General features: G+C 35.4%; 5 protein-coding genes across 7 annotated transcripts; 1 reads left to right on the forward strand and 4 right to left on the reverse strand.

The window, feature by feature from the left end:
* Positions 1 to 3,960: 3,960 nt before the first annotated feature.
* On the reverse strand, positions 3,961 to 8,572 carry LOC122303694 (probable myosin-binding protein 6). Of its 2 annotated transcripts, none has more exons than XM_043115592.1 (4): positions 8,376 to 8,572; positions 7,313 to 8,048; positions 5,582 to 6,969; positions 3,961 to 4,252 (listed from the first exon to the last, which is right to left on the reverse strand). In XM_043115592.1, the coding sequence occupies exons 2-4, from the start codon at positions 7,953 to 7,955 to the stop codon at positions 4,196 to 4,198; spliced, it is 2,088 nt and encodes a 695-aa protein (XP_042971526.1). In that variant the 5' UTR covers positions 7,956 to 8,048; positions 8,376 to 8,572; the 3' UTR covers positions 3,961 to 4,195. The 2 variants fall into 2 exon arrangements, with proteins under 2 accessions (XP_042971526.1, XP_042971525.1); XM_043115591.1 differs by having other exon boundaries at positions 3,961 to 4,236; positions 8,376 to 8,566.
* Positions 8,573 to 20,532: 11,960 nt separating this feature from the next.
* On the reverse strand, positions 20,533 to 26,420 carry LOC122303696 (probable LRR receptor-like serine/threonine-protein kinase At5g48740). 2 transcript variants are annotated; one of them, XM_043115593.1, is made up of 16 exons: positions 25,984 to 26,414; positions 24,941 to 25,460; positions 24,385 to 24,836; positions 24,172 to 24,289; positions 23,990 to 24,058; positions 23,827 to 23,895; positions 23,655 to 23,723; positions 23,477 to 23,548; positions 23,135 to 23,203; positions 22,822 to 23,057; positions 22,535 to 22,740; positions 22,257 to 22,383; positions 22,081 to 22,149; positions 21,416 to 21,605; positions 21,191 to 21,323; positions 20,533 to 20,984 (listed from the first exon to the last, which is right to left on the reverse strand). In XM_043115593.1, the coding sequence occupies exons 1-16, from the start codon at positions 26,120 to 26,122 to the stop codon at positions 20,766 to 20,768; spliced, it is 2,757 nt and encodes a 918-aa protein (XP_042971527.1). In that variant the 5' UTR covers positions 26,123 to 26,414; the 3' UTR covers positions 20,533 to 20,765. The 2 variants fall into 2 exon arrangements, with proteins under 2 accessions (XP_042971527.1, XP_042971528.1); XM_043115594.1 differs by having other exon boundaries at positions 20,881 to 21,010; positions 25,984 to 26,420.
* Positions 26,421 to 28,487: 2,067 nt separating this feature from the next.
* On the reverse strand, positions 28,488 to 33,690 carry LOC122305569 (60S ribosomal protein L13a-4-like). The gene is made up of 4 exons (XM_043118164.1): positions 33,377 to 33,690; positions 33,122 to 33,238; positions 32,843 to 32,930; positions 28,488 to 28,896 (listed from the first exon to the last, which is right to left on the reverse strand). The coding sequence occupies exons 1-4, from the start codon at positions 33,646 to 33,648 to the stop codon at positions 28,753 to 28,755; spliced, it is 621 nt and encodes a 206-aa protein (XP_042974098.1). The 5' UTR covers positions 33,649 to 33,690; the 3' UTR covers positions 28,488 to 28,752.
* Positions 33,691 to 36,792: 3,102 nt separating this feature from the next.
* On the forward strand, positions 36,793 to 40,086 carry LOC122303697 (cytochrome b5, seed isoform-like). Its single transcript, XM_043115595.1, has 3 exons — positions 36,793 to 37,178; positions 39,446 to 39,512; positions 39,683 to 40,086. Exons 1-3 carry the CDS (start codon positions 37,092 to 37,094, stop codon positions 39,931 to 39,933), a joined length of 405 nt encoding a protein of 134 aa, XP_042971529.1. The 5' UTR covers positions 36,793 to 37,091; the 3' UTR covers positions 39,934 to 40,086.
* Positions 40,087 to 61,610: 21,524 nt separating this feature from the next.
* On the reverse strand, positions 61,611 to 68,063 carry LOC122303698 (BTB/POZ domain-containing protein At5g48800-like). Its single transcript, XM_043115597.1, has 4 exons — positions 67,400 to 68,063; positions 65,048 to 65,114; positions 62,724 to 63,896; positions 61,611 to 62,407 (listed from the first exon to the last, which is right to left on the reverse strand). Exons 1-4 carry the CDS (start codon positions 67,507 to 67,509, stop codon positions 61,874 to 61,876), a joined length of 1,884 nt encoding a protein of 627 aa, XP_042971531.1. The 5' UTR covers positions 67,510 to 68,063; the 3' UTR covers positions 61,611 to 61,873.
* Between the last annotated feature and the right edge of the window lie 3,629 nt (positions 68,064 to 71,692).

Here is a 71,692-nt window from a genome sequence, read left to right on the forward strand (position 1 = left end):
TTAACGAATAATGCTAGGCTTCCTCCTGAATTTTTTTTTTTTTTTAAATATTTCGTATTTTTTTTATACAGATATTTCGTGATTAAATAAATATTTTTTATCAACTTACTTATCTTTTCCAAATTTTCTAAATTTTGAAAGATTTATTTTTTTAAAGCAAATTTTTTATTAATTTAGTCAAAATGAGTTGTTACTAGTTTGGATCTATCCTCCTAGTCCAGCAATCTACTTACGTCTTAAAAGAATCTTCAAAGCTTCGAATTCCAATCGAAAATAACAACTAAAACACAAGGTCAACATTTTGGTTAAAAGGGGCATATTTTTTTAGAAAAAATTTAGTTATAAGCGTTCTGCGCATCAATACGTGTACATATTTAATTCGTATATCAATATTAATATGTAAGGCATATATTTAACGAAATGATATGAATTGAAAATAGAAATAATTTTTATAAAATATGAGATTTTCTTCTTCTCTCAATTTTTTTATATTTTTTTAAATAAAAAAAAATCATCAATTCATGGATTGGTGTACGAACTTGCTATACTTAGCAAAATTCTTTTTGAAAATAGTGTCAATTTAAATTTTAAAATTAAAAGCATCAGTATTAATACGTAAATTGATACGTGAATTCACTTATACGTGACAAAACACTTTTTTTTTAATCAAATTTTGATACTGCTTGAATCAAACTTAGTCCACCCTCATGAAAAAATGAAAAATATTATAAATTTTAATTTTATTTTATTGTTGTATATCAATGTGTCAGCACTCATTCATTATTAAAGTTTATTATGATTAGAAAATTAGAGCTAATCCAAGAATTAATGGACATTATTACATGAGCACGGTGATATGATGATATAATACATAACATAAAAAATGTATATTAATTGAATGCATTTTGAGCAAACTAAATCCATTAGAATCAGGACACGTGTAGTTTTGGTAAGAATATATAAGAAAAGTGCTATTACATCATCTTTTTTGCTGCCATTTTTCAATCGTCATGAGAAAATTATTTATCGAGATGCATTAAACGATGGATAGATTTTGTTTTTAATGGAAAATGATTTATACAAATTTTTAATAAATAAATTTTAAGTAAGTTTTAATAAAAAAATCTATTCATCATCTTATTTTTTATCATTTTATAATATGTTATTAAATGTTAAATTTATAAATAAAATATAATAAATAATTTTTAATTATCTAACGACATATTATAAAAAAATAAAAAAATAAAAATTAAGACAATAATTAGGATCAAACGAAACTTAAAAAAAAAGCCGTCACGTGAGTGGTGGGCGTTGGTTGTATGAACAGTGGCGGTTGAGTAGCTAGCTGGGCTCGAGAATCTTTGAGGGGAGGATAGTAGGGAGAGAGGGTGATGACGTCAGCACACGATCTAGAAGCCGTTGACGTCGTAGCCAAAAGATACCTTGAGGCCCAACTGATGTGGTCGGGAGTGGCATAGAGGACGAAGGAGGACAGGCACCGGGGGGACACAGAGACAGAGACCGACGGGAGGCGTTTAGTCATGCACGTGACAAATGCTGACACACACCACTTGTCTCGCTCCCTGGTTGGCTCAAAGGCTCTTTATACCCAATACACCATGTGACCATGCCCCCGACTATTTACCGTGGCTTCGTTTTTGTTTTTTGTGCATCATTCTCCACCGACACAAAGACAACGTTGCTTACAAAAACATTTATGCCAATAAAAATTCTGCTAATTATTCGACGCCTCACATCTCTTTTATTTTATTTGATTTTTATAACTAATATATGATATATGAATATTGAATAAAATAATTTAATTAATTTAATAAAAATAAAATAAATAAATTTGTTTAATTAATTTAAAATATAATTTTTGAGATTCGGTTTTTTAAGCATTCTCACTTGTGATTTTAGAATTATACGCTAAGCAACGTGTTCGTTAGGGAAAACTCTTTCTTTTGCGACCAACCAACCCTATTCTTTATTATAATTACATTATCATGGTCCCCATTTTATTTTATTTTATTTTTTTATTTTAGTTTTAACTTTTAAGGTATGAACAGTAGCCAACCCACGTTGGACTTAGGGGGGCATGGCCTTCCAAATTTTTTTAAAATTTATAAATATAGAGAATACTCCCCAAATATTTATAATTTTGATATGTTCTTTAAAAATTTTAATATACCTAAAAATACCTCTCCATTTTTTTTCATATAGTCCTAAAACTTTGTATAATATATAGATATTATCTATTTTCAAGAATGTGGCCTCACTAAGATTAATTTAAACTAAGTTTAAGAAAAATAATAAATTTATTAATATGAATATCAAAGTATTTTATTTTACCATATTAGGTTTCTTAGTATAGAATTCAAAGTGAAAATATAAAAAAAAATCATTTAAGATTGATATTTTATATAAAAAATAATTGAGAGATTTTATTATCTAGATTTCATTAAGCAAAAAACAAATTATCTGAGATCTCAAAAAATATCACATGATAATTTCTATAAAAAAAATTCTAAATATTTCATCTAAAAAATAATAATGGATGAATATTATTCCATGAAATATTATCATCATAAATCTGAAACTTATATTAAGTTCTGGTCTTATAATTTTATTTTTACGCGTATATAACAAATTATCAAGATCTAGCTATATATATAGTTATGTTTTTATTTTATTTTTTAATATTTATTTTATTTTACATAAATTTGTTACACGATAGAAAAGTTGGTCCTTAAAAAAAGTTGTTGGTTCTGCCACTCTTTTTTAAAAAAAGAATAAATTTGAAACTCACATGAAAAAATTAAATTTTTAACAGTGATTTTTTTTTTTTTTCTAAAATAAGTGTGCAACACACATATTACTGTATTTAATATAATTATTATTTTTAATGTAGATATACAATCTTAATGACTCTCTTCAGGATTGGAAGGAGTGGAAGTAGAGAACCATCAAAGTCAAATAGGTGTTCTAAAAAAAAAAAAAAAAAAAAAAGATAAAAAACACAAGATGAATGAGAAAAGGGTGCTGTTAGTTAGTGTTCAATTCGTAAACGAAGAGGAAGCAAGTAGGACACCCAGAGACGAAATGCGGATACAATTCAAGGACTTTTCCATTGAATTGACATATTTCGGATTGAAATTTCCAGTAAGTCTCTATTTGTCAAATGGTCCATCGGCGAAAACAGTGGGTATTTAACGGCGGAGATGAAACTGATCTAGAGGATTCATTTTTTCTTCCACTGAAAATCGTTGATAAGTAGGAACCTTCTTGTGGAGTCCAAAAGGCATCATTAATTAATGCCCACAAACATCATTATCCAGCTTTATATTAGTAGAAAAAATATCCATTATTTTTAATTTTTAAGCAGAAAATATCAATTATTTTGTTATTAGTTTGAAGAAATACACGTATAGGATATGACTTTTAATTAAAATCATAAAGTAATTAAAGATTCCAGAAAATTAATCACGAATATATAAACATCACGCAATTATCTTAAATAAATATATATATAGGATATGACTTTTAATTAAAATCATGAAATAATTAAAAATCTAAAATAAATAATATTTACAGTGAATATATAAACGTCACACAATCACTTTAAAAAAAATAAATAAATATAAAATTTATATAAAAAAAATTAATTTTTTAATAATAAATTTTATTATTTTTTAAAACGACTATACAGTTATCACAAGATGATATATAACATTATTCTAAAAAAAAAATCCTAAAATATTTAAATTTTTGGATCATTATTAGAAAGCCTTTCCCTTTTGCCGTCCCTTCAATCAGAATAAAGTCACCCTTTTATTCCCTTCTTAGCCGGTAAAATGCTCGACGTAATAATTACACCCAGTTGCTCCCAGAGGACAAATGATGGCTATAATTGATATGGCCTTGTTAATCTTTTCATCCCCTTATCTGCCAAGGCAAGAATGGTGAGATGGATCGTTTAAAAATTACAGCTTTCCATCAATTTTCATTATGTTCGTAGACTCTATTTACATAGTTTTTATTTTATATACATTCTACACACAACAGATAATTGAATTCACACAACTCTTTCCAGCAGACTCTACAAATTTCTCAGGATAAAAGTGACCTAAATTACAGGCCAGGTTCTTTAAACAACTGGTAGTTGTTGTACACGATTTATGCATTTTCATACGTTTCACACGACACAGTCTGGGAGCATCTTTTCTTCAAAATCACCTGAAAATGGAGGATCCTGTAATCAGAAATGCTTAACATGGTAACATAAGAATGGCCAACAAATTGAAAGTATAACGTGAACAAAAGCTTTTATTAATGAAAGGCTGCATATTGCTTTAACATAAGAATGGACAACAAATAGAAAGCATATGTAATGTGAAGAAAGTCACTGCTAATGAGACGCTGCATATTGCTTTATATAACACCAACTCAACTCAGCTTGGTTCCACAATTCTTACGTTCTTCAGGCTTCCCTGCTTTCCCTTCAGCTAAACTTCAATTTCGGGCCTTAGCGATGATGAATTGTTGTTCCTATTTTCTGTCCCCACTCTCTTTCTCTCCTTATTTTATTTTTCTCTTTCAATGAACATGTCAAAGGAATTATCACAATGTATAATACCTAATTGCAATCTTTCATGGATGCATTCTGCAAGATGTTTGCTACAATACCCTTCATATTTCAACAACATGATTCAAAGGGAAAGAAGGGTGTCATTTACCAAGTATTTTTTTATGAAAATAATTCAAGAAGCAACAGAAGGGGTGCGGGGGGTTGTGCCATGTATATGCATGTGCTATAAAACAGAATATTAGTATAATAAATATTAAAAAAATGATTTAAAATATTATTGTGGTGCATAAGTTTATCTAGGTATTACAAAAAGATCACTTTGAAGTTTTAAAAACCGGATCACGCAAATCACACATGCTATTCTTATTATTTTTAGGGTAAATTACATTTTGCACCCCCAAAGTATTGCTCCATTTTCAATATGCACATTAAACATCAAAAGTTTAAATTGCACACTAAAGTACCGACTGGTTTCAATTTACACCCTGAACTCCAAAAAGTTGAAATATGAATCCTAAGCTGTCGATATGTTTCAATGTGCACTGTCTGTCCAAGGGGTTAATGCAGAGATTAGTGGGTTCATTAAAACCTATAAGTAGTTTAGGGTTCACATTTCAATGTAATGTCTATCTTAGAAACATTCATCATGACCTTTATAGCATCTACATTTCCTTTTCGCCTTTTTTGCTGTTGGAAACTTTCCAAGTCTATTGGGAACCCAATCCCATGATTTTGTCCACAGTGCATGTTCAATGCATTCTAGAATTTATAGATACTGTACCAAACACCAATATTCATGTCTGCATTATTTCTATGCAGGATAATACCCGAACCAATCATTTTCGATGTTAAAAACAGGCCAAATCAAGCACATAACCAGTAAGAGTGGATGGTCAGGGCCAGAGAAATGTAAAAGACAAGTGTATATACACTTAAATCTACGTATCATTTTAATAGATGAATTGATGGTAAGCAAAGTGCCTTAGAAATAACCTTAGAAGATGAAGGGGGCAAGAATGCCTGCTGCGTGGGATCTCTTAATTGCTGAATCTCCCGAAGCTGCTTTGATATCTCCAGCAGAAGTCTCAATGGATCCTTTTCCCTGTCCACATTCTCCGTGTATAAAGTCAAATTTTCCTTTTCCCCTTGGACTATTTGTAGGCATTCTCTGAGCCTTTCAATCTCACTGTCAATTTTCAACTTTTCACTACCGAATGCAGATAGAGACTCTCTCCCCAAATCAGAAAGCAAGCTTTTGCATCGTGAAAGACTCAACACTGGCAACTCACTACCGATATCCAATCTACCTTTATCAATGTTAGGCTCAGTTCCAGCCCTGCTTATGGTTGGATGATCACTTGGTGCCTCTCTGCTCCAGACTCCAGATGCTCCCATTGTGACAACAGAATCTCTGGGTTCATTAACAGCATTACTAAATAATCCACTTTCTTTTCCACTTTGTTCATTGCAGTTTTCGTTTCTATCATCAACAACATAGACATCATAAACAGCTGGTTCTGTTTCAAGCATGGAACCATGGGGATTGCCATCTGATTTATCTTTATATTTCCCATCTTTCTCTAGCTCTTCACCATCACATGGAACCATGGTGATCGCTGCCTCACCTGTCACCTGTTGGCATACTATGCCATTATCCTCTTTTCCCTTCTCTTCACCAGCTAAAAGAACATTTTTCTCAAGACAGCCATATCCATAAATTTGCCTTTGTTTTTCAACTAAAGGATCCTTATAATTTGAAGAGCAATTTGCACAACTTCCCACTTCATCACCAATCGGCATGTTATTCTCACTCTGCAACATCAACTGTTCATTATCATTCCTTTCAAGGGAAGATGAAGGCATTTGCCCCCATTTATCCTTCTTATCATGTAAATCATCTTTTGGCAGCTCATTTTCTCGAAAACTCATCTGCCTGTATTCTTCAATTTCCTTCTCCAAAAAATGATTCTCCCTCTCCCTCCTAACAAGTATCTCTTTCAAAATATTCATCTCTTCTTCATCATAAGCACACTTTTCTTCTATCATTCTTTGATACTGCCTTGCTTCCATTTCTACTGATGCTTTATCCTGTTGCAGCCGTGATATCATGGCTATCGCCTCTTCAGCAGCACTTGCCGCAGCAGCTCTCTCCTTTTCCAGTTCTAGGTAAAGAGCAGAGCGAGCAGCTTTCTCTTCTTCAAGAGCTAGTTCCAAGATTCGGATAGTATGAACTTCATTTTTAAAAAATTCAGTTGGAGATTTAATTATGTTTGTTTCTACTGAAGAAGATATGCCATTACCCTCACCAAATGATTCACTCAGTTCAAAATTATGCTGGCTTCTTTCTCCCACATCAATGCCCATTGATCCATTTGTTTCACCTAAATGGCATGACCACGAAATCAGTAAGCATGGTAATACAACGTTTAATATGTATTGCCTAATCAAATTTAGTGTGCTCAATTCATACAAAATTCAATTTCAGATTTTCAACATCTGGAAATTTTGACCTTTCTATACAAAAGATAAATGTATTGGCAAAACTTTAAATACTGTTTCCCTTCCAACCAGCTATAAATTGATTTTAAACCTATTATCAGAAGTCAAATGAACTTAATGAATGTTGCATTTAAATAGCTGATGAGAAATCCACAGGGAAAGTGTAAGTTTCGGCAGAAAAAGATCTTAGCAGTAAAATTAGACAAGTTTGAATAATTCACTCACCCATGAAAGGAATTTCTCTCCCATTTACAGGACCTAAGCTTTCACTGGTTTTGCCTCTCATTTCAGCGCCATCATAAGGAGTGTTACCAGCAACAACTGAATGTGAATAATCATTTGGCAAAACAGAATAGAATTGTCTGTTTTCAAGAACAGCTCTCCTTCTGCGCCGAAGTCCAGACCTTTGCTTCAGGTTCATAATCCTCTTCGGGACATCATACCCTCTTTCCCGATCAACCATGTTTTGCAATCTAGAACTGGAAAATGAGCTGCAAGATGCTTCTTTCTCCAGTCCAACGACCCCACTTTCACATTTTCCATCTCCAACTGGCTGCTTACCTGAATTACATGCTTGATCGTCGAACCAAACCAAATTAAAAGGGAACTTACTCATCACCGACTTATGAACAGAATAGATAATTCCTTTTGGCCAATTAACGAGCAAATCATGCATGCACAAATTGCTATTTTTATAGCCAAAAACCCCATTACAAGGACACGGCAGATGCAGCCCAAAAAGGCTCAAAAATTTCGAGGGTAAAAACGCAAAAGCCGATACACAAAGCAGGATATAAGCCAGAAAAAGCTCGAGAAATGCTTCTATAAGACATCCCAAAGTCCACGGACGAACTGCTTGCAAAACCATCCTTCTTCGAAGATCCCAACACCCCAGATTTGTCCAAAGAAACTTACGTAGTAATTGACCATTACAAGCACTTGAGAACTGAAACCCCAATTCCTACGGAGAAAATGCAAGCTTATAAAGATCAGGGTACCAAAAATTAACCGAAAAGAAACAGCCCGCTAAGTAAAATGCAATAGTTACATAAATAAAGATTTGAGCAGTACAAAGAAGAGCCTGGGAATCAAAGATTCTTCACAAAGTGTGAACTGATAATTATAGCACATGCTTCTCCATTAATATATTAAAGATCATGTGGAGCAAATTAAAATAATTAAGGACCGCGAGTACTTAGTTCAAAAGGAAGCCGAAAAATAAAATAAAACGCATTAACCCGGAGTAGAGTTCGACACAACTACAAGTAAGCTGAATTTGAAAACCCACCAAGGATTCAACAATATTGGCAATGATTTCGTAAGGGCTTCGTTGGCTTCGCACATGAGCAGATCTCCGCAGCTTCCTGCGTGCGGGAACAGACGGGTAGTTCACACTTCACGGCTTTGAAGTGGCAAAGTAGGACAGGGCGATAAGCCAGTTCACCACGACGTCGTTTTCGAGCGAAAAATGTAAGTTTTGTCTTGGCGTCAAGAACGTGTCGTCTCGTGGATTTCGGGTTTTGGTTTCAAGTCTAAACCGTACATTTCGTGGAAGCCTTAACGAAGCGCCGCCAAAAGCCATCATTGCGCGCGGGATTTTAGTATAAACCTTATCTCAATTCGTAATGACTTTTTCCAAGCTCTTTAGCATCGCAAAAGTTCCTTCGATGTGTAAGAATATCGGTCGGCACCGGAAAACCGACCGGATCAAATAGATTGGTTGGAATCGGATCGGACTGTGACTCTTGGACCGGATTAGAATAGGACAGACCGAATGTATATATCTATTTTTAAATATCTTATATATATAATGTATTATTTTATATAATAGTTGTATAAATTAATTATATAATTTTTTATCTAAAAAATTATTATTGACTACATATATAATAAAATTATTTATTTAATATTATTTAATTATATATAAAATGTTAAAGAGATTATTTAGTTTTAATTTTATTAATTTTATTAATTTTTATGTCAAAAAAAGAAATAAAAGGAAATAAAATATTCATATACCGAATAGGATTGACTGGACTAAAAAAAATGATGGTTCAAAATTTTCGATCCGTAACCTCTTTCGAACCAATTACATCCCTAAGACTCAAATAATCAATTGTAACGAAAGAATTGCGCTACTTTGCTATAGGGTGCTCGTGTCTGAAGAATTATTAGATATTTTTAAAATATGAATAAGATGCAAATACAACGAATCTATATTTCAAGAGTGTCTTGTAATTATAATTACTTGTATAAATCTCGTACTGTTTTCTTAAAAAAATAGTGCTCAATTCTTTAATCTTTAGAAAGGTTAAATAATTCTCAAATTCTCCTTAGAATTAAACAATTGACAAAATATCAGGCTCTTTAAATTAGAGCAAAAAGAGTTGTGCCGAAGGCCCTCCCCTTACCCTTCCCCATTCCTTCCTTATTGGGCTCATTGGGCTTGCCCTGGCCCATTCTACTCAAACCCAAGCCCCCTCCATCCTCCCTCAAAACGCACCGCTTCAACCACTGCATTTTATTATGCAACTCTCTCATCTGCTTTTCGATATCAGACAACACTTCCATCCAAGTTTCCTCTTTCGAGTCAACATAGCCTCTGCCATCCCCTTCACCACACTGAGTACCTTCCGAAAGAGCTACCATCTCTAACTTGGGCAGCCCTACCATCTCTGCCTTTTTCGCATCTCGATGCCCCTCAAGTCGACCTTGGAGTGCCTCCCTATACGACGGAAGTGGCAGACTATCCAACGGAGGTGAAGGCCTCCATGGGTGACTACTCTGTTCATCCCTCCCAAAACAGAGGAAGTTGCAGAGAGCTCCTTCAACATATTGTCAAAAATCCTCCACCCTACCCCATCCCTCCCATGCAGAATCACTAACAGCCCATGCCGCTTCACTTGGCCAAACTCCGATAAGGAAAAGAAACTCCCATAGGAGTTATGCTGCCTCTACACCACCAAGACATGAGCCCCACTTCTTCTCGATCTAGAAAACTCGGATGAACCCCATTGGCTACACCTTCCTTCACTATAACAGCCAGCCATCCCAACGATTCTTGATCCATGGAAATGTATTTTATAGTGCGACAACTACTCTTCGTGATTCTCCACCACCTACCATTGACCTTCTTGAACTCGAAGCACTTTTGATCAATAATAACATTCCTATTTGACCCCATCATGACACAATTGGGCTAGACACCGCAACAAGAATAATAAGAAAGAGGATAGAAATGCACTAGAGATGGAAAGGTTAGGAATTTCCCCTACGAGAAACGTCAAGAGAATAAGAAAAGCAAAGTAAGAGCAGTAATTGTTGAATCCAATGTTTCAAGTTTTGTGTAATTATATATCTACACATGGATTTTGATGATAACAAATAAATTCAAAGAATAAAGAAGTCTCAAACTCAAGTTGTCTACACAATGGAGTCAAGCACATCAAGGAAACAAGTATGAGCAAGAAGGGAACAAGTTCACATTAAAGTCATAGAGTAATATTGTAAATCTCTTAAAAATTCGAAATTAGGATTAAGGTTCAAAATTAATATTTTATCATAAAACATTAAAATACATTTTCTATATGTGCATGAATATTTTAAAAATTAAATTTGAAAATTTTGAAAGATGATTGATTGTCATCTTTCACATGTGCATACCTTGATTAAAGGGTTGAACTTTGAAAATATTAAAGATAATTGATTGTCATATTTCACATGTGCATGTTTTATTTGAATATTTTTAAAAGTGATTGATATTTTTTTTTTACTTATGTAAAAGGTAGATGATTTTGTTTGAATGATTTGAAAAATAAAGTGTGCTCCTTTTGTCATATACAAAAAGTAAAGATTAGATTTGAAATATTTGAAAAGTAAAGTGTGCTCCTTTTGTCATATGCCAAAAGTAAAAGATTAGGTTTGAAGTTTTTGAAAAATGAATGATGTTATCTTTGACAATTGAAAAAGAAGAACATTTTATTTGAATTTTTTGAAAAAGTGAATGATATTGTCTTTGACATGTGAATCTTTTTAAATTTGAATATGAAGTCTCATATGCCTATAAATAGGTCATTTGAGAGTTTCACATTTACAACATCAAGAGCATACAACATTCATTCAAAACTTTCATTCTCTTTTCTCTAATCATTGAGCGTTAATCCTTGTTCATCTTGAGATATATAGTTTGCGCTATATTATTCTTATTTCACTCATTGAGAAATGTTTTCTGATAACCTACCCACTATCAACTCTTGTATCAGTAAAAGGATGTGTATAACCCTTGTGCATGCAGAAAGTGTTCTATACAGGAAATAGTTGAATCACCACCTGTAAGGTGATTGTAAGTGTAGAGGGTGTTCTACACGGATCCTTTGTAGCGGTATTGTTCAAAGGTGTAATAGGTTTCTATCTCCACCTAAAAGAGGTTGAATAGTGAATTTGGCGATCTTCAAGGGGTAGCTTGAGGCGAGGACGTAGGCAATGGGGCCGAATCTCGTTAACATACTGAATTTGCTTCTCTCTTACCCTTGCTCTTTATATTTATTACTGTTTCGTATTTTGTTTATATTTTATATTATATATTTGATTTATAATTGTTATTTTTTTTAATACAACTCAATTCACCCCCTTTTTGTGTTAGTCATCTGGGCAACAGTAATAAATCAAAAGATCATCTCCGAAGAGAAGCGCTAGAGATGGGGAGGGTGAGGAAGAAAGGGTGTCTCAACTTGATAATAAGAGGATCCTATCCTCAACCATAGAGTCCAACTTGAACTCAGATATGGGTTGTTTGGTCAAGTGGTTATCTTATCTTTTATGTTACATACTAGACTAGGCAATAATGCATGCAATCTATTTGTGGCTTGACCACCATGAATAAAGTACTAAAGAAGTATATTTTGAACATGTGTTTGAAGGAGGCATAGTTTACCTCTAATAACCTACTTTTGTCAATAAGTTAACCCTTGTTATGGGATCCATCTGTTGAAAAACTAACCAAGTGTGCACCGTTTTCTTTCTTGGATTATTAGGCACCGTTTTATTTCTTAGCTCTATTAGGCCACCCACCAACTGAGCTCTCCAGCAAAATCAAAAGAAGCTGCACCGAAATTAGATTGTAGGCTGCTTTCTCTTATAAATACGAGAGAGCTTAGTTGTGAAAGAATGGGAGAAAAATCAGAGAAAGAGAGTACGTGAGAGAGAGAATTTGTAGAGTTTTGTAAATCTCGTACAAATTCAGTAAAAGAGGCTCCAGTGGACGTAAACAATTTGCTGAACCACTTAAATATCGTTTTGTGTGATTTTGGACAGGCCGAGTGCGCAAGAATTGGTATAAGAGCTTTGGTTCAAGCTGTCCAGAAATCAAGTTGTTCGAAATCAACTTTTGACAACTGCAGGGTGTTCCTCGCATCGAGATGAATCCGTTGCCACAAACAGAATCGAAAACGGAGGTCGGACGAAACTGCACGCGTCGGTAGAAGCTAGGAGCGTGAACACACGCGCTCCACGCACATCTGGAGGTTGAAGACGAGTGCCACTCGTGCTCCACGTGCCCCCACACGTAGACACGTGCCATACACGCCATGGAGGTTGACGATGTGTGAAGTCCACGCTTCACACGCGCCCTCACGCGCCCAGAAGGTAGAGGACGCGTGAACTACACGCGCTCACGCACCCACCACACGCCCTATAGAGGAATCTGCGCGTGTCCTACACGCTCCCAAGCGCTCCACTCGCACTGCTTCCACGCGTGCATCTCACGCGCTAGACGATTAGGACCGTTCATTTTTTAGATCCATTTTGATCTTGATCTAAGCCATTTGGAGTCCGATTTCAACGATCAGATAGTGCTTTCCAACTATTTGGATCATTCCGGACTCATCCGTACAGTTAGAATTTTGAAATTTTGTGTCTAAATTTTCTAAATTCAAATGGAAAGATCTAGAAGAGATAGGAGTTCTGAAAATGCCAGTAGCTCTGGACGTCTGTCCACAGTGTCAAATGCCAAGTTTGAAGTTGAGAAGTTCGATAGAATAAGCAGCTTCGGCATGTGACAGTGTGAAGTCATGGATGTTTTGATCCAACAAGAGTTGGATATTGCGTTGGACGGAAAGCCAGATGATATGACTGAACATGATTGGAAGAAGCTTAATACCCAAGCTTGTAGTACAATTAGGTTATGCCTTACCAAAGAATAGAAGTATTTTGTCATGAGAAAGACAAATGCTAAGAAATTTTGACAAAAATTGGAGGATAAGTTCATAAAGAAGAGCATTGAGAGTCGTTTGCACTTGAAGAAAAAGCTCTTCAGATTCTAATTTCGTGAAAGTATTTCTATGTCCGAACATCTAAATAGTTATAACCAAATTCTTGCTGATTTGATAAATTTGGATGTTGAAATTGAAGATGAAGATAAAGCTTTACTTTTGTTAAATTCCTTGCCTAATACATATGAGCATTTAATTACTACTATACTGTATGAGAAGGAAAAGATTAGTTTTGAAGATATATCTAGTTCTTTAATTAGCAATGAGTACCGCAAAAAGGATAAGCAGGTACAATAAGATATATCAAGTGAAGCGCTAACAGCAAGAGGGAGACCACAATCAAGATATCCCGGAAAGAAGAAAGGTTTTCAATCGAAAACCCGGGCCACATCACGTGGTTCATCAGTCGGCAGAAAACTCGCCAGAGACAAGTGTTTCTTTTGTCACAACAAAGGACACTGGAAGAATGATTCTCCCAAACTGAAGGAACAACAGCAGAATCAACCCACCACAACCAATGTCGTAGACAGAGATGATGATTCATATTTTTTCTTGACAAGTTCATCATCCATTTGTCATTCCGATGAATGGATTATGGATTCCGGATGTACCTATCACATGTGTCCCAATCGGTACTGGTTTACTGACTTCACAAAAATTGAAGGTGGAGTAGTACTTATGGGCAATGATAGTGCCTATAAGACTAAGGGAATAGGTAACATTCGGTTAAAGCTGCACAATGACAGCGTCAAAACTTTGATAGAAGTTCAATATGTTTCGGACTTGCGGAAGAATCTCATCTCACTAGGATCTTTGGATTCAAAGGGATTCAGAATCACCATTGAAGACGGAACTCTCAAAGTACTAATGGGAGTTTAGGTGGCAATGAAGGGCTTGAGGCGAGGAAACTTGTACTTCTTGCAAGGAAGTATTGTTGATGGAAGAGCTTCCACATGCTGTGAGAAGTTAGATGAGACTGATACCGACACCACCAGTCTTTCGCATATGCGTATGGAACACGCTGAAGAAAAAATTTTGCAAACACTGGTGAAGTAAGGCTTACTCAAAGGTGCCAAGACTGATAAACTGTCTTTCTGTGAACATTGTGTATTGGGGAAGCAGAGGCGGATCAAGTTTGGAACCGCAGTACACAATACACAGGGAATACTTGACTATGTACACTCCGATGTTTGGAGACCTACCCAAAATGCATCCTTGGGATGTAAGTATTGGTTTGTAACTTTTGTGGATGATTATTCTCGTCGTGTGTGGGTGTATATGATGAAGAAGAAAGATAAAGTGCTGAAAATCTTCCTTGATTGGAAGAAAATGGTTGAGACTCAAACCGGCAGAAAGATCAAGTGGCTCAGATCTGATTATGGAGGAGAGTATACTTCAGACCCCTTCATGGAAGTATGCCGGAGAGAGGGAATTGTTAGACACTTCACGGTACAAGATACACCACAACAGAACGGTGTGGTAGAACAGATGAACCGTACTTTACTAGAGAAAGTGCGATGTATGTTACTGGATGCTGGATTCAATAAGAAATTTTGGGTTGAAGCTGTGACATATGCCTGCCACCTCATCAACCGACTACTTGCAGCTGCCAATGACAGGAAGACACCCACTGAAATGTGAAAAGGTACACATGCTACTGATTATAACTCTTTACACGTTTTCGGATGTCCTGCTTACTATCATGCTAAAGAAAGTAAGCTTGATCCTAAAGCCAAGAAAGCAAAATTCTTGGGTTTTAGTACTGGTATAAAGGGTATAGACTCTGGTGCATAGAGTCTAAAAAGGTGATCATCAGTAGAGATGTTACATTCAATGAATCTGAGATGCTTAAGTCACATAAGCATAAAGATTCCAATGAAGGCAACCATGATAGCGAAATACCTGGTGATTCACAAAAGGTGGAGTTTTCCACTCGAAAGGATTCAGGAGAAACAAATGGAGAGCACATACAAGATGAGGTTGATAGTCCAATCACAGTACCTCCAATACAACCTGAATCAATAGCAACCAACAGACCAAGATGAGAGAAACGTGTACCGACACGTTTTGCAGACTATGTGGCATATGCATTACCAGCTGAAGGGGGTGAGATTCCAACCACTTACAGAGAAGCGATACAGTCCATTGAACAAGTTGAATGGACAAAGGCGATAAATGAAAAGATACAGTCTCTTCACTAGAACCAGACTTGGGAGCTTGTGCCACTTCCAAAAGGAAAGAAGACAATTGGTTGTAAGTGGATCTTCAATCTGAAAGATGATCAAGCTGCTAAAAATGGATTGCGATACAAAGTTAAGTTGGTAGCCAAGGGCTACGCTTAGACAGAGGGAATTGACTACAGTGAAGTATTCTCTCTTGTTATGAAGCATTCATCTATTGCTAGTTTTGGTTGAACAATATGATCTTGAATTAGCACAGCTTGATGTAAAGACAGCTTTCTTACATGGTGCTCTGGAAGAGGAGATTTATCTGTCTCAACTAGAAGGTTTCAAAGAAGCTGGAAAAGAAAATTGGGTATTCAATCTGAAGAAGTCACTCTATGGCTTGAAGCAGTCACCTCGGCAATGGTATAAGCGGTTTGACCACTGTATGATGGATCTGAAATACACTCGTTGCCAATACGATCATTGTGTATATTTCAGAAAACTTGCAAATGGATATTTCATTTATTTGCTTTTATATGTAGATGATATGTTAATTGCATGTAAAAGCAAGGGGGGATAAATCGCTTAAAAACTCAATTAAATCATGAGTTTGAAATGAAAGATCTGGGAGAAGCACAAAGAATACTGGGAATGGAGATCAGCAGAGATAGGATGAAAGGTACAGTTCACCTTACTCAGAAGCAGTATCTGAAGAGAATACTGCAACGTTTCAACATCGACTAGAAGACGAAGCCGGTGAGTACTCCTATGGTCCCATATTTCAAGTTCAGTGCATTGCAGTCTTCTAAAACAGATGAAGAGCGGGACTACATGAGGAATGTCCTATATGCAAGTACTGTTGGAAGCTTAATGTATGTCATGATGTGTACACGACCTGATATCTCCCAGGCCGTTAGCTCAGTTAGTCGCTATATGCATAATCCTGAAGAGGTTCATTGGCATGCGGCTAAGTGGATTCTAAGGTATATTTTAGGGACCGTAGATGTTAGTTTGAAGTTCAAAAAGAGTGAAGATAGTTTAGTAACTGGATATGTTGACTCAGACTATGCAGGTAATCTTAACAAACGCCGATCGACAACTGGATATGTGTTCACTATGGCTGGAGGACCAGTTAGTTGGCGATCAACTTTGCAGTCGACAATTGCATTATCATCAACTGAGGCTGAATACATGGCTGTAACAGAAGTCTTGAAAGAAGCTATTTGGTTACAGGGATTGGTAACAGATTTGGGCTTTAAGCAGCAAAAGGTTACCGTTTACTGTGACAGTCAAAGTGCAATTCATTTGACCAAGAATCAAGTATATCACTCTCGAACAAAACACATAGATGCCCGATTTCACTTTGTACGTGAAATATTAGAAGAAGAGGACATCAAATTTTAGAAGATTGGCACTGAAAATAATCCAGCAGATATGTTGACGAAAGTCGTCACAGGGATCAAGTTCTAACACTGTTTGGACTTGATCAGTATTGTACACTGCTGAGCACCCTTCGGGTGCATTAGAGCGTATTCGATAGTAGAAGTCTCTCATGTCAAAGAAAGATGTGCATTTATTTGAAGAATGAATCAGTTTGCAAGCAGCCTGGTATGTTTCACTTGGATGGAGAGGGTAATTGTTAAAAAACCACCGTTTTCTTTCTTGGATTATTAGGCACCGTTTTATTTCTTAGCCCTATTAGGCCACCCACCACCTGAGCTGTCCAGCAAAATCAAAAGAAGCTGCACCGAAATTAGATTGTAGGTTGCTCTCTTCTATAAATAGGAGAGAGCTCAGTTGTGAAAGAATGGGGAAAAATCAGAGAAAGAGAGTACGTGAGAGAGAGAGTTTGTAGAGTTTTGTAAATCTCATACAAATTTAGTAAAAGAGGCTCCAGTGAACGTAGGCAATTTGCTGAACCACTTAAATATCGTCTTGTGTGATTTTGGACAGGTCGAGTGCGCAACACCATCATCCGTGCTCGTAACAAAAATGTGGTCAAAATAAACCACCTCCCCTCCCTCCTTTTCCTAGAGGTGCTATTTCTTTTAACTTTAGGCCCTATGATTATTCAAATTATTTCGTTCTGCTTTCCTTGTGATTGTAGCATTGAAACTTTCTTAGGAGGAACATATGCCTCAAAGCAACAATTTTCCAATGGCCATGGTGATTAATCTATGGATGTAGGGAAAACTAGTTTTAGAGGAGACTTAAAATAACCATGCGAGAAAGATGGTATGAGAGAAAAATGATGCCAAAGGATTTTTCAATCTAATATTCCAGGCAATCGTATTCAAACAACAAGGAAATTAAGCTTACAATGTATTCTTGTTATATCTAATTATATCAATTACATGTTTTGGAAAAAAAAAGATTTATCTACTTTTGTCCATTAGAGGTGTTGCAAGTCATGGGAGCATAACTATAAACTTGTAATTGAATCCATTATTAGTTTACAACAAGTAAAGCAGGAAAAAATATAAGAAAGATATAATGACTCATGTTAAGTGTTTGACTATGTGATGATAATGCAATGTTAATTAAATGTAATCAGTATCTGATGTATACTTATATTCTCATCCTGGGAATGACATGCATCCGAGTGCAGAACTTGCAGCTTTCTATGTGTATATGCATGTGTGGGTGATCATAACTAGCATTGCTAAGGAATATTTCTTTTTATGTACCAAGTTCCTGAATATAGTAATGGAGAAGATATCTCATATGCTGCCAATTACCACATCCCCTCATCTTCAAACACTTGCTGAAATGATTAAAAATTTTCAAGTTGTATAGGTTCGTCTACCATTCTGTTGTGTATTTTCCTTCTGGATGCATGCATATTTTAATCTACGACGTGGTAACTCTAAGCAACTGCTAAAGCGGTCACGCATGCTTAACTTCTTCCATTTCGAGAATAGGATCTTCCTTCTTTTGTAATGAAGAATGGTAATTAAAATAGATACGAAAGATAACAAACTTGTAGCTCCGAAAGTAATGCAGCTTTTCTTTGCCTTTTTGAGCTCAGTTAGGGATAGGATTCCTGTTGAGGGAGCACCCTGTGTTTGCCCTTGCTACAGTTGCAACTGTGGTGGTAAGCAAATTTCTGTTTGAGTGATGAAGTTCTGATTACACAAATATGTAGATCCAACCTGTATAATCATGCAGGGAATTTGGACTCTTTTCCCATATGCTGTGGCTGCTTCAACAGCATTATTCCTTTTCCTGCGACGCCGCTACTCCTCCTAGTGATCAGAATTGCTGCTTAAATAATCTACACCCAAAATAATAGAGGCTTGAAGTTGTCATATTGGTATACTGAGAAATGAATTCTAATCTCATACTGTAGGTTGTTGTATCCGTTTGTTGAATAATTATCTATTGATCCCTTTCATTTGTGGCTATTTGACTGGGTGAAAATGGTCTAATTTTAGTGAGAGAAAATGATTTGCAAATTTCACATAAAGCTGATTGGAATTTCCATTAGCAAAAAGTTTGTGCCTATATTGTCACCATTCTAACTTATTTTTGGTAGAATGTTTCTTGGAGAATAGAATAAAATATAAATGGAAGAGCTAAAAGGTGCTCACCAGATACTACCTGAACGCAACACACAACATGCAGAACTGACAATTTTTGTCACAATTTGTGAACTTAACACAAACTCAAGAAAAAACTTGCAGATTAAGGTTGAGGGGTCTGATTCATTTAAATAATTGGGTTTGGTAAAGATTGGCTCATATATGATATAAACCCAACATGTTGGCCTTAATTTGCTGATGATACTTGTAATTATCTATAGAGTTGGTCCGTTAACTTCAATTTAGCTCCTAGTCTGCAAAGACATTTATACCAGCAAGCTTGTGTCTTCAAGAACAGGTGATGGCTTTCTTTTTCGAAGGTAACTTTGCAATAGTACTACTTGTGCTAAACACTGATATTGGTACATTAATTCTCGTTAGTCGCAGACCTGTGCAATTTGCATGAATAGAATTTTTTTTTTTTTTTAAATAAAAAGTACTATATGTAGTTAAGTTAGTTAGCTACATGTGTTAAATCATTATACAATAAATAAAATGTTTAGAAGAACACCAATATTAGCACCTTGACCTCCAAAACTTGGTTGACCACCTTGATATTCTCTCTCCTTACCGTCGTTTAATTTCTTTGTTAGTGATGAGAAACCTCACAAATTTTGCTCGAGTGTATAGAAGAATTGATCTCTCTTTATATAGTGTGCCAAAATAATCGTAGCCATTTAAATCCATTAACTTTTATGAATTCATTAATTACACAACTAAAAAAGGCATGAATTGAGGAAACCAAAAAGATATGCGTTCTGAAAACTAAAAAGCTTTAAATAAAAGTTAGTCATTCAATAGATATATTATTTTACATTTAATATCATTATACAATTGCATATGCTATTTAGTTCTTATTTACTAACAGGATAGGAAATTGAATTTTGTGGTTGAATAGGAGAAAAGCTCCCTACTTCCAAAATTACATGTTTTAATAGATTTTCTTTTTCACCAATTAGTTTGTCTTTGTGGTTTTAGATGTTACAAAAACTTCACGCTACTTCTTTGTGTTTTCTGTGCATATTGTCAAGCTCATTTATTTAAATTTGTAATGTTGTGTTTTAATTGTGTTCACTCGTGTAATCGGTGGTCATGTACTCAGACACTGATGTTTGTCAATATATTCATCAATTTGTTCTTTCTTTCGGTTTTACTTGTGTTATTTGGTTTTAGTTCATTTCTTTTCTTAGTGTACTTCAGTGTTTGTCTTTGTATACATGCTGTATCGATATCACTTTTCATCTGTGTCATCTCTGTTTGGAGAATTTCACTATGAAAACCAGCTACGAGTACCACATGAAGCCTATGATAAAACATCTCTCAAGGCCAACTGCTATCATGGCCTTTTACAACCAGTTGTCCCTCATCATAATCATACTGTAGAGACTCCACACGGTTACAATATCCCACATAGTAGAACTTAGCATAACTTGCAGAAAACAAAGAGTCTTCAGTGCTGCTATTATCAAGATGGATATACATATCTCCATAAATAATCGCCAAAAAGTTTCCAAGCGTCTTAACTTTACCAGCATTTCTTGAGTAGTAATACTTCAACTCGACCGAGCCTGACTCTATTTTTACAAACCTTAGAAAAAATGAAAAAGAAAAGAAAAAAGTCTTGGTTTTAGGATAAATACTTCAGAGCTGTATTCACTAGAAATCAGTTGGCATGTTCATGAGATGCGAGATAAGAGAGCTGAATGCTGTAGGCTTCTTTCAGTTCTGCCAAAACCTCAGCAATCGTTGGTCTTTGAGATGCATCTCTCTCTACTGACCTCACAGCAATTAAGGCTGCCTTTCTCATGCTCTCCACGTCAAAAGTTCCCATTAGGCTCTCATCAACAATCTCAAATGCCCCTGCCTGTAAATAGGGCTTGGCCTGCACTTGACATTTCAAAAACAACACTACGAAGAATGAATAGAGATAAACATTCATACCAGGACTCCGACCATATTTTTAGGATTTATCAGGAATTTCTCCCATTTTCAGCCATGAGTTTTCAAGTCCTAAATAATTACATGGAAAATTTTGGTGGTTCTGTTACTCAGCAAAATTTAAAAGAAGAAAGAAAAATTTCAGCTTACCCATAACACCAGATTGAATGAGTCTGGAGTTCCCGAGTGACTCAAAGGTTCTCTCCCACACATGATCTCCAAGAGAACAACCCCAAAGCTGTACACGTCACTCTTCTCGGTTAGCTGTTGGGTGGAATAATATCTGCATACAACATCCACTTTGAGTATCATAATTATCAAGAATAAAAAAATATATTGTCTTAGGTTTTTTCCCGTTTCTTTTGGTTAACTTACTCTGGATCTAAATATCCAGCAGTGCCCTTGACAACAGTTGTAACATGAGTTGCATCTGCCTGGGTTATCTGTTTAGAGAGGCCAAAGTCACAGACCTTGGCATTCATTTCCTCATCCAAAAGAATATTGCTGCACTTCACATCACGATGTATGATTCGTGGTTCATTTGCATTGTGTAAATAGTCCAATCCTAGAAAAAAAAAATTGTCTCAGAAATGGAATCATTTATCTCCTTAATAGTAACTTGTCATGTTTATAATGGAAAATTGCTTGTACGAAAAAATAAATCTTCTAATTTCTAAGAAAAAGAGTGAAGGTAATGTAGTGATCTAGTTAGTTATCCATGGTAATGGTTTTGGTATACCCAGAGTCATGTACTTTTTATTAAAGAGTTGGGTACTTCATAGATGAAAAGATAGAGTATTAAGTGATCCAAAGAAGCATTGATTTGTCCTAAAAAGATGGCTGCCCAGATATCTGCTCTACTATTTCTATGAGGTACAGTTCGACTAATGGTGGAAGCTTTTTTACAATGTGTTTGCCCATTTCTGTATCAATACATCCAAGAGTTTTTGGTGGCAATAAATCTAAAATATCTCTTTCAGATGAAGTGGTGATTGTTTTCCTATGCAGTCTTGAAGGTTGATGATAGAGAAGAGACATACCTGTCGCAGCATCAATAACAATTTTCAGTCTGCGAACCCAGCTTAATGAAGCTTTTTTACTGATTGGACCTGGAAGTAACACCAAGAATATAAACAGGAAATTCTCATAAAATTGCTCCCTAACACTAGGAATATAAGCAAGAATTACTTCCTAATATGTATCATGCATACAGTACCGTAAAGGCAATCAGCCAATAACCCTCCAGGTAGATACTCATAGACTAGTATTTGCTTCTGTGATTCATGACAGAATCCTTCCAAACATACAAGATTTTGATGGCGAATTTGTGACAAAATATAGACCTGAAAGCAGCCCCCAATATGGGAAAGAGAAAAGTTAGGCAAGGACACGAGAATCATAATTCCCAAGGTGTATGCAACAAGCTGCGTGAATCTATTTTCTCATGACTCCACGGTATGGAAAAATCACACTTGAATAGTTCAGATGGAGAACCTCATTGATAAACGAATCAGCCCCAAGTTGGCTTTTATCAAACCGCACTTTCACAGCAACTAATTTACCATCAGGAAGCTTTCCAAGGTAAACAGATCCGAAACTACCACGGCCTATAACCTCCTTAAATTTGTTTGTAGCTGCTTTGATTTCTTTGTAGGAAAAGACTTTTGCTGCATTCCAGTTTCGCATTTCTGTTGTAGACCCTAACAATAAAAAAAAATGCCAGTATAAGAATCAAGTAAAAGACTTCAATGTGCAGAAAAATATTGTAAACTTTTACATACTTGATGTATATGTGACTTCAGTTCTCTTTTTCTTTATGCAGATGAAAAGTATAATCGAAAAGAAGAGAAGTGCAAGTATGGCTCCACCAGTTGCCCCAGCTATAATTGCTATATGATCATGTCCAGTGTGCTTCTTTTGGGGCAATATAGTAACTTGCGGTGTCTCAATTGAAGGGTTGGATGAAACGCCACTGCATGTCATTGTGGAGAAGGAAAGGCACAAATTCCCTGACGTTCTGCACAAAACCAATACATCAGAATTGTTGAAAGAAAAACAAGCGTAAAGTGAAGCAATACTAATTACGTTACAAACCTAATTTCCAAAGTTTCTCTGTTCAAAGACTCTGGTAGGGTACCTTGTAGTTTGTTGTTCTCCAGATTCCTGTAGAATACAGGATAGGACATAATTTTATCCAGTGAAGAACATGGTTTTATCTTTTGAATTGTTCTTGTTGTTAGTCAAATGTAGAAGATGCATCTTTACATGGCCGATACGGTAAGATTTGATTTAGAGGAAATGTCTAAAATTAAACTCTGCATGTTAGCGGTGTGGAGAATATATCCAACACACTGATAAATATAGTTCATGTTTTACCTTAATTAGAAACATGATATATTGCAAACCACTGATTGAGTCTAATTAAGGCTCACTTACAATAAGTGAAGGTCCACCAACTCTCCCAAGCTATCAGGAACTATTCCCTGTAAACTATTATTTTGCAAGTCCCTGCAGAAGAAAGAACAAACAAAGATAGAGGGAACGTTGAGAGGATGCAATATCAGCATCACCATTTGGCTCCGTAATACTGGTCCAGAAACAGAATGCAGCTTACAGAATGCGAAGGCCAACCAAGGTGTCCAAATCCGAACCAAAGGAAGTTAGCTCATTGAAACTCAGGTTCCTGAAAGTTCCAATTTAAGTGACTATTTTCATTTGTCCATAGAAAAGGAGGAAGGGGGGGGGGGGGGGGAAATGAAGTTATGAATACTTCGAAGGGGTATTACAATTTCTCAAGCTCTTGCAAGCTACCCAAGTTCTGTATCTCGCCAGTAAGGGAAGTGTTATGCAGATCCCTGGGGCATAGCAACAAAGACATCATCAGAAACTGAGTGTGAGAGAATGCAAAGTTAATGTTTAGGCAGTTTTCTGAGTTTTAAAAGACTTTACAGTGTTTTAAGATCCAACAAGTCACCAAATGTTGGACTGATTGACCTCAGGTTGATGTCTGAAAGGTCCCTAAAAAGCAAACCCATATCATGAGATCACTTGAGGAGAATAGACTCAAGATTTAAACGATTTTGTTTTTTTTTTTTTTGTTTTTTTTTTTTCCTTTTTGTGTATGTGCATACAATGATGTAACAAGACTTCCTTCGCAACCAATATGGTCCCATGCTGAAGGAGAGCACGGATCATCTTGCCATCCCAGATTTAAACCAGTGGACTGCTCAATGACCTGAAGTGCTGAAACTGCAAGAATGTTTTGAGACCACAAGTAAGATTTAGACAATCCTATCAAGTGGAATGAATTCAACAAGCATGAAGAACCAAAAGGTCAATAGCACCTGTGGTTGAGGAAGCTTCCGGTGGAATATCAACTATCTCATACACCTCAATTGCATTGATTTGAGGATAGTAAGTAATACTCTTCAGTGTAAGGTTCAAGCTCTTAATCCCCTTCTGTGTAATATATAGAGCACTAACATTTGATATCTTTACAGTATAGTTCGATTTCACAACATCTCCGTTAATGAATACGTCAAATGTAGGGGACACAGGAAGAATCCCGGCAAAATAGAGGAAAATGCTGTAGTCACCAAGGGTGTCGAGAGGAAGGTTATATGTCAACACATTTCTTCTTGCCAAAACACGTGCACTTTGAAGCACAGCAGCAGGGGGAGCCTCCCTTAAACTAGACAGATCTAAGCTTCGTTGAATGGTAAACCCCGTTGACAGGTGAAGTGGCATAAAGTTTTGATCATTATCCCATATACGATCATATGGATCCACAGGATACCTGCAGTTATGAAAAAAAAGAATTAAAATCCAATCACTTAAAAACTAAATGTATCATCCAATCCATACATGTCAAAAGGTGGGAGGGCTGAATGGTTAACATACCGCAAGGAGCCATTGGCAAAACCACAATTGATTCTATAACTCTTTCTAAGTGACTTATTGGGAAAATCTCCAATGCCAATTGCATAAGCTCCTTGAGGCAGTGGTCGTACTTCAAGAGAAGAAATGACAGGAGATCCACCTTCTGGAATGGCATGCAAACAGAAGGACAGCGTGTCCTTATTAACTGGCCATAGAAACTCTTCTGTCCAAGGATCATTAGTGGTGAGGTTTATGGTGCTAGTAATAGCTGTCCCAAGAGAAACAGAGAATGCTGGGGGTTTCCCACTTCCATCGTAGTTTTTGTACAGGAATTGTGCCCTTACGAGTATCAACGAGGAAGCATTATTTACTGGGATTCTATAACACTTGCGACCTTCAATATCTGGGAAAACCCGGATTGGATCTCCAGACGAGGAGGTACTGATGTTACCTGTGCTTACATATTCACCGTCCGGGACCCATGATATGTTGGATGAATCAGTATACGTGGTAGTTCCACCGCAAGATATACTCAAGAAACCTGTCGCATGCATATACTGATAATTAACCTTCCATGAGCTCCAAACAATATTAGCCTTTCTAATGTCGATTATGCTTGTTAGTTTTGACACATGCAACGGAAACAATAATTGTAAATTATTTTCAAACTTGAGTTCAAAGCCTTGGCAGTTCAGTTTTGGCATTTTAACACAAATGATGTTGTCCAAAGCGAATTTCACTTGGTAACTGAAAGTTTTTGAAGAAAATTAAGGAACGAGCAAAAATTTTCAATCTCTAAATCTGTATCAAACAGAATGCTCCACTGTCCTGAGAATCATCATGATGAAAGGCTTAAATAAATGAGTTATGTTTTTCCACTCTACGCAACATACAGAATTTACACTTCCTGCCAATTATGGGATGGACGAATGAGAGCAATGAATGCATGACATTGCGATATAAAAATTCAGGACAAAATTTTTGTGACTCCAACAGCAAACAAGCTGGACAAGAGCACAGAAAATCTTTACTGCTGAACGTCACAATCATGGAAGAAAACGTACCGTCTTGGTCACAGAAACCAATAACCCATAAGCCGCAGAACAGAAAGAAACTGACCCAGAAACACCTCATGTTCATGAACTCAGACTCCCTCCACAAATTTCTAGTACTTTTTTTATCTCTCAGAACCACAGACGCCATGACCCGAAATTCTTAATCCATTATTATCGTCCAGCATCTGAAGAAAACGAAAGAGAAAAGATGGGGTGGCGGTAAATGATTGTTTCTTTGGTAGGATAAAGTGACCGATTTGATGAGAGGCCAGGTAATGAGTACGAAGTGGATTTTTCCTTTCTTGAGTTTGAAGCTGCGAAGAAAGGAGAGGTTCTAATAATGGATGACGGTACAGAGAAAAGATGATTAACAAGCATGCTGAGTGGGTAATGATAGTTTTCGGTTAGAAATCAAAAAACCGAAAAGAGATTTTATTTATTATTTTTTTTCAAATTGCTGTAAGTACTATTGTGGCTGCTGCAATTGCTGTCGTAGCAGTTGAAGAGCAGTTAAAGAGGAGAAAAAATGGTAAAGTTGCTAATTAAGATCAAGATCAAGAACATTGTCAACACGTTCTTTGTAGTGGACTCGGTCCTTTACATGTAAAGTACGTAGTTTTAGTCAATAATTTATCTTAACAAGTCATTTTTGTGAACATCACGTGTCTGAAATTTTTTTTCAGCACCGTTGGTCTGAACTTTAAACTCACCAAATCGAGAAAAGAGAAGGGTAGGTTATTCTTCAGTTCTTTTCTACTTGGGTTGCGACTTGCGATGGAAACTGAAATTTGCTAACTAGATCACATAGTTCCCACTATTTCTTAAACATGCCATTAGTACACCATCGTTGAAGAGTTTCTGGTCTCACCTTTTTTTAATTCATTTCTTCCTAACTTTCAAAATGAAACTGTGAAGTTGGTGAGTGGCGAGTAAAAGAAGGATAGAAGTATGAGTAATTGTAGAAATAAAATTATACTAATAATAGCAATAATAATATAATAATAAGAGAAATACTTTAATTACAAATAAATTACACAAAAATAATCTTACAAATTGACGTGATTTCATATGGTTTGTTAGATTGTAAAGTTACTTTTATTGTAAAGTAGATCTAATAGATCACATGAAACTATATCAATTTATAAAATTACTTTGTGTAATCTCTGTGTCTATGATAGTACCACCTTTGTTAAACCGAAAAGATTAAATTCAAAAAACCGAGTGTTAGTCAATGCTTAGAGTGCAAGTTTCAGAAAGTCCTTTTTGGATACTTTTCCACTAAATTGGTGGGACATGCAATATAGGATGCTTAATTGAGCAGATCTGAATCAATGAAAATCTTTAGTTAGTGCTTTTTTTTTCAGCTTTGCTTCCAATTTCATTCTCAGAAATCAATGACTTCAGTGCCAGAGATGAGATGGACATCCACAAAGGTTAGCCAATTCTCTTTCTTGCTCATGCCCACATAATGATGTTTACCTAACTAAACAACCAAAATATACGTTAAATTATTAATAAAATTAACAAATTTAGCCTTTTTTCTGTTTCTAATGATTTCAAAAGAGCAAAACTCCCAGCACCGTGGTGGTACCAGCTTAAGGTACCATCGTGATTATGAATGATAAGGATTTGTGTGGTTTGCATGAAACCCCACTTGTGAGAATGCAATATTCATTATTCACAGCCAAATAATCCTTCAAATGAGTGCAAATTTTGGTTCTTGAGAGAAGCTGCACATAGCCAACAATGGAAAACAGCAACAATGTTCTCTTCAGAGTCACCAACAAGCTAAGGGAGTTTGTGTTGTAGATTATAAGCACATGCTAACAACTAAATGAATACATGCATGATACGTGTACCTACCAACATCTTTGTTACTAACAATATTTTTGCTATAATTTGATAACTAGATCAACTGAGCAAAGAGGAAAGTACATGTAAGACAATCAATTTGGAGTTGCATTATTTTATCTTTTTATCTTTTTTTAATGACAATCAATAGAAGTATGTTTATCTCCTTCATAAATCCTACACTGATTTCACACATACCTTTGTATTGATATGCCAACTGTACATTTTTGTAACTGCGTGATATATTGGCAGCTTAGAATGATCGAATGGTTTTGGAATGGGCTTAAATAAAGTCCTGAAATCACAACCATCAGTGTTAGGAGGGATTTCCACTTACCCAACATTTTATAAATTCTGGGGTAGTAATCGCTAAAGGCTTCCTTATTTTTTGGGAATGTTGGAACCATTTGAAGGGGAAAGCTTAGAAAAATGAATATTTCGACAGAAAATTAGAGAATGGTGACACAATCGGTTTATTTGGGAGCAGCACGAACCGTGAGATTCAAATGGGAAAAAAAATAACACCTTGATCTCAAACCGCTGCAAGCTATTTAGGAAGATAGCAACCTAAATCAGCCACGACAAATTGTACTCATTATTCAGACAGCCACATAAAAACTATGGAGCCCACCATTGCCCACATAGCCATCCATTGGAGACAGTGAGACACCCTGACATGAGGGTGCATGAAATCAACAATTGAGCATATAAAAATTATGAATATTCTACAGACAACCAATTAGACATGTGAGTATCCTCTCTTTCCTTTAAAAAATATTAAAAAAAAAAAGAAAAAAAAAGACCCATTAGAAATATGTAGTTAATCATAATTTATCAAAATTACCATTTCAAGCAAACAACAAAACTGACAGGAGATTCATTTCAACATAATCCACGTCAAAACTGTATGCAACTCCCACTAAAATTTCAGTACTTAACGGGAGCAAGGATGTCTAGATGGGAGCCCAGCTTCTCCTCTGCAGCGTTCTCAGCCTTCACCCCAAGTTTGTTCAGCTGCTTCTTCTTGTCATATGCAACCTGAGCCCTCTCTTTTCTCTTCTTCTCCAGCTCCTGAGAGAAAATCATAGTCAGCAAACTCTTTCTGCTCATAATGTTACTTAGAAAATCAACAATTGAAAGCCTGCATGATCATGTTACCAAACAATTATCACCTCACCTAAGTACCAAAGGATTACAATTCTTACTTCCACCATCCTAAATTTTACCTCTTCAGAAATCATGGGGTATTTGAAAAATCATTTCTTAAAAATGGTCAACATTTATCTGAGCATTTGAAAATTAAAGGCCATAAGTTCACATCAAAGAACACTGCCGTAATAAATTACCTACACCTCAGTATCAGACAATAAAAATACAGGCAAAAAGGAAGGCATATGTGATATACAAGACTAATAAGTAGCCTGGTGATTGAAAGTTGCACTGGGACAAGTGAAGCAAGAAGAAAACAAAACCATCGGTCCGGTGCAAAATGTTAAATCCCCAGCAGTAAGGAAAACATAAAAATGCAAGAGATCCCAATGCAATAGGGTGTAGTTCCATGGTATCGATACCCAATATAGGCACATGACCAATATATAAAGGTTGAGATTCGAGAATCTTCACCTTTCATGCGTTTAAACAAGGAATGATCTACATATCACACAAAGACCACAATAATAATAGACATTACATGAAAGAGTACAGTTGTCAGCTCAGTGACTTCTGTTGACTTAACGAACATCACAAATGTCAATCTTACTGAAAATCCACAGGCGTCATTAAGCAACAATATAAAACACAGCTACCTCAAAACCATCCAAGTATCTTGGGCACAAAGTGTAACAGCCTGCTAGAAATTCAATTGTGAAATTTCTATTAACTTTAAGAATCTCGTGAAAACCCCATAAATTTTCACGAATCCATTAATCGTATAGGTTTTTGTCTAACTATATAGTTAGTTTTATTATTTACTATGGTATCAGAAGTGTGTTTTTGATTATTGGAGATAGTTAGAAGTGTCAAAATGTATTATGGTTTGTGCCATTAGACTCGGAGGGTTATTTAAAGTCTTATGGCGCAATAACATTTTTTCATATTTTCGGACAAAACGTCTGTTCAAAACTGTAGATATTATTGGATAAAAAGAAATATCTTGAAGTAATTTTCATGAATATTATTGGGTAAAAATATTTTGAGTTGATTTTTATAGATATTATTAGATAAAAATATCTTAAGTTGATTTTTTGTAGATACTATTAGATAGAATATTATGAGATAATCTTTTATAGATATTTTGGATAGGAGAAAACTACACTCAACTCTCAACTCCAGCCTCATCTCTTCCATATCTCATCCATAAGTATCTCCAGCCACCTCTCCCCATGAAATTATCTTCATTTACACTTTCCATTGAAAGAATATCAAACACTCTCTCTCGGACAGCTTTTAGGAGGTCTTTTGCACACCCATTTTGAAGCTTTTGTAAGTGTTTTATCATAAAGTCTCATTCATATAAGTTGTTCCTTTTTGAGTCTAGTTTACATGGATATCTTATTTATCCCATTTGAAGATTATTTGGTCAGTAAAATATTGTGTAAACTATAGAAAGGTCATTCTAGGAGATAAACTAGAGAATATGTTATAGTTTGGAGTTTTTGACCAAGCTAATGGATAGATATTGGTCCGAAATTTTTATGGAGTATTGTTAACATATATATGTGACTATTGGTTGAGGATTTTTGCATGATTAAAGGTTTTGATGAAAGATTTTCTTAGATTTAGAAACTTAGAAACTGGAAGAAGAAAAACAGTTTCTGTTTTGAGAAAGTTTAACTCTTTGGTGGTCTAAACCTATTCTAATGACTTTAATAATTTTATTGGAGGATCCTAAGTATCTTATATACATGTTATATTATTATTTTGAAGATATTTGATGTTAGTTTCAAAGATATGAAATTTTATGCAAAGAGATATTCAAATAAGCCAAAGTGTGGATATTCTTGGCTAAATTTATATTTTGGTTAATTTCTAACCATGTGATCTTGAATTAGAAGTTTATATATGTTTTAGGACATCTTTTTAAACCATGTGATGGTTTGGTTTGAAGATCATATATTTATAAGTCATAGATCAAGAGATTTATCAAAACTAGTTGAGAAAAAAGTTTCTGTTTTTGGACTAAGTGTAAAACCAAAAACTCCAAATGTTATTTTGTGATTTTGGTGACTTTAGTTTGATGATTTAAAGCATGGTTGATGTTAGGATGATATTATGAATATGTTAGAAGTAAGATTTGATTTTTGAAATTCTTGGAGATGTTTTGATTTAAAGTCAAAACTTGTGATTCAAGTGCTTGGATCTTTTTACAAAAAAGTTTGATGTTAATTATTAGCTTTTTTCTAAATGGATGTTTTAAGTATGGTTTTGAACTTAGGATTGGAAGATGTTTGTTGCAAAATTTTGGTTTAAGCATGAGTTTTGAAGTTGGAAGGAATTGCAACAAAAATCAAGGGAAATGGCCTATGGATGTTTCGGCCATAGTGTGTTCTTCATAGTTGTGTTTTGTTTTAAATTTTTCTGAGTTGATATTTAAGTTTAGGACAAAATTTACATGAGGAATGTAAATTTTGGAAACTTTTGGAGTTAGTATGCAAAATCCTTAAGTTATGGGTAAAACGGTCATTTTCCCACATGTAGAGAGTAAAAAAATTTTACTCTCTAAATTAGTATTTTCCATATTTCAAATTATTAGTAATTTAGTTCTAATTTTTAGAATCACTAATTACAGTTCCTCGTGGTCGCACTTGAAGTTTTATAAGAAACGCGGAGATCGAGGTAAGTTAGCTTTTAACTTACTAGCAGTCTACTGTGTATGTGTGCTAAGTAAAGGAACTACAGTGTATGTATGTGTGTTATCATATATGTCATGTCATGCCAAGTTATTACGTAATTGTCTATTATACAGAATTTATTCTGTCATCAATTTTTATCTGTTACATAATATATTCTGTCGTGTATTACTATACATTACAAGTATGTCATGTTAAATATGTTGTCTGTTATATGTTATGCCATGTTACGAAATGTTTCTATCTCAAGTTGGTCATGTATTTCAAGTTATGTTCAAGTCACGTTATGTTACGTCAGAGCTTCAGTCCTTTTGTATTCCAGTCACGTTTCATCTTGAGTACATTCAGTTTGTGTAGAATACATGGGGCCACAACAACTGTGGAGTATGTATTTTTCATGTTAAGTCAAGTTTCAGATCAAGTTCATGTCAAGTCAAGTTCAGTTCATGTTTCAATTTAAGTTATGTCAATTATGCTATGTTGTACGCCAAGTTATGCTTTAATTACTTATGAATTTGATTATGCATTTATGCTTTTACTGTCATGCATGCATCATTAGCTTGTGTGGAAGTTTTTTTGTTAACTTACTGAGATTTGTAATCAAATCTCATTTTGGTAGTCTCAACTACCATTCCCCCCAAATGGTAGATCTTGTTACAGGACTTGAAGGAGAATCAGGAGCTGATCAACTAGACACAGTTGACTAAGCGACGGTGCGACGTCAATGTTAATATAGTAGTTAACGTAAATTACTACTTGTACAATGGAGTTGCATCTTTAATACTTTTTGGATTATAACCATTTTGGATTAGTGTTGTGATCTATTCAATGGGTCTTTATGTATGAAGTATGTTTTAAGCATTTGGGATATTTTCAATTTGGTGCATAGTATTGCTAAAGAAAAAAATTATCCGCTGCGAATATTGCATAATGTTAGATGCATGTTAGGAACATTGCATCTTATATGTCATGAACGGGGGCAGGTAACCTTGTGTTGCATGTCTCGACGCTTCAAATGTCTGTCCGATCCCAAACGGAATTTGGGGGCGTCATACAAAGTGTAGTTTCACTGTCTATTCAGGGAATGACATGTCGACTACTAAGAACTAATAATAATAGAGAGTAAGGTGAAGCAGAAAGATTGAAAAGCGGAGAAGCAGACATCTTACCCTGATTGTGTCGTAGTGATTCCATCCAACCTCGGATGAGAGCCGGCCCAACAAGCAGTACTTGTGCCCCTTCTGAAGCCTCAACACCCTGCACATCCGTTGCAGACCAAACCAGTCTGTACCCATATGAGTCAGAAACCCACAAGCCACCAAATACCAAAGCAAAAACAATTTCAAGTAACAAAATTTTACTTGGAATTGTTTATATATATATATATATATATATATATATATATATATATATTCATAAAAAAAAAAAATTTAGAAAGGAAAACTAACTTTAAAGCATCGGGTATAACCATCCTCTTGGTCTTATCGTACGGAGGGGGAATACCCTCGTATGCCTTCAATCGGGCAAGCGCCGCTGCCCCACGCTTCGTCTTGTGTGGAATCATCCTACATAAATATAACCGGTTCCCCAAAAAATTGTTTTTAAAAAAACTGACATTTTTCAACAAAAATTCAGGACATTCTCATTTTCCCAAAAACAAGGAGGAAAAACTCAAAGAAAAGAAATGACCGAGTGGGACTGACCCGCGGACGGTGCGCCAGAAGATCTTGGCAGGGGCACGGAAGTGGATGGGGCCGTGAGAGGGCTTAGTGTTCATGCGCTTGCGGAGGAACCTCATGTACTTCATCTTCTGGCGGACCAGTCCTCCGGAGATGCATATCTCCTCGCACCTCACCACCACCACCTTCTGCCCGTTCAGCAGCTCCTTTGCCACGATCGAAGCAAAGCGCCCCAGCATGTGGTGCCTTGCGTCCAAAACCACCCTCTTCGCGCATATCCCAGAACCCGACACCATTTTCCTTCACTCTCAGCGTCTCTCTCTCTCTCTCTCTCTCTCTCTCTCTCTCTCTCACACAAAAACAATGGAGAGAGCCTGAAAGGTGCGAGCTAGGGGTTCTGGGTTGGGGCTGTAGAGCCTGTAACTGGCCCTATTCAGTCTTTCAATAATGATAGCCTTATACTATTTTATTATTATTTTTTTATTTTTAAATTTTTAAATTATTTTTAAAATTTTTTTATTTAATAATTAAGCAGGTAATTATTATTAAAATTATATATTTTTAAAAATTTTTTTAATAATTAAAAATGTTAAAAAATAATAAAAAATAAATATATTATAAATAATAAAATAATAATAAAAGAATAGTAAGATTATCGTTACCTTTCGATCCTTACTTTATCAATTCAGTCCACGTAAAAAGCTGAGCCCAGTCTTAAGCCCGGCCTTCTTCATATTGGGCTACTCCATTTTTGCCTACTAAAGTTTAAACTTTATTTATTTATCCAAATAATAGATTTTGGATAAATTTGTCATACAATCATTTATTATAATTTATACACTTTCATGTTAAAATTAAATATAAAAAAATTTCATAATTATATTTTCTAATATTTATTTTATTTTTTAGCACTAAAATTTTCTTCGACAAATCACGTGACGATTAAATCCATAATTTTTCTGTCATTTTTATAATTAAAAATAAAGGATATCCCTATAACTTTTTAATGAATATCTTATGAAATGGGTGGATGAATGCTTACAGAATGTGCCTTTAGATTGACTTAAAAGTATTCCCTAAAAAAGTGGGTTAAATTGTTATCTTCCTTGATGGATTCTATGAGCTATTAATTAATGAGTAATGTTAGATATAATTTTAAAGTGTATAAATTACGGACACTTTTTTTGAAAAAAGTAAGGTCTACCACTAAAAAATAATATATATATATATATATTTTTTTTTTGTGGATCTCAAATTTATCCATTTTTTTTCAAAATGAATATGTAAGACTTGCACATGTTAGAGCTGCAAATATAAATTTTCTTAATTAATTTTATCCTCATAAATGAATAATATAATTTTTTTTATTATTTATCTTAAAAGCATGATTGCAAATTGGGTAAACATATTCTCACTAGGGCTATACACCGACGTATCAGGGTCGGTTTCAGTGCAAAATCAAGACCTCACCGACGTGGGAGAAAGCTGTTTAGAATCAATTGAAACAGATCGACTGTGGGAGAGAAAACCGATCACATTGGTTTCGACGTGCATCAACACAATATTTGATTTGCCGTCAGTGTCTCTATGATGGAGAAATGCCACGAAGAAGAAGAACGACATCCCTGTGAAAGAGGGTTGTAGACAATTTAGACGCAGTGCAGGGAAGAAGACGACGTGAGGAAGAAGAAAAAGATGGAGGTTATCAAACTTAGTACAAAACGGTGTCATTTGGTTTAAACCTTCGGACCTGAAAAATGAGTGAAATAACACCGTTTTATATACATATATTCGAAAAATAAAATATAATAGATGGGATCGATCGATTGATAATTTTTTCTTGATTCAAACCGGTCGATGATGGTTTGAACTAATCTATGCTGTCGGCCAACCGGTTCTCCATCAGTTTCAACTGATTCCTAAATCTGAATGCCGATCTCTATCGAGGCAACTGGTCAGGCCGGTTCTTGTTCAGCCCTAATTCTCGCCAATATACTATTTCAATTTTTAAAGGATGAGATCCGAGTTCAAATCCTCCATCCTCGTTGCCTAAAAACCATGGGCTTTTCACAATGCCAAATCCTGGATTCGGCCTTGAGCTGTCAAAATGCCCAAATGACATGTTGGCGTGGACTGAATTCTGCAGTAGCAGCCATTTTTTACGACCCACTCACGTTTTATCAATTCTCATCCTTGGAATTCAACACAAAGTCCAACATCATTTTATGAAAAAAAATATATAAACGTGGGAAAATTAAGGTGGTTGAAATATTGGACTGTCCAACAAACAATCTTTTCGTGTTTCAATGTGAAATGAGTGTTTTCTTGATGAATAATGCAGTAATCAAATTATAAAACAAAAACTATAATCCCATCATACTGAAAAAGTAACGAATCTCTCAAACTTGTACTTGGATTTAATGATTTTGAATGAGAAAGAGATCAATATATAAGATAAATCGTATAATATTTATTAAATATTTTATATTGTTAAAAGAATTATTCTAAAATTAGTAAGTATTATATAATCCACTTAATACATCTGTCTTGGTTTTATCTAAGAGAAGTGCCACGGTTACGAAAAAAAAAATTATATAAAAATAAATTTACAAATTGACGTGATTTTATATGATATGTTATATTTATTATACAATAAAAGTAATTTTAGAATCTAATGTATTATATCAAATCACGTCAGTTTGTAAACTTACTTCCATGAAATTTTTTTATAACTAAAACATTTTTCTTTATTTAATACAATGAGTAATATTTGTGTATTTCCTTTTTTCCATGATGGTCTAATATCATGAATTTTTTGTAGAGTTTTATTACGTATAAACAAAGTCGCGTACTAATCTGCGTATCAATACTGATTCCTTCATATTTAAAATTTAAATTAACACTGTTTTCAATAAAATCTATTTTTTGACTAATCATATTAAATTAGTGCACATATTAATACACATTTATACTTGCAACTAAATTTTTCTTTTTTTGTAATCTAGTTCTTACCATGAAAGGTTTTTACAATATTTATTTATTTTTAACCAAAGTCAATTTAGGGGATGTTTGGAAGAAAATTTTATCTCATCTTATTTAATTTTTAAATATCATTTAAATACAAATATTTTCAAATTAATAATTACAATTTTTTCAAACTAATCATTACTACTTTTTGAAACTATCAAATAAAAAATAACAAACAATTTAATTTTATCAAATATTAAAATAAAAAAAATATTAAAAAATTAACAATATTTTAATTTTATAATATTTTTTATTTAATTTTTTACCTTTTTTTTTAAAATTTAATAAATAATTAATTTAAAATATCTTTCTATTATTTATAAATTATTTTATTATTATTTACAAAATCATCATCTTTACCTCGTTCCTAGCCATTCCCTTGGTCACTTTTACTGGACTTTTTCCGTCTGTTGGAGGCATCTTATTTTCAACGAAGGTGTGCGGTCTGAACCAAATGTAGTATCGTATTATAATTATTTATGAGCCACAACAACTTCCAGGCGGAGTAGGTTTGTGACAATCCATCCGACCCTCACCAACCCACCATCCGAACCAAATCTGCTATTGTCTTCACCAACCCATCTCTGTTTTTCCTTTGAAATCCACCCAAAACTTTGCCTTTGGATATCAAAGGCGTACCACACGAGCTGTGCTCTGTTTCAAAGCCTTCGAAGAGATAAAGGGTCTTAGTGGTCTTGACCTCCTTGGAGCAATGGGCGGAGAACGCAAGGTTTACACTCTAGCTGAGGTTTCTGAGCACAACGACCCCAAAGATTGCTGGCTTGTCATTGATGGCAAGGTATGTTGTATCTTTCTGTGTGATCAGGACTTGATTCAATTTGGACTAAAACCATCATAGGTTTGTGTTTTTGCTTTGACGAGTTTTGTAATTTTTTTCCCTGCGGTTTCGGTGGGAATGTAGCGCTGATGTTGTTCAATGGATAAGATATACTGGGAATGGGGTCGGGGAGATTTGAGTCGTTTGCATCTGGGTTTGGATGCTATCTATTTGTGTGTAGGGAAGTTCTTTTTTGTCCGTTTAATTCGTAGTTTTCTTTCTGTTTTTTTGATTGTTCTGGGTAGAGATCCTTAATAAATCTTGGCCTTTTTGCTCGTGGGATTCGGCTATGTAACTGGGGAAATATATGAATCTGAGGCCAGGATCTGTATAAGAAAATACTATTACATATGATTTGCATGCAAATGTTGGGACCTAAACTTGACTGGTCGGACATGCAAGATCAACAGGATTAAAAAATGAGATTGGTTGCCACGTTCCTACCGTTTCGTTGTAGAGGGGCCCTCAGTTTCAATGTTGGGATTGGCTAGATGGATTGCACGATGCATTCTCCTTTGCTTCGGGTTATGAAAGTTTAACAATTACTTTCAACTAAATGGTTTAAATTTTTTCATTGTCACCTAGAGATTTTTTTACTACTCTTTAATTCATTTATCTTACTAAGTTGTATACTGAGGTGACAAAATATGAATAATATAACCGAAAATCTGATTTCAACTTTAGAAACTCTGTCGTAAGTTTTCATTAGAAATATAATATGCTTGTCTCTACTCGTTTTATATCTCTTATATAACAAACTCTTTGTTTTGTATAGATTTTTTTCGATGTTTTCCCATTTTCTCACTTTGGTCATTAAAGGAGCTTGTCAAAAAAAAAAAAAAGGAGCTTGTATCTGTCGAATTTGCACTGTGCCTCAAATTAATTTGAAGGAAGTTTTGTTATGTTGTTTTTGTGCTACCTGATATTTTTGAGGGATCAGTCTTCTCTCGTAGGACATCTTGATCACAAAGCATTTATACGCTTCATATCTGAATTTACCATTGTGACATAGTTGGGATTGGAATGAGAGGAGGATTTACTTTGATTGTCCACCAAAGCACAAGTTTCTTAGGGTGGAAAGAAAGGAAAACCTCTTTAGAGTATATAAGCAGGACTTTGAAGATTTCGTAGGAATTGACAAGCCAGAGATCATGTTGTTAATAATGAAGAATAACTTCTAATATCCCTTTCTTTTGTATACTCCCTGTGTACTTGGGTTTCACCTATTACATTCGTTGAATAAAATTTTACTTATAAAAAAAGAATAAATGAAGAATGAAGAATAACTTTTTTTTATATAAGTAATAACTTTATTTTGTAAGCGATAATGAAGAATAATCTTGCATTGATACCATTACCTCTATTTTTAGAAGGATTAAAACTTAAGACCTTAGTTATTTATTCTTAGTAGCAGAACAGAGATTCATGAATGGGAACGGTTCAATTAATTCGTATTTTTTGAATTCAAGTATGTTTCATTGACTAACATTTAGCTAGAATGAGAGGTGTTTTAATAATAGGGAAAGAACTATAGAAGAACTTTGGAAATTTTTTATGTTTTCCCTGTTTTGTTGGTTTTCAGCTATTGTTTTGAATGGTGGGGCGGTTCATGAGTTTCTGTCCTCGCTGATTTAGTAGTTGAATGTATTTAGGTGTTTCTTTTGTATACTCCCTGTGTAATGGGCTTTGCCAATTACATTTGTTGAATAAAATTTTTACTTATAAAAAAAAAAAAGAAAAAAAGAAAAAAGAAAAAAAAACGTTTATCTAGAAGTGATAGGGGGAAGTACATTACCAAGTAGGGGTATACAGTTAATTTCAGAAAGCATGAGAAATCTCCTAAGACTACAAAATATTTGGTATAGTTAGTATAATCAGATGAAACATCCTAGACTCAAAATGGCGTCCACTTACAGAAAAGTGAAGTGAAAATACAAATAAGTTAGAAGATATAGTGTTCACAACAATTTTTTATAGGAATTGTTTACCAATTTATGCTAAATTGCTTGTGTGCTTAGTGTCTAAGAAAACTTCCTTTGACCTTTTGAGCACTTCACTAGGCTCAAGCTTCAAGGGGCCGGGAACAATTATGTGCAGGTGAATGAACATTAATATTGGTAATCTTTATCATGCTTGGCTTTCATTCAACTTGATGAGTCACATTGTGGTCTTCCAATTGCAATATCCTTGAATATACGGAATGCTAATGTCCTGGAAGCCTGAAACAGGTATTTAATGTGACAAAATTCTTGGAGGATCATCCTGGTGGTGACGACGTGTTGTTGTCGGCAACAGGTATGATAATAAGCTTCAGTGTTTTGATATATTTAATTTTGCATCTGTAAATATCTGCTGTTACCACCAATGTAATGTATGGTTCTCAGGGCAGGAGGCTACTTGGGATCTTGCCTATTCTGATTATTAATAAAAAAAAAATTTGTTTACTGAAAAAAAATGGTTTGCAGGAAAGGATGCAACTGATGATTTTGAGGATGTTGGCCACAGTAGCAGTGCAAGAGCAATGATGGATGAGTTCTATGTAGGAGATATCGATTCGTCAAGCATCCCCTCCAAGGTCAAGTACACTCCTCCCAAACAGCCTCACTACAATCAGGATAAGACGCCAGAGTTCATAATCAAGCTACTCCAGTTTCTGGTTCCCCTTCTAATCTTGGGTTTGGCAGTCGGCCTTCGCTTCTATGCCAAGTCCACATAATTTGTACCACAAGCGAAATTTAGAATGAAATTTACAATAAGTTTGTAAGGGCAGTGTATGACCCCTTTTTATTTGTGTTTGGAACGGTTAATATTAAGGCAATTGTGTTTGACTGGTTTCTGGCAATGCCAATGACTACGTGTTTGTTTTCCAGTTTTCCTCCTTGAGTGTAATTTCCTGTGAAGTCTCAGGTATGTTCTTCTGTCCCCGAGATGCCATTGGTAAAAGTACCTAGGTCTCCCGGTTTGAAGATATTGCGAAGTTTATCTCACCAGGAGCCCTTTATCCTCATAGTGTCATACATATATGCTTTGTTTCAATTAAAAGGCCATCCGCGTATGCAGAAAGCAATTTTGTCGTGAACAAGGCCGTTGGTAATGTCATCTCTTTCAGTTGACATGAGCTCGGGCATCTTCAGGACATACTCTATTCCTTTCAATGACCAAGTATTCCCAATTGTTGCTATTATGGAAAATATGAAATTTTAGAGATGTTTTTGCAGTGACTCTTGCTCCCGAGAGAGCCGTTTTGGCCTTGGACTACAAGAGCATATAGACAAGCTGGTCTCCACCATGATGCTCATGTCATGCTTAAAGGACTTCCTCGGTATCTCTTTTTCATGCTTAAGATTTATTTCTTCAAAAAATAATGATCCAGACAAGATAAAAGACAAAGTAAGTTGAGTGCATGAATCACATTGTAGAAAGGAAGGTAAGTTGTATCCTATGGCGTCTATTACAGCTGTCATTGTTAAACTATATTGTGCATGATATACAATATACATCTTGGATGACATTTTTGACCTGTTAAATGAAGTATACCGTACCTTCCCAGGATGTAGAATCACAGTATCCGGATATAAAAATATTTTAGCTATGAATAATTTTATAAAAATAAATTTATAAGTTGACATGATGAGATGTGGTATGTTAGATTGTTAAACTACTTTTATTATAAAGTAATTCTAACGTATTATACGAAACTATATCAATATGTGAATTTACTTTTATAAGATCTTTTTATGGCTATAGCACTTCTTAAACGCATATATATATTGATGGGCTTAAACATATATTTCAAATTTAGTTCCACGTCAATTTCGAATCAATGAGCTTGTGTGCAACATGAAAAAATTAACATGTCATGGATTCCCCCGTCATAAAAATAGAAGGCTGTTGTGTATTCCAGTTCTAACATCAGATGGCCATAGTACTGTTCTAGCTACTTGTAGTCGATAAGCTGGCTTTTTTATGTAGTTTCATTTGTTTTCAATATTTGGAGACCTAGAAGATGAACCTAACCCAAAAACATCTGTCAAGACAACCAAAAAGAGTTGAGAGGCATTTGGGGAAGTTACAAAACCACTGATTGTCATCCCAAAACCCACTGGAAAACCACTTTAATGAATGGCTGTTCTGAAAGGCTATTCAATCCCCAGTCCTTGCTTTGAAATGTTATCATGTAACAGAATCCAAGGAAAACACATGTTGAAAATGGGTACTAAGACAGTAAAGCTACGTACGTACAGCATGTTCTCAACTTCTTCCCCATGAAATATCTCTTGGTGATTTATCCATGCATTAATGACGAGGAATGAATTCGGGAAGAATACCTGTAATCTTTAGGATATGCTCCGAGGCCAGAAGCATCATTTTTTTTTCTTATTCAAAGCTGAAAGATGGAAACGTATCTTCATACCTGTTAACATGAGACGACAAGTTTGTTCCATTCTGTGGCCCAAAGAATCATTTTTTTTCATGCATCCATATAACATTAGAAATATAAAAAAAAAAATAATAATAATAATAATAATAAAAAAGGAAAAAAAAGGAGAAGAAAAGCCTGTGGCCAAACTGCATGCACATAAACACAGTATTTCGCCAAAAAAAAAAAAAAAAGGATCTTATTCCTCGAAAGAAAAAAGGGATCTTTTGAGATAACTGATCCTGATCTATCTGAAGAATTAAACAAAGTTATCAAAGAAGGAACCTTGAAACAAGCTATCATGGTTTCCAAAGACTCTTCCATTGGAATTGCCATCTTTTTTGTCAAGAAGGGATATTATAAAAGAGGAAGACATGGGCTGCCTCAAATCCTCTTTTCCTTGAATTCGATATAGTCAGTCCTGTCTGCTAAGCAAAGAAAGAGAGACAATGGGAGCCCTAATAAGGGAGAAAGGAGTACTCAAACTGGTGCATCCGGGTAGGTATGTGGAGATTCATACGCAACCTATAACTGCTGCAGAAGTCATGAAGAGGAACCCCAGGCACTGCGTTACTCGGACTGACGTGTTTGAGTTTCCATGGATTGTGGTTAAATCTGAGGCAGTTTTGGTTCCTGGTAATGTGTTCTTGATTGTTCCCAATCGTACTGTCCATGACTTGCTAAAAGCCAAAGGGCACCAACGGTGAAATTCCTAACGTATTCTTGTAAAACTACGAAATTGTCTATCAATTTCCTTAAATAAATAGGTCAAATCTCAATTATCAAGATTATGAAACGAATCAAATACTTCAAAATAAATAATCAAACTTGTAAGACACAATGATTGGTTACGAAAGAAAACCTTTTAAAGAACTCTTTAAAGGTAAAATCCTATGGGGCAGCCAAACTCAGGAAAGTCAATCTTATTATTTGAAGAGCAATTACAAGCAATAATCAATTACAAAACCTTTGCAATTCGACTCTCTTACTTGCCTAGACAAACGACCCGTTTATCTTTTACTTCAGTAGTAACTAGAACCTCTTGCGATCTTCAAATGTTGACTTCCCTTCTGGAACTCCAGAGACTGAAATTCAATCGATGTTCCTTCACACTCAAAACATGATCACACTCAAGAAGAGATAAAAAAAAAAACTCAATGAAAATTCTCAAGTAAATTTTCTCTTAGAAATGCTCAGAATATATTCTCTGAAATTCGTGGCTCCAAGTCCTTAAAAAGATACAAAACCGAATCCCTTTAAATAGAAAGTTTGGAAAGAGTTCTAGTCACAGTAGGACTATGCTGACGGTTAGCAACAGTCGTGAAAACGTGTTCCGACGGACTGCTAACATTTCGCGATAACATCTTCTGTTATTGACTAAAATCTGTTCAACTTTCTTCTGGATAAATACAAATCTTCCATAACTCGATTTTAACGTCAAAAACTTATCTAAACAACACCCAAGACTTCTAGATAGACTCAACATTGTTTAGATACAAAGCAATACTTATTTTACATTCATCCAAATTTAATCAAATAATGATAAGATAAACCTTATCATTTAATCATCTAATTCTATCTAATTTTTACCTTTACAATCTTCCCCTTTGGCGGATTGGTGACAAAACCAACTCGATAAATGTCTTGCATATACAATCTTCCATTTAGCAAATCAGTCACAAAACCAACTTGATGAATGTAGTGTGTACCTAAGACAAAAACAACCAGCAAATCAAGATCTCGTGAAAAATATCTTAATACAGTAATGATAAGAAATGGCATAGAACATTCATTAAAACTAGTCTCAATAATAATCAAAGGTTAGATGTAATATAAACCTACAAAAAGAAAGTGTTCTAGTCATCATCAATAACCATGTTCAATACTTAGTTCTCCCCCTCAATATTCTGCTGCTCCCCCTAAAGTATATAGTTCTCCCCTTTTTTATTTTCAGCAAATTCATTAAACTCCACTTAGTCAAACTCCCCCTAAATTTCACAATATCAAGATATTCCAATTTGCTCTTCCAATACTCCCCCTTTTTGTTACTAATCTAACAAGATACAAAATAGAGTAAATATCACTTATGTATGCTAAGATGAAGACACTAAGAAATGCATGATGAACAATTCTCATGTGTCTCAATTTTTCATGGATTAAATGCACATGATGTATGAGCATGAATGTATGTTAAATAATGAGCAAAAGATTGAGACAATTTAGTTGAGATAAAAAAACAAACACTTGGTGGGCATACTATGAAAACCGAATGATAAAGATCAAGAATCCACTCAAAAATCGTTCTCAATACATGTATAAAGTAAATATAACAAAAAAATAACACATTTACAGGCAACTCAGCTCAACAAAACAGCCCAATGCTCCTTAAAATCAAAACCATCCACACATACTTTATCTATCCATATGCCGAACATGAAATTGGAAAAAGAAAAAAAAAATCAGTTAATTCGAGTATACTTACCTTGATGATGGAAAATGAAGAGAAGAAAATGAAAGGGACATCGTGAAATGGGTCTTGCATGAAAGAGCCAAAAGACCGTGAAAATGGGTATAGAGAAGTGCTTAGTTACGGGAGCTGGGAGCAAATGAAAGAGACAATAGATGGGTTTTAAGTCTTTAAGGCTTGACTCTCTAGTGCATGTGCTAGACCAAAAAGTCCCACTGGGACTTATACATTTTGTTTCAAAAAAAAAAAAAACACAATACACCATCTTAACCCAAAAATAAATAACAAAAAAATTTTATATTTTTATTTTTGTATTTATTTTATATAAACCAAAAAAAATCCAAAAAAAAAAATAGAGATTAGAAAAAAAAAATAACAAAATAAATTGATTTTTTTTTTTTTATAAAAAAAACAATAGGGCAAGTAACATGCCTAAATGCATCTTAATTCAAATATAGTGTAACTCACAAAACAAATTCAATAGAGTACACCCTCTTATTTGCAACAATCACTATAGATGTTCACTTCTCATAAGATCATCAATGTCAAAGTTCATGTAAGTGTGTGAGCGAGTATACTTATAACATAGCATTTTTATGAACTTCTTTCTTCAATATATTTTTTATACCTTTATTCATGAATGATTGCTTCTTATAGATGCTCACAAGAGTTTGTTGTTTCACCTTAAAAGTCAAACTTTATGCTAGGGCCTAAATACATGAGCATCTCCTCTAAACACTAGTTTGTACACCCCCTTTTTGTGTTCATGTTTGTTGCTCATCTTTTTCCATAATAATTAGAGCAACAATTTTTTCTATAAGAACTTAATGTGGTAGATCCGTGTAGGGTGTTTATCTTTTTCCGCAATGAATTAATACCGATTTTTTCTATATGGATCAACTCTTTGTGTTTGGTAAGATGAGAGCCCTTTATTGATGTACTAGGTTCAACTAGTATTAGTCAATTCAAGGCATGAACTCTCTCTCTTTGATGAGCATCTCATTAAATAATGTGAACTTTAATTATAAAATACATACATATAAGTTCCTCACTGTGCATTGAAAATGAAGTTTGCCAAGATAATCCATAGGATTAGTATGCACAAAGTGAATCGCACAAAATAGAGAAATGTATAGATTCAAAAATTTATTAAGTGATAACACAAGTGCTCAAATTTTGACATATCAAGCATGTACTTTCCTTAAAGAAAATCGTTGAACCAAATTAGGAATTCTTTTTATATATATTATATTTTTCTTATTTAAAACTGAAAAACAGAAATATAAAAGCAAAACAGAAAAATAAAATACATGTCCTAGACTAATGCAATAATATAAAGAATGAAAGGACATGCAAATAGTCCTATCAATTAATGTGACATGGCATCTTCTTTGACCACCTACTTTGCTTTAAATTTTGGCCTATTCTTTTTATCAACATCACTTTGTATGATCTTTTCTTTATTTTGAAAGCAAAAATCTACTAGTTCACCAATTTTGAGACTTAAAAAATTGATTTGTTGACTCATATCACAAACTTGATTTTCTAAACTATTTCCTTTCCTTTTTGGATTTCTTTCACATTTGTTTTTATTCATTTTATTCAAGTTAAAACAATTTAGCCTTGTATGACCAACAACACCACAATAATGACAAGTAGGAATAAATCTACCATACAGATTTTTTGAATAAACTGGTTTAGGTTCAACATGATTTTGAAAACTCTTATCTTGACTTCCTTTAACAAAAACAATACTTTGGAAGTTGTGGCAGCGGATGATGAGACAAGTTTTTCTTTCTCTTTTAAAGTCGTGTACCCAAGGGCCAGTTCTATCACTACTCATCTTTTGAACACTCAACATCTCTTCTAATTTTTGTGTTGCTGTTTTTTCTTGAACATTTCCAATTCCTTTTCTAATGCAATTTTTTGATCCCTTAATCTTGCTATTTTAATATCAAAAATTTTGAATGCCTCAGACAAGTTATTTTTCTCACTCTCCATATTAATGAATTTCTTGTACAACTTCTTATTGAGTTTTTTTAATTTGATCACTTCTTCACACACATCATTGTAAGCTTATTGTAAACTCAACTCATGATCATCCACAACTAGAGTAACCTTCAAATCACTATTGTTATCATGACTTTCAGATTTTGTTGGCTCAATATCAGAAAAATCATTAACAGTAGAAAAAGCCTTGTCATAATCAGATCATGAACTTGAAGTTTCAGATTCTAAACTATCACTAAGTGTGACATTCAATGCTTTTCCTTTACTTTTCTTGAAATTTGGACATTCAATTCTTATATAACCATAACCAGAACTAGGGCTGTGCTCGTCGGAATCGAAATTTCGACTTCCGACTCCGACTTTTGTCGGAGTCGAAATCGAGCTCCGATTCCGATTCTGAGAGGAATCGGAGTTCAATTCCGTTTGGAATTCCGACTTCCGAAATCCGAACGGAATTCGAAATTCCGATTACTGTCAGTAGTCAGATTTCTGATCGGGGCTGGAATTCCGACTTCCGACTTTAATTCCGACTCGGCCAACTTGATACGTTTTATCTTTTTTTAAATTTATTTTATCCTTATTTCATAAAAACTCTCACTTTATATATAAATTTGAGGTATTTTTGTATAGATTTTATTGTTATTTTCAATTTTCTTGAAATATATAAAGCTTGAACACGTTAAAGTGTATAATTAATTAATGAATTAATTAATTTCGACTGTGCTCGTCGGAATCGAAATAGGGCTGTGCTCGTCGGAATCGAAATTTCGACTTCCGACTCCGACTTTTGTCGGAGTCGAAATCGAGCTCCGATTCCGATTCTGAGAGGAATCGGAGTTCAATTCCGTTTGGAATTCCGACTTCCGAAATCCGAACGGAATTCGAAATTTCGATTACTGTCAGTAGTCAGATTTCCGATCGGGGCTGGAATTCCGACTTCCGACTTTAATTCCGACTCGGCCAACTTGATACGTTTTATCTTTTTTTAAATTTATTTTATCCTTATTTCATAAAAACTCTCACTTTATATATAAATTTGAGGTATTTTTGTATAGATTTTATTGTTATTTTCAATTTTCTTGAAATATATAAAGCTTGAACACGTTAAAGCGTATAATTAATTAATGAATTAATTAATTTTTCGGGTATAACGAGTATTATGGACAATATTTTCAATGCAAAAGGTCAAATATGTTTGAACACGTTAGACTGCATAATTAATTATTATACATAATTCAGAAAGTCCTAAACAATTAATAATATGAATAACAGCCTATTTCAAAGTTTGATTAAATAGTCCATAAGAATAAATATTTTGATTCAACCAAAATAAAAAACATCCTTTGCACTTTGCAGCATCGTACTTGGTTATTTGAAGTACCTGAAATTAAGATAAAAAAGTATTCAATCAATAAATGTAACCAAATATTGATACAGAAAATTGAACACAGTAAAAATAAAATTTAATTACCATTAATACTAATAAAGATTAAGTTAATTCTGATATCAACTTATCTTTATCCATACTCCATCATTCATCAGCAATTATACTGAGGTTCACAATTATATTTGTGAAATGATAAAAAAATATAAATTAAATAAATTTATGAAATCATAAAAACAATTAAAATAATCAATAATAAAAAAACAAATAAAATAAGGTTACCATCTTCAAGCCTATAGCTCTCATCATCAATGCCAATGCTATCTAGTCCAAGGGGTGTATCACTGATCCAATTCTGTGTGCAAACGAGGCCTCTACGGTTGACGATGACAAAGAACTCCGGAAAGCATCCAAGACTCGATCTCCAGTGCTAAACGCCGACTCAGATGCAACCGTCGTAATAGGAATGGCTAGCATATCTCGGGCAATACGGGAAAGGATTGGATACTTAATGGAATTAGCCTTCCACCAAATGCATATCTCAAATGCAGGACTAGGTGCCTCGACCTCTTCCATAAAATACCGTTCAACCTCTAAAGTACACCCCATAATATTCTTCGATGCAACGAGCTGATGATACTCATTCATGATGTCGTAATTCCTACAGCGTCGAGGCAATGTGTCAGTCGGGCTAAAGTCATCAGAGGGAGGTGTCGAAGTCACGTGTGAGGTACCCGTTGAAGATGAAGGTTGTCCACTATTTTTGTAGTTGTTGTACAAGTCATCGAGATCAGTTTTCAGCGCTGTAATAAATGATGCAGCCTTCATTGACCCGAGGACGGAATTTGCCCAATATTCTATCACGGCCAACTTGATTCGGGGGTCAAGGATCACAACCACAAAGAGTAATCTATTTATCTTCTCAATTTTCCCCCAATATTTATTATATTTGGACAACATCCTCCAAGCCATACCAGATAACAGTCTGCTAAGGTCATCACAACCATCTTCCAAGTGGTGGTGTAGTGTCGAAATCTGACTGAACCACAAGTTTGCAGTCGTGTATGCGGATCCAGATATTTTCATTGTAATATCATAAAAAATCTGCAAAAATGTGACAAAGAATCCTACACTCGTCCAATCATGTGTGTCCGGTGGACCGAGCCCCTTTCCTGCAAGCTCCAACAAAGCATACTTAAGACCCCCATCTTCCACCTCCATCCACTTAAACACTTTTTGGTACCTTTGTGCCACATCCAACATCATGTATGTAGAGTTCCATCGAGTGGGAACGTCCAAGTACAGCGTACGAGAATGTTTTATCCCAAGTTGTTCTTCTATTACCCTGAATTTTTTCAGCCTTTGCGGGGAAGCCCTCACATACCGCACAATGTTGCGAACTTTTGTAATGGAATCGTCAACCTCTTTTAACCCCTCAGTCACAATTAGGTTGATTATGTGAGCATAACAACGAATATGGATAAACTCATAGTCCAGGATGACATCATCTCTCACTCTCATATTTCGGTTGAACCATTCAATTGTAGTATCATTAGTACTGGCATTGTCAACTGTAATGTATAAAACCTTCTGAATTCCCCAATCTTTCAAGCAATCATCCATCGCTGTCCCAATTGATGCACTTTTATGATCATTTATTTCTTTGAATCCAATAATCTGTTTTTTTAAAGTTCATGAACTGTCTATGTAGTGTGCTGTAATACATATGTAGGAAACATTCTGTATAGACGTCCATGTCTCAGTCGTAAATGAGACTCTCTGGCCGGTCGTCACAAACATTTGTCTCATCTCAGCCTTCTCTTTCAAATGCCTTTTTATACAATCTCGCATCACTGTATACCGTGACGGCAATGGGAATCGTAGCTTAATAAGTTTGATAAACTTTCAGAATCCTCTTTTCTCAACTGTAGTAAAAGGCATCTCATCTTCAATGATCATCTCGGCAAACGCATCTCTCAACATCTTCTCACTGTATTGAGGGATGACCATTTTCTTGGATTGTGTACCATCAGTCGCAGTAGAAGTTTCATAACTTAGTGTTGTCTGATCTCGGGCCACCAATCGTTTCGCTATCTTATACCTCTGGCAACTATTTAGATGTGATATCAAACCAGCAGTGCCTTGTTTCTTTGAATGACATGCAACTTCTGTGCCACAATGGTTGCAAGCTGCGTGCGATTCCGAGGGATCACCATCAACCTTTGTGAAATGTTCCCACGTCCACGACCTTTTTTTATTTGATCGTGGACGTGGTGGTCTGGCCCTCGCGGATGAAGGTGGTGGTACATCCGGCTCATCCCCAATACTTATCTCCTCCTCATCATTAAATGTATCCTCATCTTCTATGTTTATCGAGAGTGGGAATCGACTACTTGCACGTGAAGTTTGTGTTCTGGAAGTGGGTCTGGATCTCGGTACTGGGGACGGAATTGTGGCATCCTAATCTTGTTCTGGGGTCCCATATGGTTCTTCCTCCATAGCTTGAAATCTGACACATTTAGTTCCAAAAATTACGAAGTTTATTAAAAAAACAATAAACAATAAAACAATCAGCTATAGACATGCATAATGAATTCATTTGGCCAGTCTCATGTTAGAAGTAATTACGTATGTTAATAATGTTTCATACTATAACATTAATAACTCTCACTCTATGAATATTTGTATGAATACGATTTTTGCTATGTTATTTTCTTTGATTCCTTTTCTGAAAAGTAGCAGTAATGATGGATGACATGATCGACACAGCTGGTGGGTCTTTATGCTCTCACTTGTCTCTATTGGTTAGAAAATAGTCTAATGTAAATTTAAGTAAACAATTATGCTAGCAGTCTTTAATGTTTTTCTCACTTGTATTGCAAATGGAAGCCGAAAATGATTTTGTTTCCATTTTTAAATAAAGGGTTAAAATAGAAACATGATTTATGATGAAGATCATTTAAGGTGTATTATGATGCTTTTTATTTTATTTTTAGCATGGCTTTTGCAAATTATTGGGGGGCTTTTGTACGGGTTGCAGTATCAGGTAGTTTTGTGGCTATAAGGCTTTTGGGTATGATCAACTTGAATTGTGCTTAAGACAGCATGTGGTTGGAATTTGAATATCTTGCAATTCATAGCCAAATTAGTATGTTCAATGTTACTAGGGCACTACTGATTTTTATCTTTTTAACTTTCTGTTATAGAGTTAATGCTATTATTATAAGTTTGTACTGATCTCATGTACATGCTTTCGTGAGTATGAGTTTCCTTGCCATTTTTTATTGATCTTTTTTTATAAAAAAGAAACATGGTTGGTCATTATTACAACATAATAACATAACTTCCCACAAAGCACATACAAAATACAAGAGTTTGATAGTAACACTCCATAGACATCATAACAAATTAACCCAAATAACAACTAACAAGAAGGCAAAAAAGTAGGCATAAAACCTGGGCTCAATAGTTATCAAAGCAATCATTCATAGACTACAAAAGTTGGTCTATAATCTGAAGTCTAAAAGTTTTTAGTAATTAGAGTTGTTATTCACTAAATATTTGTAGTCTAAAAGTTGATTGACTTTAAGTTTTTAGTAATTAGAGTTGTTATTCAATAGGATTTAATATTTATTGATCCTGTGCAAATCGTGAAATAGTCTCATTAATTACTTCTTGAATTTGAATAGCCACATATGTTGGTACTCTTATGCTACTTGATGTCTTCATTTAATCCCATTTCTATTTTCACTGGTTAGGAAAAAAATGTATTATTGATAGCTATTAACTGACATTTTAATGTTAAACATTGTTGGTTTTTCAAGATTGGATCATTAGAGGACTGTGAAAGGGAAGACTCTGGTACCCTTTTGTCTTATAATCTGTCTTTCTTTAGTTTCAATTCTTGTAATGTAATTGCCTACTGTTAAGTGTCACTACCCTACTGTTAAGGATCACTACCCTAGCATTTACTTACAAAATAACTTGAGCAGTTGGGTTTAAGGGTAGAGAATAACTTTAGACCAGTGCCTCCTTTAAGCTCTCTTTATCGGAGTCCAATAGCATAGTGTCACCTAAGGGCTACAATTTCGATTTTGTGAGCTGCGCTGCAAGGGATTCATGAGGAATGGTGCCCCTCTCTCTCCAGAAGCTTCTTTCATCTCTGCTTCCTTTCATCTCCAAAAGCTCTCTTTATCCCTAACACTCTCTCTCTGTCCTTCCGTCTCTCTCCTTCCCTCTCTTTCACGACAACCATCCCTAACCTCTCTCTCTCTCTACCCCTTCCATCTCTTTCCTTCCATCTCCTCCAGGTATTGCAAAAAATAGAAAGAGTGCTCCCACAAGGTGTGCAAAGTTCCTAAATGGATATTCTAGAATTGAAATGATCTTTTTCCAGCTATAAAACCCCAGTAAGGGAAAAACGAAATAGAAGCATTGAGATAGAGAAACAGAGATTTTATAGAACTTCAGTATAAAATGGCACACAATGGTCCCACTATAGTTACTATTTACTAAGCCTCAATTTTAATCAAACTAGATCTGCATTATCTCCTCCAAAATCCATAAGGTAAGTTCCGAGACCTCCCGATCAATATGGCATGTCAATAATTTTTACTCTTAAACAGAGTCTTTCTAGATACCATCTCGATCGAAACTTCTATTTGAAAAATTTTCTATCGCTCCTTCAACTAGTATTTCTTGAAAGCCAAATTCTAGGATCTAATTTTTTATTTATGTTCTCTCTCTCTCTCTCTCTCTCTCTCTCTCTCTCTCTCTCTCTCTCTCTCTCTCTCTCTCTCTCTCTCTCTCTCTCTCTCTCTCCACCATAACAATGAAAAGCGCAACATTCCCTGTAAACAACAAACAAAGAGAATGACACCGTCGCCAAATGATGAAAACCTCACTTGCATAAAACGCCCAAGAATTTTACCAAACAAAGACTACATGACCACCCGCTTTCTTTATACCATCATGACCATAGAGAGGGACTTACATATGTTAGAACATCTAAAAAATGTATATTTGAATTCAACCAATAAAGACCATGACTTTTAATTGCAAGCAGATTTTCGCCTAATGGGGAAAATAAGAAGTAACCTGTCTCATTGCAGGGAAAATACGAGTGGATGATTTCTAGAGTTTGGGAATGTTTGGGTCTGCAAATGGAGTGGAAGGCTCGATGCTTTAGTGAAGGAGAGGGAAGGAGAGAGAGGTAGGGATTTCTGCAGACGTAAGGATCGAGAGATCGAGAGAGAGAGAGAGGGGGGTCAGGAGGAGGTCGATAATCACCTGCAGTGCAGAGACTTTGAATTCTTTATCAGTCTCTTACGTGGCACTTCCCTATTGATCTCCGATAAAAAGCGCTTGTAGGAGACACTGGCCCATAGCGTTTCTCTTAAGGGTAGCATTAGTTTCCATAATTGAAGTGGGATTACAGTCTTGTCCACGTGGGCCGTTTGGAAGATAGCACACAAGGTGTAACACAAGTTACACAACACACTTGCCAAACTTTATTGGCAAAAGCCTTATATCCCGTTACCCATTTAAGAGTCTTAACATCAGAGAAGTGGATAGAATTAACAGTGGGAAAAAAGGGAACCCATAAACAAGTAGCATAAGAGTAAAATACAATATGTATTTGTAAACCAAAAAAGGGAACCCATAATTTTGAAACCAAAATTAAAACACCATTTGGCCAGAAATCTACATTCAAGCAACCCATAAACAACATAGAAGAACATTAAAATACAATATGTCAATAACTCATACAAGTAAAATACAATCGTGTTATTGACTTTCTTTGTGACATTTCCACAAACACGTAGGCCGCAGCCTTCAAAGTCCATCCAACTAACACACAACGGTTGAAAAAGACCATCATCCTCCCCAATACATTCACGGCCAACGTAGAAAACAGTACATTCACGACCAATTTCCAATTATCAAATAAATAAATTTCAATTTACCGATTGGGTAATTGTCAAAACCCCAAGGCAGGAGGCCACGGGCCATGCCTTGACCAGCACCAGCCCATGCCAGGACAGCACGCCAGCAGCACTGTTGGCGTCACTTGATTGCCCACAGACCGAGCCCTTGGTGAATGCTAGACCACGGTCACCCTCCATCAGGCAGCGAATAGTCGGCGCGCGCGCGCAAGCAAGGTTGTCACACCACACTCAGCGCACGGCTAGACTGCACGCATGCCTAGTGCGCGTGCGCAGCGGGCACGCATGGGCTATGTGCACACACTGCGTGCATGCATGGGCCGTGCGTAGGCACAAGGCCCATGCATGGCCAGGCACCCGCGCAGCGCACACTTGCACACCCACCTTGGAATTGACGGTGCGGCTGCCCAGCAGGCCCACGCATGCTGGCATGCCGCTCAACGCCCTGGTCTTGACCAGGGCCATGCTGATCAACGCCCTGGCCTTGGCCAAGGCCTTGCTGCTCAACGCCCTGGTCTTGACCAGGGCCATGCTGATCAACACCTTGGCTTTGGCCAGGGTCTTGCTGACCAACACCCAAGCACCACAGCCTGGGCCATGCAGACCAACGCCCAAGCCCCACTGGCCTGGGCCATGCAGCAGCCTGCCATGCTTAAGCCAACCACGGTCCAACCCAGCAACTCATCAATGGTGCCCAGCCCACACAACCTGGGCCACACATGCAAGGACCATGGACCAGCCAAAGCTAGCCTGGCAGGCCAATCTGAAGACCCACGCGTGCAAGCATGAAGCCTATGCTGTGAGTCATCCTGGCCACCCATGGGCCACTGACAGCATGAGGCCTTAACCAGGAGGCGTGGGCCCGGAACCATTTTCCCTTTGTAATCGTTTTAATTGCTTTCTAGTATAAGTGAAGCAATAGGCTATCACTTAGTTTTTATCTTTGAACATTTGGACAAATTTGGCTTGTAAGCCCCCATAGACACATTGATGCTTTGTCACTTAGGCTCTATTGGGTGCAATTCGTGAATCCCAAATGAGAAGGCTCACCCTGTGCAATTCGTGAATCAGGGTAACCCATTCATTTCATTGTTTTCCTTCGATTAATGCATTGTTGAGGTATTTCAGCATTTTGGGTTGTGTCTATTGAATTACATTCGCATTTGCTTGCTGATTATTTTGAACCGTTCGAGTGGGGCATCGCTTAAGGCAACCACGAGTTGCCATTGAAGGGCATCTGGTATGCACCAGGCCACCCTGGTCGAATCTGGAGCAAGGTCAGGGACAAGCTGACAGTTACCACCCACCAGCCAAGCCACTCGCCCAGCCCTTGCCACCTGTCTAGCTACAACCGCTCCCTACAAAGTAGGGGAGTAACCAACCATCCCTTAAACCGCTCAGCCATCACCCACTCGGCCAACCCACTTAAACCACCCTTAGCCACTTGTGCTTCATCATCAGAAGACACCTGTGTGAGACTTGGTCAGCCCCCCAAGCAAGTGACACCTGTGCTTGACTTGGTCAGCCACCATCAGGAGACACCTGGTGCCTGACTAGGTCAGCCCACCAGCAGGAGCCACGTATGCCTGACTTGGTCAGCCAGCCACTTAACCACCTGATCCCACTCACAACCGTTTTTGACGATTCAGCTCCTGCACATGCATGCATGCACGCCCAGTCACTAGAATCTCGCCCACCATTAGCCACTGATCAACCATAGGAACTCAGCCAACACCACCCATAACCATCACGGTCAAGCAAGTGGCAGCCCACATCGGTCATTGAGGAGCAAGAAGGGGCGCGGCAGCTTGGTGTCTAGGATCTCGACCGAGGACCCTATCAGTAATGTTGGTTGCAACTTGTAACTTGCAATTTGGCACTGCGGCGAGTCGGCGACCGCAACCTCTGAGCTGTGGTGTCATCGGTGAGATGAGTCTGAGCAGCTGAGGACAGTGAGCCGTGAGCATGAGCCGTGAGGGGAGAAAATGAGAATGGTCGACTGGTCGGACTTCGAGTGAGGAACAGAGGAAGAATCCGAAGAATGGCTTATGGCCCTCGGGGAGGTCATTTAGCCGTGATTCAAACGACGTCGTTCTCATTTAAATGGAACGATGCCGTTCCAATTAGCAGGTAGCCAAAAACCAGATGCAAAACGGCATCGTTTTGCATCTGGTTTTTTTTTTTTTAAAAAAAAGTCAGAATCGGAATTCAGAATTCGAAACCTGTGGTTTACGAATTCCGATAACGACTGCTCCAATTCCGACTCCGACTTCCGAACCCTCCGATTCCGTCGGAATCGGACCGGAAGTCGGCCGGAATCGAACAGTTCGGAATTTTGCTCACCCCTAACCAGAACATTCATAACACTTTACTTTATTAGACTTTTCTTTATTCTATTTTTCAAAATAATTTTTCTTTACAGAAAATTCTTTACCTCTTTTTTTCTTTTCACTATAGTTTTTATTAAACATGAATTTTCTAAACTTTCTTACTATGAGATCTATATCCTCATTGTTAAGATTTTCTTCATCAGAAAAATATCTTAATTTTCTTCTATAGTTTTTAAGGCAATAGACTTACCTTTTCTTGCTTGAGGAAGCGAAGATTCATACGTTTGTAAAGAACCTACCAGTTCTTCTACCCTTATTGCATCAAGATCTTTACTTTCTTCAATAGCGATAACTTTGGGTTGAAATATTTCAGGTAAAAACCTTAGAATTTTCCTCACGATTCTTGAATCCTTCACCTTCTCACCGAGATTAAACCTGGAATTCACAATATCATTCAGTTTAGCATAAAAATCATTAAAATTTTTGTCTTTCAACATTTTAATCTCTTCAAATTTCGAGGTTAGCATTTGCAATTTTGAAATTTTTACTATTCTTGTGCCTTCATGTGTAACCTCCAAAATATCCCAAACTTCTTTAGCAATCTCACACATGGATATTCTTTTAAATTCTTCGGAGGATACCGCTATGAAAATAGCGTTAAATTCTTTGCCATTCAAATTGCAATTGCTGATTTCATCTTTTGTCCAAGCATCTATAGATGTCTCGGGTTTAGTCCATCCTCGTTCAACCAAATGCCATACACATTCATCTAAATACTTGAGAAAAGCCATCATACGAACTTTCCAATTAGCATAGTTTTCCCCATCGAAGTATGGTGGAACGTATAATAACGTCGACATGATCTACAAGGGCACAGATCACACTCGAATTAGTGAACCACGCTCTGATGCCAATTGAAATTCTCAACGTACCCCTGTAAAACCATGAAATTTTCTACTAATTTCTTTAAACAAATAGGTTAGATCTCAATTATCAAGATTATGAAACGAATCAAATACTTTAAAATAAATAATCAAACTTGCAAGACACAATGATTAGTTACGAAGGGAAACCCTTTAAAGAACTCTTTAAAAGTAAAATCCTACATGACAGCTAAACTCAGGAAAGTTAATCTTATTATTTGAAGAACAATTACAAGCAATAATCAATTACAAAACCTTTACAATTCAACTCTCTTACTTGCCTAGACAAACGACCCGTTTGTCTTCTACCGCAGTAGCAACCAGAACTTCTGACGATATTCAAATGTTGACTTCCCTTCTGGAACTCCAGAAGCCAAAATTCAATCGATGGTCCTTCGCACTCAAAGTATGATCACACTCAAGAAGAGATGAAAAACTCAATGAAAATTCTCAAATAAATTTTCTCTCATAAATGCTCAGAATATATTCTCTGAAATTCGTGGCTCTAAGTCCTTAAAAAGATACAAAACCAATCCCTTTAAATAGAAAGTCTGGAAAGAGCTCTAGTCACAGTAGGACTCTACTGACGGTTAGCAACAGTCGTGAAAACGTGTTCCGACGGACTGCAAACATTTCGCGATAACATCTTCTGTTATTGACTAAACCCTGTTCAGCTTTCTTCTGAATAAATAAAAATCTTCCAGAACTCGATTTTAACCTCAAAAACTTATCTAAACAACACCTAAAACTTCTAGATAGAGTCAACATTGTTTAGATACAAAGCAATACTTATTTTACATTCATCCAAATTTAATCAAATAATGATAAGATACATATTATTATTCATCCAAATTTAATCAAATAATGATAAGATAAACCTTATCATTTAGTTATCTAATCCTAGCCAATTTTTGCCTTTACAACTAGCAACCTGGTTCTTCAGGACAAATGTAGTCTTCCGAAGGATATGTCAACCAACAAGGTCATACACTATCTCCACTAATCAGGTCAGATGTTGGGACAACAAGCAAGTATCAAAACCACAACCGGAGCCACTCTTCACCAATCAGGTCAGATGCTGGGACAACACCCATACACCAAAGCCTTAAGGGCAAAGTGCACCACTACCACAACCAACCTTGTTCTTCACGGCAAATACAGTCATCCGAAAATCAAGTCAACCAACAGGATTATACATAATCCTCACCGATCAAGTCAGATGCTGGGACAACACCCAAGCACCAAAGATACAGCTTCAGCCTTAAGGCTAAGAAAAAATCTACACAACCTCCCAACACACCAACATCCCACCCTTTTTCAATTTTTTAATATTTTTTTAATATTTTTTTTTGAATTTATTCTTTTTAAATTAATTTAATTATTTTATTTATTATTTATATATTAAATATTTAATAAAAATTAAAATAATAAAAATTAAAAAAAGATGAGGTGTTGGGGTGTTGGGTAGCAAAACCCATTGCAAAAACGTAAGCTCTAGGGACGAAGATTTTGACGAGGAACCAAAAGAAAATTCCAAATTAGAGTATTTCTCTCCGGTGATTGGTAACAGCAAGAGAACTCAACAAAAACTCAAGCGGCAGCCCCTTGAAGATTCAACAACAGAGATTAGATTTTCGCATACTAATGAAAGCTATTATAGCAGAAATAAAATCAATACAAAATTGGCCAAGACAGAAGATCTTCATCTAGAGTCTGAATGTGGCACTAGCAAACAGGTTACCAAGTTGAAATCTTGTCTCAGGAAACCAGACAGCTTTCGTAAGTTCCTTCATTTAAGGGTAGATTTTGACTTGCCAATCAATGATGAGTTGCGGGACAAGAGACTCTCAGTGTGTACAACAGAAATTGCAGACTTCTTGGATTGGTGATGTCCCGCGGATCTTTTAAACCTTGTTTTTGTGCAGGAAAATAATAGGAATATTGCTATTTTACTAGGGGTGGGCAGCGGGGGCCCGCCCCCCGCTACCCCACCCCCGTCCGCCGTGCCTCCGCATGGGCGGACGGGGTACCCCGCACGCACATGCCGGGGCGGGGGACCCCGTCCCGCATGAAAAACACTAAGCGAGGGAGGGGGGTGGGCAGGGCTCAACCCCGCCCCGCATTTTATATTTATATTTATAAATATATATATTTTATATTTTATAAATATATATATTTTATATTTATTGTAATATATATAATATTACAATTTGTTAAACTTGTTCACAAGAATCACAAGAGAGTGAGACTTGTTCATCACAAGCTTGCATATGCCATGGGCACCCTATGCCTCATTTATATAGAACTCTAAGGTCATACAAGAGTCTTACTTGAGCAATATGGCCTTAGAGTTCTATATAAATGAGGCCTAGGGTGCCCATGGCATATGCAAGCTTGTGATGAACAAGTCTCACTCTCTTGTGATTCTTGTGAACAAGTTTAACAAATTTAAAAATTAGTAACATAATTTTTATGTTATTAGTTTTTAAATTATTATTATATATATAAATTTTAATTTAAGATTTAATTATATAATAATTTGGGTCTAAAAATAATATTTTTAGACACAAAAAAATTTTTTAAGCCCATTGAAATATGTGATTTTTGAAGTGGGCGGGGGGCGGAACGGATGAGGTGTTAGCCCCGCCCCCCCAGCACCGGAGCGGGGGGCCCCGCCCGCCTCACGGGGGCGGGGTGCGGGATGAAATTTCATCCCCCGCATCATGTGGGGGCGGGGTGCGGGGAAGGGGTGCACCCGCCCCGCATGATGCGGGTAGCACCCCTATATTTTACTACTTATTTACTATTTATTTTGTATTTATTTTTTTTTAATTTTTTATTTTACTTAATAGTTAAGAAAGTGATTATTAATAAAATTATATATTTTTTAAATTTTTTCTTAATGGCTAAAGATGTTAAAAAAATACTTAAAAGAAAATAAAAAAATAAAAAAATTTTAATACCTTATAAATAGTAAATAAATAATGATAAGATAATAAGCCTATTTCTATCCGTTTGTATAGCTTGATTAGGACCCTATAGGATTTTGTGACAGCTCAGCTACGATGTCTCTACTATGAATTGTCCATTTGACGAAGAGTTTTGCTACATACAAGTACAGTCGTGTACTAATTTATATACCAATACTGATTTATTCATACTTAAAATTTAAATTAATACTATTTTCAATAAAATCTACTTTTTGATCAATCACATCACATTGGTGCACAGATTAGTGCATAATTGTGCTTGCAATTATATTTTTCCTTTGACGAATATGCCAATCGACATGAAGCAATTAATGTACGTAGTTGTGCTCCTTGTAACTCTCCGCTTTTGTTTTTTCTCTTTGAAATTGAGAGAAGTGTTTGATGCTTTCTATTCACGGTTCCTTGGGTTCCAAAGGAGAAGAAAGACAAACAAAACAAGGAATTAGGATTTTATAGGAATTAGGGCAATGTGCTTGAATTGTTTTGAGGTTGTCTTTAGGTGAGACCTACTTCAGTGCTGTCTAGAACAAATGAAAAATAGGAATTTTAGAAAACTAATCAAAGCCTCTATTCCTTTTTTTTTTCCCCTAATATTTTAAGGATTTCAAGAGCTTAAAGATTTGTGAGTCAAACACAAATGTGGTTTTCTATCTCTTTCTTTTTTATTTATTTATTTTATTTTAGAAGGAGAAGGGAACTTCTTAAACTTTATTGATAAGTCCTCTCTTGTAGTAGAAGAATATTGTGATTCTAATACCAAAAAAGCAAGTCATAAAAAGTATAAACAAATTCACAAACAAACAAAAAAAACGAAGGACACTGACTAAAAACCAATCAAACTTCGTAAAAAAAAGGGTAGCCACAAAGAAAATTACAAGTTACCGAAACCGTAAATAAGGCAAAGATCATTTATCAATACACAGCAGGCCTCTTAGTCTAGTAGGAAGAAAATTACCAGCACCAAGATTAAGACAAGAATTCCAAACACCTTCCTTTGTAAAAAAATCTACAACCATGTTCCGTTCTCTATAAATATGACCATCAACATCTTTTAAGAGATCAACCACCTCATTCCAAAAATCCCATCTTCACCCAGTCTCTTGGCGAACTAACAACGCATCAATATCTGCTACTATTTTCTCGCATATAATTAGCTCAAGTATCACTTACTCCTCAACATCATAGACAATGAAATTCATTTCTGACCAATTCTCAACATTTATATTTAAGGTGTGCTTTCTACTAACACCTCCCACATCCCATATTAAGAAAACTAAAGGCACTGGCATCATTATTACTAATGTCATTAAAAACAGAAACTATACTGACTAAAAAGATATCATTGAAGAATGGACAGGCTAGCAGCACAAAAGGCTTCACTTTTAACTTCTACGACAAACTTACAACAGTAATTGCAAAAAGCAAGATTCTTTGAGAGCTTTTAAAAACTTCAATGGGTCAGGCAGAGGCATAATGGCAATTCTTGACCTATCATCTATCAACATATTCAGGATCCGCATATCTACGGGATTGAGAATTATATAAAATATACAGTAAATTATTTAACCCGAAAAACAAGAAGGGATTAAGGAAGCCAAGAGTTTTGCTTCTGTAAGTGGGGTAGAATTTCGGGTATAACTTGGAAAAGGTATTATTGAAAAATGAAACTCTGGAAGAAGATGATGCAAATTTTAAGAGAGAAGAAAAGGGCAGAAAGTAGTCAACTCTAAATTCATTTCAGTTGGGATTATTCCGAAAATTCATAAAGCATTCTAAAATTTCTACGGTACTAACAGATATTTACTTATGAGGGAAAATGATATAACATTAAGGCTCTGTAAAGCCTAAAGGTTTGTGTAGCTTGTTACCAAACAGTTAATCATTCGTCATGAATTTAATTGTTTACAAAAATAACAACTGAGCATATTTATGCATGTCCACATCAAATATTATTTTTATACATGTATAAATATCAAAGTAGTAATTTCCATAGCTCCTCACTTGCAATCAAGAAGATCCCCTTACTCTTGCTACCTCGAGCACCAGAACTCATTTACAAGGTGGCCAAAAAGAAAAAAGAAATGTTATAAAGTAGAAAGCCCACCACAAATATGATATGCAAATGCTCAACAAATACAGGGGATTGAGAAAAAAGGAAAGAAAAAAGTTCCCAGTCATTTTAATTACCTAATCTGTACTTGCACACATTCTCTCAATAACCTTAGAGTCAGTTCTATGTGAATGCCTTGATGGAGAACTTGATCCCCTTGAATAACTATGTCCAAAGAAGCTCAGTTTACCAATTTTCTTTGAGAACGAACTCATAAGTTTACGAGAGTTTGACTTCTCCATATCCCTCTTCATACAAACATGTTCTTTCTCAAGATCATTTAGTCTCATTCGCAACCGCGCTAGCTCAAGTTTTAGCTCACGGTTTTCCCTTCTAAGTGATGCATAGTTGTCTCGTGGAGACATTGCTGCACTTAGTGCCCCGCTGCTGATCCGCCATGACTGATGCACTGGCTTGTGATCATCTTCTCCATGAGAACAGCTCAAGGCATTTCGGAGCCTTATTTGCTCAAAGTAGAGCACTTGTACAATGGATTGGAGAGGAAGGCGCTCATTTTGTGCAGCATGTGCACCAGCTTCTTGAGAAAGTTTTTGGAAATCAATCAATTTGCATAGCTTCTTCCGATCTAACTCTGGTAAACCTTGATGTGCCTGAATGAGAATAAGATTATTTCAAGTGAAGGATCAGCTTGACCATCAAGTAAGAATAAAATTAGTTTTTCTCTCTCTTTCTTGAAATTAATCTTGACTGTGTCTTGTGTTAATCTTAGGAGTGGTTGGGTAAGTGCTTCATGACAAGAATTAAGACCAACCTCCCTCCAAAATCAGTCTGATTTATGTGGGACAATATTTCTCTAGCAGTTCCATGTGAGAAAACAGTACTCATAAGCAATTTCTCAATGGAATCTGAGTGCCCTACAATACAAGATTCCAGAAAAAATTGAAACGGAAGACTAGTAATACGTACTTTAAGGTAAATATCAATGGCTCGATACAACCCATCATGAATGGTACGTGCATGTGCTGGTAAAGCATCTGCGATAACCATGAACTTAGCAAGCTTGAGATTTGCATCAGGAGCAATTTCCGCTAGGTAATTATCTACTAATTTTGCAACTTTGAACAAGGCAGTTTGGGAAGGTGAATGAGGACTATCAGATTCGAAAACAGAGGCATCTTCCATATCATCTTCACTATCATCTTGCTGTGAGAAATTTACCAAAATCCTGTGAACTGTATCAACATCAAATAAGGTATCACCTGCATTCCTAAAAGAAGGTATCAGAAGATCGTCAAGAGTAGCAATATCCAGCTGGGATCCAATTCTCCTCTCCAGATCAAGCCTACAAGCAACAGAGCAATCAAGCATCACTGCACTTCGCAAAAGCCCAAAAAGGAAAGTGATTGGAACAGCAAGTTTCTCAACAGGCAAGAGGCTGACAATTGTCTCAACCACAACTTTTTCATGTCCAGTTGAACCTGAAAGCAAATCAACTTTCACCTGACTAGATGGATTCCACAAGCTGGATTTCTTTGTTAACTCTTTCTGGGCATAACCCACAAGTGATGCCCCAATACTCTCAGGACGGACCCCGCGACACTTCATTGCTGTCATGACTCTTTGATACAAGTCAATCCGAAGTACAGAGAGATCTTCTATCCACCAGTCCCCTTCACACTTGGCTTGCCTGTTCATATGAAGCCTCCCTGAGCTGCTGTACTCTAAGCGTGAAAAGCTTGAGGCAATTTGCTCTGCACAAGCCTTGGAGGCTATTGCATCTATGCAACGGCTAACTATTCTAAGCTCATCTGCAAGAGGGAGTAGATTCTCGCACTGTTGCAAAACTTCAACACACATTTCAAGGTTCTTGCAAACAATAATCTCAAGATATTCTTCAGCACGGGAACCAAGATTATCTTTTGAAAACTCTTCAGTCATTTCAAGGTAATCAGAAACACAGCACAGCTGTGCAACATTCATAGATGTAATTTCAAAGTTGATTCCGTAGCAGAATTTTGCTGCCAACTCAAACGCCTCTGCACCTCCTGGTAAATTAAGAAGCTCCACCGTTGAGATATCAGAGTCCCTATGTTCTGCAACCAACTTTCTGATTCGGCCACTTCGAGAGACAAGAGGGAACTGCATTGCATTTAAGAATTAAGACTATCGGTACCATGAAAACTAGGAAAATTAGCATTACTGCTATGAATAAAGCAAGTTCTTATAATTAAAGCAATGATTTTACAGACCTTTCTTCTTTTTAGATTTCCTTTAGTGGCCAGGAGGTCTGTGGCAAATGGCTACAAAGATAAGGTTATGGTCACTCACCCTCTTTACTTTTAATATTATATTCTTTGCGCTTAAGTTGTTGTGTCTTATGCACAGCAATTTCCATTGAGTCAATTATTTTTAAGATAGTTAAGTAGGCATAAAATGATAGGAGAAATGCTTCACTCAAGGACCTCTTCTAATTAGTAAAGTAACTATGGAATCTATGATACTAGTCAGGCAAATGAGCAAGAGCATCACCAATCCAAGAGGGTGTGCTTTACGTATACATGATTTTAATATGTGGGTTCGGGAATAAAAAAAAAAATTTGAGAATAACCTAAATCCAAATTTTGGGGTATATTTATGTCGAAAAAAAATGAGCAATTTTTTTTTTTCAAAAAAAAAAATTATCATATTTGAAACTCTGGAAACGTGCATCTCCAGATTAGAAAATTGTCATGCTGGACTTTATGTGTATGTTGGTTGAAAAGAATGCGAGTAACAAAAAAATATGGACAGGTGAAATAGTTGCGAACTTCTCAATTACCCATTAACAATCAGAACTAGAGAAAGCGATTTTTTCTTCTTTTTTCTCCAACGACATACAAATGATTTTCCTCTCAATTTGACTCTTCTTCTTTTCCCATTTAAGTCACACTCCCAGAAAACTTGGGTTTCAGTTAATGTGACCTTGTTTCTTTGGGCAAATTTGAACCCATCCCACATTCTGCAAGTTGAGCTATAACCCAAGGGCAGATGTTAAGCATATCATATTATTAAGAATTATCTAAAAGAAAATACAAACTAGAATTACACATCTTAAACACAGTATGCCTATATTTCCATCTAGTTTACTCATTCTGAATGCTTGCAAAAGATAAAACTGCATGCGGCAGTGAAATTGTATTGAACAGAGGAAGCACCAAAAGCTAAGTAAAAGGAGCTTCATTCATCACAAGAGACATCCTCTGATCAGAACATAATGAACAATTTATAATGAAGCAACATAGAGTAGTTACCTTATGTAATGGAAATGTTCCTCCACTCACTTCTATGATAATATCACTTGGAACATCCCGAAAAATCCTACATAGGTTATGAGCTAATTATTTACCCAAAAATGATTGAATCCACAGGAAAAATGAACATGTAAAGTTCAAGGTTAAGTTGATAATGCTTGAATCCTGCTTCGAAACTAGCTAATAGGAAACACAACCTTTTCTTATGGATAGATGTGAAGATGCATATTCTATGTAATTCCAATTCTAATTTTACGGATCAACACTAGCTATAAGCCTATGGATTTACATCAGAAAACTTAAGAGTTAGTGAAAATACTCTATTGATTTAACTCATAAAGAAAACATGATCATCTAGAGCTTCAGTAATATGATTCTATGTATTGAAATATAGCGACACAATCTAGAAGGATAAAAGAGACAAAAATAAGCAACATAGATCAATAAGCATTTGAACGAATTGCATGCTAGTTAGAATATTAGTTGTGAAAGCTGTCAGTAACATAAAATTTTGAACAAGGAATGACAAAGATTTATAAATGCCAATCATGACAAAACCTTTTATGAATGCAGTTTTGTAAAGATCCATAAATATATATATATATATATATATATATATATATATAAAAAAATAAAAAATAAAAAAAATAAAAAAATAAAAAATCCTTTAACAAAGGCAAATGAAGCATATATTGTGTTAGGTGTACCATGTGTGTGTATCTTCTAGATCAATCACTTCTTCACTTTGATCTCTATTTTAGAGTCTTAATTATGATTTTTCTAAACCCCTAGGGATTGGCTCAAGTGGCAAGGGCCTTGGTCTTTGAGGTATGCTCCCTCCAAGTCTAAGGTTCAAACCATTGGGTGCAAATAATTTCTAAGGAGTCATCAAACCGAAGGAGTCTCCCCTTGAATTATCCAATGTGCAATTGCGAAAAACTCCTTACCAAGCTCTTGGGTTGTGCACCCCTAGGATTAGTTGGAACTTTGTTCCGGACAGTCAGTGCCAACAAAAAAAAAAAAGAAAAAATAGGGGCAATGACAGGAAATGGGAATATGCCAAAAAGTTAAAATCAGAAATGCCATCTTTTAGAGTGGATTTTTTTTTCTGGGTAAGTATCACCAACAGATGAAAACTCAAAGTGGTGCAGCAAAATTATTTAAGAGTAAACTGAAAGCTTTTTAGAAAACGTTAATTAAGATTGAAATTGGTGCAATGAAATAATGATTATGCATTAGTAGATTTAGTTATAGATTAAACAAAGGCAAAGCATTCATAAGGCTTTCATAATGGGTTTAAAAGGAGTGCTTTGAGGCAAGGCACTAATAGAACACTCCAACACGCATATAATTTATTTTGACTCTCATGGGCGTTTTGTTTTCGGGTTAGGTTCAAACTTAAGGCTTGAAGAGAACAAATTTCTGCTATCCCAACATAACCATGGATATAGATTGACCGGTTAGTCAAAAGAAACACATGGTCAAAACTAAAACTATTAGAGAAAATATTTTCTGCTAGCTTTTATGTGAGAAGGAGTTGATCTCCTACAAAAGAATCTTAACCTTTGGCACTGCAACATTCCAGTAAGATTTTTCAGGCTTGTCCTTTGCCTTTTCCTCTCGGTACAAGTTTGGGTTTTTCTTTTTTTAGTATACTGTGCTCTCTTACATACTTATCTTTTCTTTTTTGGACTGAAAGCAAAGTTATTCAACCGGTACTGTTGAATGCTCATTTTTCCGTGTTCTCATTCTTCTTCCATGGGTTTTCTCTTTTGGTTGACTAAATTTCTCATGCACTGCAGTAGCGCTCTCACATTAAAATCAGATCAATAATGTAACTACACTCTACAATCATATATTAGTATGCAGTCATATTACATTTTTTGAACTTTTTAATGCAGAAGGATTACCCCTCACGCTTTAAGGCCAATTTTGACCTCATGAACTAATGCTAAATTGAAATTTACACAAGTGAAATATAAAACCATACCATCATAATAGAGTTCAAATAGACCATTCAGCATATAACTCTTGAACATATTTTGAAAATGAATGTGTGTGCATATAAAATATTTATTTGATTTTCAGTAACTAAAAATGTGATACTAAAGTGAGTTAATCATCAAAACATAGAAAGACTGTCGAAATGTATCACTCCTTGTGACGTTAAAACCAAAGCACAAAAAACTCGCCAATAAACGTGAAAATCAACAAGAAGAACAAATTACAAGATCAACGCATAGAACAAGGTATCAAATTATGTGGGGAAAATCCCATATGAAGTACAAACAAAAATATGATAAATGGAGCGAATCACAACATTCAAACTTAGAAAAAATAAATAAAACAAACCATTCATTGCATGGCTGCCGTGCGCACTTGGCCAACGACAGCTGCTGCTGCTGTTGCCTCTGCTGCTGGTGGTGGTGCTGAAGAATATGCTGCTTGTCGCTACGGTCCATGGAGAGCAATAAAACTCAGGAGAGAAAAATGGAATATCAGGGAAGAGAGAAAAAGAGGATAGTAGTGGTGGTGGTGGTCGTGGGGTTGAGGTAGTGAACTGGGGAGAGAGACAAAGGCAGGTACCCAGTTGGATATGTTCCTGTTGGGGAACTTCTTCTTTGGCCATTTTCGTCAAACAGTTGGTGTTCAAAGCCATAGATTGCTATTGTCCAAAGCCGATGGGCCTCTCTTGTGGGTCATACTCTTTTTTTCCTCCTCATAATTTCTTTTTTAAGCTTTGCCATCACGCTCAAAATCATTCATGATCTATCTTCCACTCCAACATCCACTATTTTTCTTCCTAATTTGAATTCCTAAATTCTTTTCTACAAGGTAATTTTGGTAAAGATTCTGGCTTTATGTAAGCAGGAAATTAGGCCACAAAAGCAGGAGTTTGTGTATGTTTACAGCAAAGTCGAGATGATCCATTACGAACAATGGAAAAAGTTAAAAAAAGCGGAAACAAAAAAAGTAGTTATTCGCTTTTGACAACTTTGACTTCCTTCATCTTTAACGGTGAAAGGTGAAATATTCTCTTTGTCTTTTGCTTTGTGACCCCTTTACTTTCTTCTATTTGCGTCTATGTCCAAAGAGTCCACAAGATTTTAAGTGCAGGTAAATATATTGTTATATTCTTTTATATATATATATATATATATATATATAAAATCTCTAATATCAGTAAATCGAAATTTTTTCTTTTTTCCTTTAATCCTTTTAGACGAATTGGTATCCTCAAAAATTCCAAAAAATATCGATTATGATTGCTTTTAGCGCAGATTTAAATATAAGAAAATAGGTTGTGTGTCAATTTCATTATATAGGAAAATGATATTATTTCTTATTTTAGACATAAATTCATACAAAATTTGTTTTAGTCCTAGAAAAATAAATAAATAAAAAGGGTTCATAAACAGTAAGAAATCTTTCTTCTTATCCTTTTTCAACTTGCTCATACAATAATAAAAATAAAAGAAAAAAATAAGTGGTTAGTTTTGAGTAATGATATATATAGTCGTAGAGTGCATAAGCACCATGCAGTCGTTTTAAAAAAGAGTGGGATTCACTATTAAAAAAAAATTATATGAGATTAGTATTTATTATTTTTTTCGAAGTGATCGTGCTGTGCTTATGCACTCATGACTGCAAATATCATTTCTCTATTTCTAATTAATAGAAAGCTTTGAGAATTTCAAATGAAGGATTGAGCCTTTGGCAAGTTATTAAGTATAGGAGAAAAGGAAATAATTAAAATTTCTTAGGTATTTGATTATTGCATTGGTGGAGCAAAGGTGAAGGCCACTCAAACTCGCGTTACGGTAATGAGAGCATACTCAAGTAGAAGTCCTCACAAAGGAAATTCAAAAATGGAAGATAATTTTTAAAATAGTTTGTCATATTACTATAAATCAATAAAACAAGACTCCCTATATATTTTTTTAAGAGAAATACTTTAGTCATAAAGAAATTTTACAAAAGTAAACTCACATACTATTGTGGTATGATGCGTTGTGTTAGATTGTAAATTTAATTGATTATAAAGTAAATTCAACGTATCATATAGAGTCATGTCAGTTTATAGATTTACTTTTATAAAATCTTTTCGTAACTGTATCACTTCTCTTTTTTTAATAATTATTGCTATTTAATAATATGATTGTTGTTATTTTCAATATTTGAAAAAACTTCATTTGCCTCAAATACCAATAATATCAATGGTATTATAAAAAAAAAAAAAAAAAAAAAAAAAAAATTATAAAAAAAAAAAGAAAAAAAAACTAGGATTCATTAAAAAAACAAACAAGCATACAACTTGAAAGCTCTATTTTCTAGGTATAATCTATCAACTCGATCCCATATTCTCAATAAGTGAAAAAATTACTTCAGATATTGCAAATTTTCACTTTCCACGTGAGAGGAAGAAAACAAAGAAAAGGTCAAAAAGAAAAACACACTCAAAACATGGATGGGGAGAGGTGTGGGCCCCTTTTTGTTAATATTATGATTTATGATTTCCCACCTTCTTGAGTGGGTCTTCTTAGGATTATTAATTGGACCCACTCCCCATATTATTGCCTTAATCTGATATGATATCTTCTACCACCACCTCCACTATTCCTTTTCTTTTTCTCGTGGATGGGTACAAAAACAAGTCCATGTCTTCGAAAGACAGTGTGTGGCATCAGCATGCATGGGCATAGACAGAAATATGCATGGATGTCAGGACCTCGGGTTATGAGCCAATGGGCATTGTGATCTTACAAAAAATACAAAAATTGGAGTGGTTTTTTAAACATTTGGATTGTTTCAATAATTCTTTTGTTACATACACGTGGTATGTGCCTTCTTGATTTTGCATTTTCTTTTTTGTTTCCTTTCTACTATTTACATGAAAGAAAATGATATACTTACAATCGTTTTCATAACTTTTTTTTTATAATTATATTTTAAATAATAGGCATTTTTACAAAATAACTTATAAAAATACATCCATCAATTTAAAACATAGTTACATGAGTTATACGTGTAAGAGGTGGTAATCCATGTTCGAAAACTATATTCATGTCGTGTCAAATCATGATTAGTGGCATATATGACTCAACTCAAACACGAACCATTTAATTAAACATGTCTAATCTTAATGTAACTCATTTAAATAATAGGTGATATGACATAACCTGCTTAACTTGTTTAATAATATTAAATACGTCTCATTTAATATGTTTCAACCCATCTAACCTATTTCATATAAATGGATTAAACTTATCCATATATTTATTTTTTAACCCATAAGTATAATTTCATATATAATACACGGATAATTATATAAAATCATTTTTGCTATTACAACTAGATTTTTTTTCAAATTGAGTGTGTAGGACTTGCATACCATAGGACTGCAAATATCATTTTTTAATATTTTATTGTTAATATCCAAACCAATAATATATAAGAAAATTATTGTTTTCATAAAGTAAAATTACATATTAACAAAAAAGCTCAATAATTTGAGATATTAAGTAGTCAAATACTAATATTACTATTACATCTCAATAACAAAAAAATGCATATAAAACTAAAAACTTATAAACTTTAAAAATAAAATTTATTCATGTTATATGGGTTGACCCACAATTGACCCATTTATTAATTATATATTCTTGGGTCAATCCATTTTGACTCAAATTTGTTTAGATCAAATTTAAAATCACTAATTTCATGTCGTATTCGTATTGAATTTACATATTGTTTCTTGTATTTACAATAAATATATCATTACTCTTACATGAATGTATAATTTTCTTTCTTACAAGGTATATTTTTAGTAAATATCTTCAAGTAACTTGTAGTGGTGTGATTGCTAAGAACTAAATTAGCTGTGGCATTTTCAAGGGGAAATTGTCAATTAGAATGAGAATGACGAAGGAGACATGCTATTCTTCGTCAGTTGAAGTGGCACATCTTAAATATAAAGAGACAAGGTTTGGCTGTACGTACGTACATAGATAAGGCTATCCATAGCTTCTAAAATTAAAATTAAAATTGTGATGTTTATAAATTGACGTGCAAACAAACCAATTATTAAAGAATTTACTACATGAACAGTCATAGAAATTAAAACTAAAACATACTCGTACATACATTTTTTCAAGTCCTCCCTCATCTGCAGATGCTGATGTGTCTGCTGTTATGACTAATGATCAATTGAGAAGTGTAGTCTCTATCGTGGGCAATGCCATGACAGCATGATTGACATCGTAATCGTTGTACAAGCATGTCTATGGACACGAAGAGACGTAATTAATTACAAAAAGGGGTGCTCGATCTGTTGAGTTGTGGCATCTTTTCACACCAGAATGAGTACCAAAAGCTAATTAACACAGATGATGGGGGAAAGCAAATTCATTGCCCTGCGTTACTGGAGATATAATCGGGTTAGTGCAATCATTCAATCTTGCTTTGTAGTCAATGGCTTTTAGGTCAATTGGCACCTCCATTTTCCCGGCTATGATGAGAAGGCGTGAGCCATCCGGACTTAGCACTCTTTGATCAATTGCCTAGAAAAATTAAAGTTGTATATTGTTGGTGCATTTTTCGGTCATGGATGAATGGCTATAGCCTCCTCTTGCTTGGTGATTATTG

Source organism: Carya illinoinensis, chromosome 3, assembly GCF_018687715.1.
Source record: "Carya illinoinensis cultivar Pawnee chromosome 3, C.illinoinensisPawnee_v1, whole genome shotgun sequence".
NCBI classification, from domain to species: domain Eukaryota; kingdom Viridiplantae; phylum Streptophyta; class Magnoliopsida; order Fagales; family Juglandaceae; genus Carya; species Carya illinoinensis.

Excerpts from the sequence above, each read along its gene's own strand:
- LOC122303694 (XM_043115591.1), bottom strand. The coding sequence starts at position 7,955 with ATGGTTTTGCAAGCAGTTCGTCCGTGGACTTTGGGATGTCTTATAGAA. Across the intron at positions 6,970-7,312 it reads GAGAGAAATTCCTTTCATGG|GTGAAACAAATGGATCAATG; the intron begins GTGAGTGAATTA and ends CATGCCATTTAG. Across the intron at positions 4,237-5,581 it reads TGCCCCCTTCATCTTCTAAG|GTGATTTTGAAGAAAAGATG; the intron begins GTTATTTCTAAG and ends CTCCATTTTCAG.
- LOC122305569 (XM_043118164.1), bottom strand. The coding sequence starts at position 33,648 with ATGGTGTCGGGTTCTGGGATATGCGCGAAGAGGGTGGTTTTGGACGCA. Across the intron at positions 32,931-33,121 it reads GTTATACCCGATGCTTTAAA|GGTGTTGAGGCTTCAGAAGG; the intron begins GTTAGTTTTCCT and ends ACGGATGTGCAG. Across the intron at positions 28,897-32,842 it reads ATCACTACGACACAATCAGG|GAGCTGGAGAAGAAGAGAAA; the intron begins GTAAGATGTCTG and ends ATTTTCTCTCAG.
- LOC122303696 (XM_043115593.1), bottom strand. The coding sequence starts at position 26,122 with ATGGCGTCTGTGGTTCTGAGAGATAAAAAAAGTACTAGAAATTTGTGG. Across the intron at positions 23,204-23,476 it reads TTGGTGGACCTTCACTTATT|GAATCTGGAGAACAACAAAC; the intron begins GTAAGTGAGCCT and ends TGTATTCTACAG. Across the intron at positions 20,985-21,190 it reads CATTCAATCTGGTGTTATGG|GCCAAGCCCTATTTACAGGC; the intron begins GTAAGCTGAAAT and ends TGTCAAGTGCAG.
- LOC122303697 (XM_043115595.1), top strand. The coding sequence starts at position 37,092 with ATGGGCGGAGAACGCAAGGTTTACACTCTAGCTGAGGTTTCTGAGCAC. Across the intron at positions 37,179-39,445 it reads GGCTTGTCATTGATGGCAAG|GTATTTAATGTGACAAAATT; the intron begins GTATGTTGTATC and ends AGCCTGAAACAG. Across the intron at positions 39,513-39,682 it reads CGTGTTGTTGTCGGCAACAG|GAAAGGATGCAACTGATGAT; the intron begins GTATGATAATAA and ends AATGGTTTGCAG.
- LOC122303698 (XM_043115597.1), bottom strand. The coding sequence starts at position 67,509 with ATGGACCGTAGCGACAAGCAGCATATTCTTCAGCACCACCACCAGCAG. Across the intron at positions 65,115-67,399 it reads CGGCAGCCATGCAATGAATG|GATTTTTCGGGATGTTCCAA; the intron begins GTTTGTTTTATT and ends TAACCTATGTAG. Across the intron at positions 63,897-65,047 it reads GAACATTTCCATTACATAAG|TTCCCTCTTGTCTCTCGAAG; the intron begins GTAACTACTCTA and ends AATGCAATGCAG.